The sequence below is a fragment of the Sceloporus occidentalis genome, unplaced genomic scaffold (genome assembly GCF_023333645.1).
Source record: "Sceloporus occidentalis isolate IW3139 unplaced genomic scaffold, rSceOcc1.0.p SCAF_35, whole genome shotgun sequence".
NCBI classification, from domain to species: domain Eukaryota; kingdom Metazoa; phylum Chordata; class Lepidosauria; order Squamata; family Phrynosomatidae; genus Sceloporus; species Sceloporus occidentalis.
Window position 1 is genome coordinate 4,035,161 of NW_028317015.1, and position 71,560 is coordinate 4,106,720.

At 40.3% G+C, this 71,560-nt stretch overlaps 6 protein-coding genes and 1 pseudogene across 6 annotated transcripts; 2 read left to right on the plus strand and 5 right to left on the minus strand.

Annotated features, from left to right (window-relative positions):
* Positions 1-533: 533 nt before the first annotated feature.
* Positions 534-8,668, plus strand: LOC149297988 (carotenoid-cleaving dioxygenase, mitochondrial-like). Its single transcript, XM_089487851.1, has 11 exons — positions 534-721; positions 1,466-1,674; positions 1,822-1,937; positions 2,840-2,942; positions 4,009-4,137; positions 4,668-4,828; positions 6,366-6,533; positions 6,873-7,007; positions 7,221-7,400; positions 7,528-7,638; positions 8,549-8,668. The coding sequence occupies exons 2-11, from the start codon at positions 1,488-1,490 to the stop codon at positions 8,666-8,668; spliced, it is 1,410 nt and encodes a 469-aa protein (XP_089343977.1). The 5' UTR covers positions 534-721; positions 1,466-1,487.
* A 2,697-nt stretch (positions 8,669-11,365) lies between these two features.
* On the minus strand, positions 11,366-16,286 carry LOC149297989 (indolethylamine N-methyltransferase-like; annotated as a pseudogene).
* Positions 16,287-18,888: 2,602 nt separating this feature from the next.
* Positions 18,889-22,094, minus strand: LOC149297990 (indolethylamine N-methyltransferase-like). Its single transcript, XM_089487852.1, has 3 exons — positions 21,947-22,094; positions 19,679-19,886; positions 18,889-19,324 (listed from the first exon to the last, which is right to left on the minus strand). Exons 1-3 carry the CDS (start codon positions 22,092-22,094, stop codon positions 18,889-18,891), a joined length of 792 nt encoding a protein of 263 aa, XP_089343978.1.
* A 4,880-nt stretch (positions 22,095-26,974) lies between these two features.
* On the minus strand, positions 26,975-28,984 carry LOC149297991 (nicotinamide N-methyltransferase-like). The gene is made up of 3 exons (XM_089487853.1): positions 28,837-28,984; positions 28,335-28,542; positions 26,975-27,410 (listed from the first exon to the last, which is right to left on the minus strand). The coding sequence occupies exons 1-3, from the start codon at positions 28,982-28,984 to the stop codon at positions 26,975-26,977; spliced, it is 792 nt and encodes a 263-aa protein (XP_089343979.1).
* Positions 28,985-31,638: 2,654 nt separating this feature from the next.
* LOC149297992 (indolethylamine N-methyltransferase-like) lies at positions 31,639-37,902 on the minus strand. The gene is made up of 3 exons (XM_089487940.1): positions 37,749-37,902; positions 35,546-35,753; positions 31,639-32,077 (listed from the first exon to the last, which is right to left on the minus strand). Exons 1-3 carry the CDS (start codon positions 37,900-37,902, stop codon positions 31,639-31,641), a joined length of 801 nt encoding a protein of 266 aa, XP_089344066.1.
* Positions 37,903-44,870: 6,968 nt separating this feature from the next.
* Positions 44,871-48,073, minus strand: LOC149297993 (cilia- and flagella-associated protein 68-like). Its single transcript, XM_089487854.1, has 3 exons — positions 47,849-48,073; positions 46,374-46,443; positions 44,871-45,076 (listed from the first exon to the last, which is right to left on the minus strand). Exons 1-3 carry the CDS (start codon positions 48,071-48,073, stop codon positions 44,871-44,873), a joined length of 501 nt encoding a protein of 166 aa, XP_089343980.1.
* A 2,818-nt stretch (positions 48,074-50,891) lies between these two features.
* Positions 50,892-57,077, plus strand: LOC149297994 (ferredoxin-fold anticodon-binding domain-containing protein 1-like). The gene is made up of 6 exons (XM_089487856.1): positions 50,892-50,895; positions 52,332-52,517; positions 52,958-53,114; positions 53,462-53,665; positions 55,111-55,260; positions 55,895-57,077. The coding sequence occupies exons 1-6, from the start codon at positions 50,892-50,894 to the stop codon at positions 57,075-57,077; spliced, it is 1,884 nt and encodes a 627-aa protein (XP_089343982.1).
* The last annotated feature ends 14,483 nt before the right edge of the window (positions 57,078-71,560 follow it).

The following is a 71,560-nucleotide window of genomic DNA, read 5'->3' on the forward strand; positions in this document are numbered from 1 at the left end:
AAACCCACCTTACCACACACACACACACTACTCCCAGCAACACAAAACCCACCTTACCACACACACACTACTCCCAGCAACACAAAACCCACCTTACCACACACATACACACACACTACTCCCAGCAACACAAAACCCACCTTACCACACACTACTCCCAGCAACACAAAACCCACCTTGCCACACACACACACACTACTCTCAGCAACACATATCATACTTTACCACACACACACACACACTACCCTCAGCAACACAAATCACACTTTACCACACACACACTACTCTCAGCAACACAAATCGCACTCCCCATATACATCAGATGTACTGAAGTAGTCGTTTATGCGCCCTGGGCACTGATCCATTTACTAACACCTGACTCCCTGACTGCGCATTATCGGAAAAAGATGCTTTTTTTTCTATTTTTTTTTCTATTTTGCTTTTTTGGGGGGGGGTAGCGCTTTCTCATTATACAAATCTGTCGAGCAGAACTTCCCTCTATCACAAAACCTTCTCTCATTTCAGTTCTGAAGCTGCTTTTCACGCGGGCCAAGTTGAGCTTCTCTACACAGACAAGCGTGGAATGCATCGCTCCATTATTCCAGACAGTAGCGGAAACGGTCCATCCGGTACCGGCCAAAATCACCGGGACCATCCCTACGTGGGTCAATGGCAGCTTATTGCGCAATGGACCAGGCAGATTTGAATTTGGAAATGACAAGTAAGGACTGCATTTGGATGGTCTTCAGTCGTCTCTTTTTAACATGATGGTATTACTTGATCTACATACACAGTTTTCATTTAATGGAGATTTTTTGTATGATGATTGACAGCGGAAAGGGTCTGCATGGCGGGATCCAGGAAGAAAGGGAAAGAGGTGGAACAAGTAGAAAGTAACGGGAAAAAAACGCCTTTAGTATAAAGGTGTAATGTAACAAAAATTTTCATTACAATGATAATAATACAATAATTACCGTATATTTGTGTTGTTAAGATATTACCAAGGCTTTAATATGATGACGTGGCTTATTGACAGCTGCTTATATGAATATATGTATAGTTTATATGAGTAAAGTGGAAGTTGAATAATATATTTTGTTTATCCAATTAGAATTTTAAACATATTTCCTGGTGGTTCTATACACATTATGGTTACTTTTAGGGTTATGTAGCCCTGTGATGCATTCATACGTGTGTTTATTTGCCGCGGAAGAAACACTGTTCCTACTAATAAAGGGCACCTTTAAGGTCCACGTATGGGAAGCACTACTGGCGGGACTAGTCTTTCCTAAAAAGATACGCAAACGCATACAGGGCAGTGTATAAGAAAAGTGGGAAAACGATGGTACATGAAGTCTGTTTGGAGTTCCTGAAAAGTTGCGATTTCTGCTCAAAATATCTATTGCATACGTGTATTTATGAATGTATAACGGCTGTTCTTAACCCATCAAACTACTTGTTTCAGGTACCGTCATTGGTTTGATGGCATGGCTTTAATGCACAATTTCAAGATTGAGAATGGCTCAGTCACCTACATGAGCAAGTTCCTTCAGAGTGACTCTTATACGACGAACAAGAGTGAAAACCGCATTGTAATCTCCGAGTTCGGCACCCTGGCCATGCCAGACCCCTGCAAGTCTGTGTTTGAACGTTTCATGTCCAAATTTAAAATAAGTAAGCCATATTTAACATTATTGTGTGAAAATGAGATCTTCTTAGCTAACCAGCTAGTTCTTAAACATTCACATTTTAATTTTTTGTGCAGTATTTATTTCAAGAAGGTTGCGCAGTATTCATTTTTAACCTCTTCTTTTCCATCAGCCTCTACTGACAATTGCAGCGTTAATTATGTGCAGTATAAAGGTGATTATTATGTCAGCACTGAGACAAATTTTATTCGAAGAGTAGATCCAAACGATTTGGAAACTTTGGAGAAGGTAATAACTTTATTTTTTGGTAAAGGTTATAAGGTAGTTAATGATTCCGCTCTTTGATCTTCCTAGTAATGTTACATGCAGCATAAAATAGTAAGTGATAATATAGCCCCCCTACACAAAAAAAACATAAAATTTTATGTTAAAACATAAACATGTTTTTTTAACGATTGCTTGTAAAATAATGATAAAAAGAAAATTGGCCTCTGTTCAAAACATCTAATGAAGAATAGCCATCAAATGAGGGCTGTGTTTTTGGTAAATCATGTATGCAAAAGTCAGTAAATAGATTTATTGTAAATGTAAGAGAATGAGTTAAATGGAGGAGGCACGAGTCAGATGCTCAAGTGGGCATTAGATCTAGGAGTGTGATCTGGAGTATAGCCAAAATTGACTTTAAAGCATGGTCTGTCCAGTTCTTGCAGGGCCCTTCCAGCTGCTAGAGGTCTTGTCCCATGCCATGATTTTGCAGGCTCTTTTGAGAGAGATATATATATATATATATATATATATATATATACACTTACAGCAAAAGAGCCTGCAAAATATGTATATGTGTGTGTGTGTGAACTCATGTGAGCCATAGCAAAATAACCGATGTACAAAAGTGCCACTGCATGAAGTGCCCTCTTTTTTCATACCCAGTGCAATCTCTGTGATTATTTTCCTCTTCTCCCAACCATCTCTCCAGCTACCCACAGTCTCTTTTCCTGCCTTTCACAATCCTAACCTCTCTGATCACCCACCGCAACCATTGCAATCCTTTCTCAGCGCTTTCTATTGTGCCGGGGGACGATGTGTTTTGTATATAGCGTTTACAAATCTCCCTGGGGCGGTTTATTTGCTGTCTCCTACTTTTTTTAAGGATCTGAGATCTTATTGTTAAATCTCATTACTGGGCGCAGGTCGACTGGAGCCAGTTTATAGCTGTAAATGGGGCTACAGCTCATCCTCATTATGACCCAGATGGGACAGCATACAACATGGGGAATTCTTATGGAAAAAGCGGTGAGTAAAATGAAACTGTAATGTCAATAAATTCATATTTTATTACCTTTTTTACTAATAAAGTGCCACCACTTGCTGCAGGGCTATGCAATGGGAAAAGTAAGTCCTTTGGCACAGAATTTGTATATCCCATGGATATTTATTCCTTACAGGCTCCTAAAAGAAAATCAAAACAGACTCCTAAGACTTAACATCTGGCTTCTGGTTGATATTTGTTTAGCCTCGGATAAATGATCCCATTTCTGTGCATGGATTTAATAAAATATAAAGCAAGGAAATATCTTGTTTCCTGTTGCCTTGCGTTTTATTTATGTTTATAAAATACAGGAAAATAAAAGGACAATCAGCTTATTCACAGAACTCCTTTATGAACGTTAAGTGAAATAACACAGCATCATATGTATCATTTTTTGCTTTCTATAAGTATTACCATGGTGACTGATCAATATGATCTGTTAAAATAAATGAAATCTTAGAAGTGTGGTTTTAGAAAACTTCCTGACACACATCTCATTTCCATCCACAAAAAAGTGATCAATTCTATTATCGTATTAAAAATAAGAGGGAAATACATGAATTCATCAGCATACAATCTGGATGTAAAATATGTTAAGCCAGAAACTACATCTGTGTGCATCTGAGACATGGATTTGCTCCAGAGACAGGCAGTCTGTGCCCTCCAAGCTACTATGATTTATAACTTCCAGAGGTTGTGCAAGTTGTCTGCCAAGCAAAGAAGATCTCAAAAACAGAAATTGCACATGTGTTGCTAGAAAGTCAATGACAGGTCAACTGGGACAGCTAGAAAATATGGTAAAAACCTTTCCCTACGTATCTACTTATCTGGGGTATCCAGATCCCCAAACCAAGGTGGTCCACTGGTGGTACCAACACTTGTGTGCCGCTGATGACAGATATATGCCTATATAATGCATATATGGAGCACAGAAGAAAGAGATATCGGCGCAGTTAGATGCTCCCTCGTTCCTCACTGGACTGTCAGGGTCTAATCCAAGCTGCATCTTCTGTTACACAGCAAATTACTACAGTTCCTTTCTTATTTTAGGGACACGATACAACATCATAAGAGTCCCTGCACAAAAGTCAAACTCTGCAGAGACCCTAGAAGGAGCCCAGGTTGTGTGCTCAATAGAGCCAGAAGACAAGATGAAACCTTCTTACTACCACAGTTTCGGTGAGATACATGAAAGCGCTGTAGTAAAGATGTATGTATGCATGGCTGTAAGGACCTGACAGTGCTCCGATGGTCAGGGATGATGGGGGACAAATTTATTTTCATCCCCTACCAGATGGTGATTGCTCACCAGGGATGCGTTTAAGCGTAGCAGCACCCTAATTCTAAATGTTTTATGGTAAACTAAATAACTAAGGTGTCTTTTCTCATATCTGGCTGAAGAATTCTCATCTATTTTTATTTTCTGTGTATTATACAATACACGTGCTGTCTATATACTATACTTTCTATCAGTGTAGAAATATTTTTTTTTACCTCCATTGTCTCTTTTTAATACATTAAAATGAATATACTTAATATCACAAAACCCAGGTGTTAAGTTCACTACTAATACACAATGTTCTGATAGGCCTTATGTTGTTGGAGGTCCTGTTATATTCTGGAATGCTTTTTGGCTGATTATTCCCGTGTTGTCAAATATTAAAATTGATTCTCCTGTAATTATTATTTTCCCTATTATTATTTCATAGCAATGACAGAAAACTATGTGGTGTTTCTGGAGCTGCCGCTGAAGCTGAACATCATGAAGATTCTGACCAGCCAAATCAAAGGAAAGGCATTTTCAGATAGCATGAGCTGGGAGCCACAGCTGAACACAGTGTTCCACGTGGTGAATAAACACACAGGGGAGGTATTCCATTTCTACTACTTACTCATTGGGGCATTATCAAACTGAATAAGGGCAGAACGTGATCATGCAGTGTCATTCTGATACACTGAGACAGGGCCAGACTGGGAATTAAAACCTGGAAAAAATTGCATATCAGCCTCGTATTTCATGGTGCCGTTTTTGGGCACACTGCACACGTCGAGTTCTGGCCCCAATACTTTTTGTTCTGAACAGGGACAAACCCTGCATTTTAAATTAGTTCCTAATATCACTGTGGCCCATGACATCCAAAACATGTATGGATATGGTGTTAGAGTATGCATGCATGCATGTATGTGTATATGTGTAAGTACATGGTGTTGGATGTGTATGCATGTAAAAGTGTATGTTGTTGGAGGGGTTGTGTGTGTATGTGTAATTGTATGTGTGTGTTGTAAGAGTGTGTATATGCAAAGTGTTAGTGGCTATGTGTATGTGTATGTTTATGTTGTTAGAGTGTCTGTATGTATGTGTTAGTGTAGAGCTGCCCTGACCATCATCATACCCCCAACATCCTAATTCATTCCAAAATCCATCCACAATCATTATCCCACCATCGTTTCCATCCCCTACCATTATCGCTCCATGTTGCACCATGATCGCCCCCTTCATCTTCATGCTTCCTAACATAATTTCTCATCATCTCTATGCCAGTCCTTTATTTTCCCATCATCTTCACTTCCCTTAGTATGCCCCCTTAATATTCATACAATATTCTACAATAATTTTCACTAACTTATACAGGGGTATAACTAGAAACCACAGAGCCCTAGTGGTAAGCTCGGGGCCGTGGGGCAAGTTTCACACATCAACATGTCCCTAAGTGCAGCATTTGTCCCCAAACAGTTGTGAGTGCCACCTTTGCCCCTCCAAACAGCTTGTCTGTGTCATGTTTGCACCCAAACTGCTTGGCTGTGCCATCCTTGCTCCCAAACAGCTTGGATGTGCCATATTTGCCCTTAAACAGACTGACTGTGTCATCTTTTCCCCCCAAACGCTTACAGATCCATGCTAACACACAAACACTTAAACATCAATGCTCACACACAAATGCTTACACAAGTACACATGCACATTCATGCCCGCATACACATTCATGTTAACAGAGTTATGCATACATTCTCATTCCTACATAATCTCTCTCGCACACCTTTACCTCACCCACAGCTTTCTCACCAACCGCCCCTTAAAGCTGCTCTCCCTGCGCGTCATGGGCCCGTAGCTGTCATCTCTGGGGCTCGCACATTGTACAAGCTGCCTCGCTCTTACTACAGGGTCGCATCTGCCAGTCACTGCTGCACCGGATATATGCGCGTTATATCTGTTGGGGCACTGATTTTGTTCTTGCAGCTTTCCCCCCGTTTATTGAAAAAGCAAAAAATTTGCAGATTGCAGAAAAATGGTTAAGATCCAGTCCATAAAACCTTATAAGATGCTTATACTCTTAACACCATGAATTTAGCGAAGAAAGCTAAATGTAGCTGTCTTACGTAAATATGTACCCTTTTTGTCATTGTAGAGACATAGTGTGACTTTCTACACCGAGCCATTTATGAACTTTCATCAGATCAATGCTTATGAGGATCAGGGCTGCATTGTGCTTGACCTTTGTGGTCAGGATGATGGAACCGCTGTGAAATTATTCGAGTTACAAAACCTCAGGAAATCAGGACAAGCTTTGGATGAGGTGACTATTCCGTTTCAGATCCATATATCAATACACAATCTTTTGCAAGGATACATTATTAATTACAAACATGTAATTTGTGGCTAGCAGATGTTTTTTATGAAAAGTTTTTTCTTCTAAAAGTATTCAATATTCAGAATATGATTCAGAAAGTCTTGGGTTATAATTTCAATAAGAAATCTCTGGTTATTATTTTTAAAGCAGAGTTTCCCATTATGTTCTCAGCAATATTGGTGTCAATGATGTTGTAGCATTTTTTTAAATGCAGATCATACATATTGTCATAAAATAAACATATTTTTTCCAAAGTTGCACTAATTAACCTCTCTTCTTTGGTAGCTCTACAAACAGGTTTCCAAGGCATACCCACGCAGATTTGTCCTACCTCTTGGCACTGATTCTATGAAAGAAGATGTAGACTTAAATCCTTTAAAATACACAAGTGCCACAGCAGTAAAACAAGCTGATGGAAAGGTCGGTGTCTACTATACTAAATAGTAATCCTTGTACTTTTACAATGCTAAATATGATTAAATGTGACAGTTTGGGTCCGAAGCAATGGAGTGTCCCAGGCACAATGTGTTTGTAAAATACTTTGCCGTGGGAACAATGAGTCGCCGTAATCACAGACAGAGATTTTATGGTTTTCGTAGCCACAGTAAAAAATATTTTCAATTATTTTTCTAGGTATGGTGTACCCATGAGAGCCTCCATGACCACACACTGGGTATATGTGGCCTAGAATTTCCACAAATAAATTACTCCAAGTACAACACCAAGAAATACAGATTTATATATGGATGTGGATTCCAGCATCTTGTTGGGGATTCATTACTAAAACTTGACATAGAGACTAAAAAGGCTAAGGTAATGGTGACAAATATGTAACATGGCTGCTTGCTATATAAATGCATGTTATATATGCAATTTCTCCGGGTAAACCCCTCTATCATATCGCAGCAACTACTTTAATACCATACTTTTTGTCGTATAGGTTTGGAAGGAAAAAGGCTTTTACCCATCAGAACCCATCTTTGTTCCTTATCCAGAATCCACTGAGGAAGATGATGGTGTGCTTCTCTCTGCAGTTCTTACACCTCATCAGGTAATGTACCCAAACAATTTATTATTAATAATATTGTCACTATATGATCATAAATCATGCAGACATCTACTTAATTAAAACGTGTTTTTGGGTGAGTCTAGATTAAATAGGCCGTACTTAAATAGAGCACTGATGGGGCAAAAGGATTTTGTTGTTTAGCAGTTACCTAGTAAACAAAAGTGTATTTTAGTAAACCAAAAAGTGTCCAGAGATTTATTTAAATGTTTATGAACCTGTCATTTCTCAAAATCCAAAAAGTGCACTTAATTGTTTTCCCTTAAAAATGTAATGGCCCATCGCTATACTTTATATCACATAAAGGTCACTAGTGGTGTGATATTACATAGTATAGAGTAACATTAACCTTGAAAACAGCATCTTTACAGACAGCCACCATAGTTGATGTGATTGAAAAGCTAATGCTACAGTAGAGGGAAGCTGAACAGCTGCCTAGGGCGTTGATGGGATAGGAGCTCCCCTGCATGATAAGAAGCAACCCAGGGTTGTCAGTTCTGTGCTCAAAATAGTCATATTTTATCCGCGTTCTGTCTCTTTTCGGTAAAAAATTTTTTTTCCATGCTAAGGTGGGTGTAGGAGGCCAAACTGGCTATTGATAATGAAGAGGGATTATAATGTTAATTGTTTGAATGTCAGCAACTTGCCAGGATAGATTGGAGTCAGTTATATCCATGTGAGTCTTCCATTTCCAAACACACATCATGAAATAGAATTCAGTGGGGAACGATCTTGTTGCAGTTCGCAGGAGACTGGTGAATTTCCAGCGCGCTCCTACTCGCACTAGTGCATTACTTGCTATTGTGGGGATACCAATAACCCTCTTATTTTTTATGTAGCATGTCAATGAATTTTGTAAATGCATGGCAAACTGTCAAAACTTTTTTTTTCCTAGGATAAGAACATATTTCTCCTTATCTTGGATGCCAAAGAATTCACTGAGATTGGTCGAGCTGAAGTGCCTGTGCAGATACCGTATGGATTTCATGGAATCTTTGTGCCTCAAAGGTCCTAGAAAATGATTGCCTACTGCTTTTTTATACGAGCAACATCTACTAATGACTCTTCACTAATTGCATACTCAATATAAACTGTGACTCATTAGGATCTAAAATTTTATTATCTACCTCTGTTACTGGATTTTACAATCGTGTTTGCTATTTGTTTGCTATATCAATACAATACCTTAAGAAGCAAACTAAACTTGCCACGGCTCAATATTTTTCAAACAACTTGGTGAATAACCTTATGCTAGTTATATTACAAAATATAATTAAATGGACACGCCATCATATGATCTTTTATGTCTGAGTGTCCCTTTAAATGTATGTGTTTGTCCCTTGCAAACATATGGATGAATTAAGCAGAATTTCCCTTCTCAGGAAAGCAGATGTGTTTGGTCTGACGAGCCCTGCATTCATGTGCAAAAATGCTCTCATTGGTTCAAACAGCAAAAGCCAAACTGCGGAGGAGGGGTGAACTGCAGCTGCGAAGCTGCAACTTCTCCTAGTGCACCTCCTTGTCCACGCCAAGCACTTTACTCTTGGTTTCACATAACCAGAAGGAAGCAGGCTAATCCTCTGGCTCCTGTAGAGCACCACACAACAACCTTCCAAAAAACCTTCCACCTCCCCTCATTAAGGTCCCTGAAAATGTCTGCCTCCTTATATTTAGCATCAATATATGTAACACATACATCTATTCGTATTTACAAACATACATAAGTATAAATGGAATTAGCAGACTTTGTAGATACTTTTCCTGCAGATATGATAAATCCCACTGTTTCTCATACAGAAACATTTTACCATATAAAAGAACTATGTGTGAGCTGTCCCTGCATAACGCAATCGGTGACGTGGCATTCAAACCCTTTATTTGCTTATGGTTACATGGGCTCCTGCATTTGCATGTCGTTGCTTTGGAGCATTGCACGGGGATGGAAATGCGGGATTCTGTCATTAGGAATGGGCAGCTGTCTCTAAAATTGGGACCTCCTGTGAGTGAAATCAATAGGCTGTGGGACATTGTCTACCATGGGAAATGGGGACTTCTCATAAAATGCTGGCCTTTCATAAGGGATGAGAGGTCTGCCAGCGATGGATAGCTGGGACTTTGAGATAGGGAACTATGCTGTGTGTGCGAGGGTGCATTTCGAAAAGTGCTCAGCAGTGGGAAAACAGAAGTACGGAAGGGGCTAAAGGGTAGTAATGGAAAGACATACAGTAGAGGACCGATCCTTAAACTATGAGTACCTATTGGCAAAAAACACACACAGCTTGCATACATTCGACCGCAGAGTGAGTTCAAAGAAGCTGCTTATGGATTTATTATCCCCTTTACAAATATTGTAAAATTAATTTAAACATTAAATATATACCATGGCTAGGGTTTTCAGCATGTGTGTCATTTACGGTTTGTAAATGAAATGTGTTGTCCGTTACCTACTTTTATTCACACTCTCTGACTCTCACTCTCTCATAGTCTCATTTTAACTTTCTAATCTATCCTATCTTATCTTTCTCTTCTTCTAGCCATGGACATAACCTCCCAGTGAACTTCCACCGAAATGGTTGAGCTTCCTGTGACTTCTTTTACCCGATCCTTGAATTGTGGGAGAGGACATCACCCAAAGCTCCACCACTTTGGCTGAAATTCATACAAGGTTATTTTAGGGCAAAATGGTGGACCTTCAAGTGACATCCTCTCCCGCGATCCTCCATATTATTTTGCGCTAATGTTGCTATATGTATTTTTATCACTCTAGAGTTTTTTTCGGAGGAATCTAGCTTTAATTAATTTTTTTTGTCTTTAGATTTTTGTTTTTATAAGGTGTCTAACAAATGAAGTAACCAGAAAAATAAGACTTATAAGTAATTAAAAGGAAAAAACATAAACTATTCAAAAACGTTTACATTATTTTATTGAATAAACTTAGCATAACACCTGCCATGGTAAATAGAATAAAACAATAATAAAGAATAAAGCACATTTCTTGTTTTTAATTCACTGCATGGAATGAGATAAGTGAAAAAAAAGTGCCAGTTTCTCGTTTCATGGTAGCTGGAGGGTCTTCCTTTATAAGCACCCCTATTTTTAAAACAAGGTGGTCTTTCCAGCACCCTCATCCTATGTAGTTAACACAAATACACGAACACAAATACTATCATTTTCACAATTTCAAAACCAGCTTCTTTAAAAGTCTCTTCTTCCTGTCCCTTTGATATTGCCTGTGCCGGACATCTATTTTTACAAGTTAACTAGGATGTGTTGTTTAGTACACTTTAAATTATGGTATGAACGCCAGGTTTGATTAAGTCTATGAAATTTGTGAAAGTGCGGCAGTATGCTACACATTTATTGTTATTTTTATCTATTATTTCTTGACTACAGGTGGTTATATATTCTCAGAGAAAATACAGTGTGTTTGCTAATATAGATCCTTAAATTTAGAGCTCATCTGTTAGAAACTGGATATTATTGATGCAAAAAACAAATGGCATTGAATAGTAAATAATGATAGTGACCAATAGGTACCTTACACAAATGTCTCATTAGCCTTTAAATGGTAATAAACTTTTGTGTATAATTAATAATTTATTGCCTAGGGATATTTCCTTATATAATTATTAAAATATTATTAAAAAAATTATATTTTGCATATGGTTCAATGCTAACATGAAAATAACTGTAAATGTGTGAAGTAGTGTGTTTATGCGGTATCTGGTTTACGGGCATGGACACAGTAAAGGCTGTCGAAATCAGCAATATCGCTCCATGACCTGTCCTCTCGTGGGACTATTATTAGGTTCTCAATTTCAAAACCAGCTTCCATAAAAGCCTTTTCTACACGCTCCTTTGTCATTGCCAGTGCTGGAAATCTGTTTTCCCCAACAAAATAGAATGTGGCGTTTAGCAAACTTTGAATTATGATGTGACCGCCAGGTTTGAGCAAATCCTTGAAACTTTTCAAGGCGTTGCAGTAGGCTGCCACGTCAGGATATGGACCCTTTAAGCAGAGACAGCCTATCAGACAATCTGCTGGTGGCAGCGTTATCGGCTCAAATGGCTTCTTTTTTAGGACATCACATTTTAGAACTTGCTTCACTGCCCTGCGGAGTTTCTCTTCCTTCTTCTCCCAGTTCTCTCTGTTAAAGGCAAATGCATATTAGTACTGGCACTTTCCACCCAGAGAATTCATCATCTAGCTTTACTTCAATGCAAACGTACCTTTTGGCCTTCTTTGGCTTTGTCAATGTGTTACGGTTGGTATCCCTCTAGGCACAAGAGAGAAAGGAGGTCCACGTCGGGGCCCACCTTTACATTTGAGGTGAGACCCAAGAGATCCCTGAAGGGTGAAATGCCATACAAAAAAGTATGAGATGCTCACTAAGAACAGATAGCCTTATCATAGCCTGTCCTATGGTGTGTTGCAGCTTGGGAGCATCTCATATTGAAACACTTGGGCTCAAGTGTTAAGGTGAGTCTACACGTGGTCCTCCTTGCTCTCTTGTGCCTAGTGGGATACCAACTTTACTCCACTGACAGGGATAATGAAAGCCGAAACGTACGTCTGAGGTTGTTTGTTCCCTCGTGCAGAGGAAATGTGCCTAATATTTCGATTCTGGACCGTCCTTTTGGGAAGGATCAGACTGATATGTAGATAGACATATTTCCTCTGTAATGACATAAGAAAGCTAAAATTTCAGATGCTCCCAAGTAGGGACGCACCATAGGACGAGCTATGGGGTGGCTGTCTGTTCTTGGTGGGCAGCTTTCTACTAGATAAAAACTTTCCAGGAACGGAGCAATTTAATGTCACAAGGTCCATACCTATTTCCTTCTAACTCGCAAACACGTTTGACAATGTCGGTCCAGTCTAGTGCACCTGGCTCCTTCTTCAGCCATTTCTGCAGCTCAGCACGGTTTTGCTCAAGAAGATCAGAGGTAATTATGTTCTCAGGTGATAGATGACCGGTCCAGTAGCAATATCAATCAGTGTTTCTCCTTTAATACCACCTAAATAGAACAGCAGTCAGCTAACAACCAATGACGTGCCTGACACATTGTGTCATTTAATAAGCTGAAAATGCGATCTAAGGTCTCTTTCTTTGTTGAAATAGTGTTGCTGTAATGCCTCTATGACAAGGAATTCAGCAACACCAAAATTTGTAGCAAGGGCCCTGTGTGGCCCCTCTCCAAGCAACAACATCTGCCATATACTGTATGGCGGTGGATCGCTTTCTAAGCGAGGCGTTCAGTGACAGTGTATACCTGAAGTACAATGAGTGTTTGTGTGTGTGGGGAAATACTACCACAAAGTTTGCCAAAGGCTGGTAGAATTATTGCATGGAAGTGTTACAATATCAGCATTTGAAATACACTTGTGTTGGGGGCATACATCCGAGGTGTCCTGTTTTCCATGGGGCTTTTACAATTTTTCATCTGTTCTGTGCCAGTGAGAAACTAATCAATTCGGATGCTCTGATTTCATTAAATGAAGTAATTGTTACAATTGAAAAAATGGTTTGTGAGTTGTGGTAGGCTAAGACAAAAAATACTTCTTAAAATATGGGTTTGATAACGTAACTAAAAACAGGCTATGATATAGAACATCCACTTAATGTTAGTTATTTTCTAGAACAACTTTTCCAAGGTACATGTCCAATATAGGAAGTTTTCCAGCACTTGCTGCTGTTGCTACCAACACAACATGATACTACCAGGCCTTGAAGATCCTATGTTACACTTACGTATAATTCATTTTAGGGATTGTTTAAAGGATTGTGTGCTCCTTTTTTATTATGGTTTTATTTCTAACATAATTGAAGCTTCTCCATACAGGAGCAGGTACAGCAGCAATAGGTCTCAGTCATTAGCCAGTTTTATTGGACCCTGTGCAGTAACATGGAGCATTTTTGAGAAACTAGCCTAAACCCTGCAGTACCATAAGTAATAAATCTTGCCTGTATCATGAATTTCTTCACAGTTACATATTTGTCTTACTGAGACTATTTCGTATTCTCAAGCACCCCTACTAAGCATACTTGGAGTGTCGGAGCAAGTTGGGAGCCTTTGGCAAGGAATGGTTACAGCCTTGCACTTGCACACTAGCTAATAGAATTGACACCAGATTTGATGATCCAAGGCAAGAGAGAAATATTGCAGGTATACAGCAGTAACAACCAGCAACTTAGATCAACCACATCCAACAATACAGGAAGTATACAACTCCCCGCTGAAACTGAGAGGAGTCCCACAGTAAGCAGATGGGGCTGGGGATAATAGTTGCTAGGGAGTGAGAACATGCCGGAAGGTCAAAGTCAGGGTCTATGAGATAAAGTATCAGACTGCAAGAACGGGAACATAAATATTATGCAAGACAGCGATCAACAGGTTAGTAAGTTAGCGAGCCGAAAGTTATGAACGGGAGCAGGACAGGGGGAATTTGCAGAGGAGAGAACGCTTAGTTGTACTACAGGCACACATACAGCTAAGCATACATTATGTCTTTAAGTAGCCAGAGTACTGGGAAATTTACAAGAGGTGTCTTTAGAAAGACTTAACATGGTGTGTTAAATAATGCACTTGGGACATAAAAAACGCAAGGCAGAAAAGGGTATCGAAGGTACTTTTTTGTCAGTGACAATGAAAGAGAGGAACTTAGAAATAATTGCTAGCCTTGTGCATTTGTATTCGGACAAAGGGTGCGTTTTTGTTGTTCAGCATGAAAACCAAACATGGCGGAGGCAAAACGTATACGAAGACACACAACACGAAGAATCTTTGTCTTCGTTTATTAATCTCCCTGGTCCATTCCCCATCTAGCCTACCTTATCTACGCAGCAACTCAGGGGTTAACGGGAGCGGAAATCCATAGGCTCGCCGTCAGGAGTTAAAGCCCCGTGCGAGTGACTCCATTGGTCGCTGGCAGGTCTCTCCTCTGGCACCAACCTATTGGTCGTTCGTACTGCCCTTTAACTCTTGGAGCGGGGAGACCAATGAAGTGCAGGCTCATTGGTTGATGGCAGAGGAGGCCCCTTCCGGCGACCAATAGAGTTGCTCTTATGGACCTTTAAAATCCTGGCGCCAAAGCTGCTGCATGCGTAGTGCGTACCACGTTAACCTCGTATTAACCCCTTCTACAAAAAACAAACACGAAGAATGTACACGAATATTCACCAGAACCGAACACAGGAATGGGCGAATATTCGTGAAATACGAAGATTTTTTTCCCCACGAAGAGTTGACCGGCACCCAAATTTAGTAATTATTTCCGATGACTTAAAGGAAAGCAGATAATGCAATAAAGCATCGGACAAAACAAGCAGGTTTCTGGGTTTTTTAGTGAAAGACATTAGCACTGGACAACATCCTCTGCTATGTCAGGGCCCTGGTATGTGGCCGCAAAACCCCAGTTGCTCAACTTCCGGGAGAGGGCAGTTGCCCTGTACCAGACCCTGTCCAACTCTGCTACTGCCCAATAAGAACTTTTGTACGTAATCATCTATTATGTTATGAAAACTCCTTTGTAAAAGAATATTGCTTAATGTGAACAAAGTTACCAGGTTTTGCAAATATTCTACAAGGGAGTCTAAGGGAGAAAACATGGGTTTATCTGTGTATGCATTGGAAGCCTGAGTTAAGTGGATGCCAAATAACAGTTTATTGAAAACATGTGCGTTCTGTTAACATAACAGGAACATCTACAGGAACAGTTAAGCAACACTGTATGACCAAACGCACGTGGACACCAGATCATTACCTTTTCTGGGAAGGCTTTCCACAAGATTTTGGAGTACCGTATTTGCTCGATTATAAGATGACCCTGATTATAAGACAACCCCCCAAAATCTGAATATTAATTTAGGACAAAAAGAAAAAGCCTGAATATAAGACGACCCTATAGGAAAAAAGTTTTACCAGTAAATGCCTTATACCCCTATATGCCACTGTGCCCCATGATATGCCTTTTAACCCTCTAAATGCCACTGTGCCCCATGATATGCCTTTAAACCCTCTATATGCCACTGTGCCCCATGATACGCCTTTTGACCCCCTATGTGCCACTCTGCCTACAGAAATGCCTTATACCCCCATATGCCACTCTGGCATTTAGGGGGTTAAAAGGCATATTATAGGGCAGAGTGGAATATAGGGGGTTAAAAGGCATTTCATAGAGCACTCTGCCTACAGAAATGCCTTATGTCCCCATTTAACACCCCCCCCCGCCCGATGGACGCAGACAACCCCCGCTGTTAACCGCACCTCCTTCCAGCTGCAGAGCAAGTTGTCTACGTGAATCGTGTAGACATCTACATGCTGCCCCGGCTACACACCAGGGACTCAGAAGCACCGGTAAGTTGGGGGGAGGCATAAGACAGGAGGATCCAGGTCCCCTGCAGCGCTGCGGGGGATCTGGATCTTAGTCTCATAGTCAGACCTATTTTAGGTCTCATTATAAGACGACCCCGATTATAAGAGGAGGGGTATTTTTCAGAGCATTTGCTCTGGAAAAAACCTTGTCTTATAATCGAGCAAATACGGAACTTTGTGCCCATTCAGCCAAAATAGCATTTCTGTGATCAGGCACAGCGTAGGAACTTACCTTCATGACCGTGGGGTTCTCCCATGACGTCCTCACTGTTCAGCCATCTCTCTAACAGCAGAGACACCATCTTACAACGTTGGAGGCCTCTCGCTCACTGGCCCCTCACTTACTCTCTCCATTCACAAGTCTAACTCTGAATTGCCAACTTCACGGTAGCCTGCATAATGCATGCTACCTAGTAGTACACAATCTTGTGTGCATGATGGTGCTCGCTTATGACATCACCGCCCCCTTGGATGACCTAATTTTCAGCCTGGATTTTTATATTTAAGCATTAGACCTTTAGTCTCTACTTGCCTTTTGTTGGTGCGACTACTTGGGCAGTTCCAGTGACTTTTGTTATTTGACCCAATTTCCTGTTATCTGATTAGGCTTGTTGACTGAGAATTGAGAATTTAACCCATCACATTTCCTGACCTGGCTTCAAGTTACCGCTTCTGCAGGTATCAATACCTAGTAACTCCCAGGCCTTGGTTAGCCTTATCCGTGCACAGGGGTTCCTACCTTCCGAATTGGTAACATTCTGTGTAATAAGAAGGGTGAGAAGGCCTGGCTCACAATCGGCATTCCAATTTGTCTCAAGGTGATAAGGTCAGAGTCTTGTGCAGGCCACTAAACTTCCACCATACCAAACTCATGATACCATGTTTTTATAGACCTTGATTTGTGCTCGCAGGCACAGTCATGCTGGAACAAAAATGACTTTCCACAAAGTTTCCACTGCTCCAGAGTCTAGCTTTACACCGCTCCAGCCGATGCTTGGCATTGCGCATTGGGATCTTTGGCTTGTGTACGGCGTTTCGGCTATAGAAATCCATTTCATGAAGCTCCCAACACACAGTGCTTGTATGGATGTAGCTTAAAGAGGCAGTTTGGAAATAAAGAGTGCTTATACAGAGGACAGGTGATCTTAAACCATGTAATGTGCTTCCGCACTCAGCAGCCTTGCTCTGTGAGTGTGCTTGGTCTACTCTTATGGATGTTTTCCACCCCTGCTCTACACCATGGCTAGGATTTTCAACAGTCTCTAAGGATTCTCAGAAATTCCTCCAACCACTCAAACCTTGCGGCTCAGGGGTTATCCATTCTCCTGACCTAACAGTGGGTATTGTAACAGTTATACAATAATTTTAATCCATATAGTACATACCTTGTACTTGTTCTTGTACCTTTTAAAATATAGCTTTTATTTATATGTCAGTAAAATAAGAAGGCGATTAGAGAAATGCCATTGTGATAGAGATAAAAGTGTTGTGTGTGCAGAGTACAATGACACGTTAATGTACATTTTTAAGTTTTTTATTCTTCTGTTTGTTTTAAACACCCATCTTGTTTATTAAATTATATAAAATAAACAAAACATTTGCATATTGTTTTTATCCGTTAAATCAAAAAAACAACTGATCGATTATGAAAATAGCCTCTTCCCCCACGTTGTGTTGTGGCTGCGCCGGATATAATGTCATTTAATATCCGGCGCGATCTCATGCAGCCCTGTTTGTTTCTGGCTGCGGGCACGAGAGCTTGGAGGACGAAGTAGTCCGGGGAGCAGATCTTCTGCATTTTAGTGGATGGGAGGAGAAACTCAGAAGGTAAAGTCCCCAGGATGATGGGTTCTGTATGAGGACTGCTGTTATGCTGGTTGACATCTGCTGACATTGTGTTATCAATATAACTTTAATATAATATTAGCTATTAATACTCGTCTGGTGCATAGGTGATTATGTGTGCCAAAGTATCACACCACACACCAAATGATTTAGTGGCACCAGGCATATGCGTATTAACAGCTTTAATTAAGATTATTTTTTGTAGCAGGACAAATAGATTGTCAGGAGAGACAAGTAGATTGGGCTACCATTTTAGTCTCTTGGACAAGTAGATTTTTTTAAAAAAATTCCACACCCCTGTGGAGGGTCTTTCTTTATTAGAACCCCTATTTTTAAAACCAGGTGGCCTTTCTGTAGCCCTCATCTTATGAGCCTTCATCTCATTCTACATGAATAGGAACGCAAACACATACTTAACCTAACACACATACACCATGTCATACATCCACACACTCTAACACACACATTACAAATACTATCATTTTCACAATTTTAAAACCAGCTTCTTTAAAAGTCTCTTCCACCTGCTCCTTGCCTGTGCCAAACATCTATTTTTACATGTGATGTTTAGTATGCTTTGAATTATGATATGACCTTCAAGTTTGATGAAGTCCTTGAAACTTGTGAAAGTGTGGCAGTATGCTACACATTTATTGTTATTATTATTAGCTATTATTTCTTGACCACAGATGGTTATATATGCCCAGAGAAAATACAGAGTGTTTGCTAATATATAGATCCTTAAATTTAGAGCTCATCTGTTAGACGCTGGATATTATTGATGCAAAAACTATATGGTATTGAATGGTAAATAATGAGAGTGATCAATAGGTACCTTACACAAATGTCTCATTAGCCTTTAAATGGTAATCAGCTATTGTGCATAATTAATTATGTAATGCTTAAGCATATTTCCTTATTGTTATAAATTGTTATTATTGTCAATATACAGTATATTTTGCTTATGATTCAAAGTTAATATGAAAATAACTGTAAATGTGTTACGTAGCATGTTTATGCAGTACTTGGTTTACGGGCATGGACACAGTAAAGGCTGTCATAATCGCCAATATTACTCTTTGACCTGTCCTCTCGTGGGACCACTATTTGTTTCTTAATTTCAAAACCAGCTTCCATAAAAGCCTTTTCTACACTCTCCTTTGTCATTGCCAGTGCTGGAAATCTGCTTTTTCCAACAAAATAAAATGTAGCGTTTAGCAAACCTTGAATTATGATATGACCACCAGGTTTGATCAAGTCCTTGAAACTTTTCAAGGCGTTGCAGTAGGCTGCCACGTCAGGACATGGACCCTCTAGGCAGAGACAGCCTATCAGACAATCTGCTGGTGGCAGCGTTATCGGCTCAAATGGCTTCTTTTTTAGGACGTCACATTTTAGAACTTGCTTCACTGTCCTGCGGAGTTTCTCTTCCTTCTTCTCCCAGTTCTCTCTGTTTAAGGCAAATGCATATTAGTACTGGCACTTTCCATCCACTGTATTGATTATCTAGCTAATTTTGTTAATGCAGATGTATGTCAGGGGTTGTTGGTTCCCTCATGCAGAGGAAATTTGCCTCACATTTTGTTTCTGGACCGCCCTTTTGGGCAGGATCAGACTGATATGTTGATAGACTTTTGTCCTCTCTAATGGTACAAGAGAGCTAAAATTTGAGATGGACAGGCTATGGGGCGGCTGTCTGTTCTTAGTTGGTATCTCATACTTATGTTTTGTGTGATACTTTTTGCTACATATAAACTTTTTTTACTTCAGAATCAAGAGCAATTTAATGTCACAAGGTCCATACCTGTTTCCTTCTAACTCGCAAACACGTTTGACAATGTCGGTCCAGTCTAGCGCCCCCGGTTCGTTCTTCAGCCATTTCTGCAGCTCAGCACGGTTTTGCTCAAGAAAATCAGAGGTAATTATGTTCTCAAACACCTCACAAGCCGACAGCAGGTGATAGATTGCTGGTCCAGTAGCAATATCGATCAGTGTTTCTCCTTTAATACCACCTAATTAAACACCAAAACATTCAAATATTTCATTTTATATCGAAAGTGCAAGATACATTAACATTAGACAAATTTCCATTATCATACACAGTTTCAGTAATTCCATAAAAGAATGGAAAGAAAAAACCTTTATAAATAATATAACTTTTTCCTTTTTCACCCTCTATCTCATCTCTCAAAGGCGACTGATTGTAATTTATTAAAATAATTTAGCGCTCATATTTTTTTCTAAATTTTATACATATAACAGTCGATTGTGTGTGTGTATTTGCATATATATACCGTTTTTGCTCGATGACCCTGATTATAAGACGACCCCCAAATCTAAATATTAATTTAGGGAAAAAAAAAAGAAAAAGCCTGAATATAAGACGACCCTATTGGAAAAAAGTTTTACTAGTAAATGTTAATTCATGTAAACTATTTTTTTTTTAAATAAAAGCTATGATTGAGAAAAATATATTTTTTTTATTTCCTTTTATTTTCCTACCTGCCCCTCCCAGTAATGCACATCTGCCCCCAGGCTTGCCACTCTGCCCCAGAAATGCCTTATACCCCCTATATGCCACTGTGCCCCATGATATGCCTTTTAACCCTCTAAATGCCGCTGTGCCCCATGATATGCCTTTTAGCCCTCTATATGCCACTGTGCCCCATGATATGCCTTTTGATCCCCTATGTGTCACTCTGCCTTCAGAAATGCCTTATACAGGACATGGGGACAGAATGACCAGATGACCAGAGGAATCAGTGCCCCCGAAAACCCTTCCCAGGACACACTGTGACCACTCCGGAGAGCAGTCACAAATGCATCTGCGGGAGATTTTTCGACTCGCAAGATTAAAAAAGAAACAAGTCTTTAAGATGGTCTCTCCAGACTAAGTTGATAAATGCACACTTCTCAAATGTGAAGTTTTACCTTCCAAACAACCCAATACACCCATATTTGGGTGGTATCACTGTACTCAGGAGATGTTGTTGCACACACACATTCTGGTGTTGTTTGACAGTGACATTTACCCATGCATGAGTGGTGTCACTGTACTCAGGAGCTATTTCTGGACACATATTGGGATGTTGTTTGGCAGTGACATATACCAGGAGCTGTAACTACAATTTGTGTGAAAAAAACCCCCATAAAATAAATTACTTCCACAAACTTTGGCAAAGGCTGATAGTAGAATGAGTGCATTGAGAGTGTTAAAATACCACCATTTAAAATGCCCTAGGGTGTCTAGTTTTCAAAAATATATGACTTGATGGTAAATTGAATTAGACAGCTGCAAACATGTCCAAAATAGGACATAAGGATAGGATTACCAGATTTTGAAAAAAATGGTTTGAAATAGCAAAATGCTACTTGTACTTATTACCCTTTAACTTGCAAAAAAACCCAAAACTTAAATGCATTGGGTATTTCTAAACTCAGGACAGATAGTAGCTTTTGTAGATAAGTAAAATAGTTTTTTAAACAAAAGTGAGAAAAAGTGCTTTTTTATTTTATTATATTTTTTATATAGGAAATTATGATATCAACAAAATAGTATTTGAAGAAATCACATCTTGTTCTGAAAAGAATATAACTTGTGTGGAGCGAGAGAGAAGAACTTCAGAGAGAAAGCACACGCACCGGAAAAATGTTAAAACACGACCATGAAGGGTATAAAAGATAGCCTCGTCCTTAAGGGGTAAAAGTGGTTCTGTGGTGTTTACAGATTATAATGAGCAATTTTCAAGAATCAGAGACCAATCTTATGTGTAGCCTCATAGCTGATCTTTTATCTGCATGATTATGCTTCCCCATTAAGTAATTGTTCCTCATATTATAAGGATTAGATGAGGAGTTTTGTTCCTATAAATACTTTCTATAAAGCCCAACTAACTCCAGTGTTTCTTTGCAACATCTACAGAACAAAGTTCCATATAGAAAATTTCATAGAAATTAGTAATAAATAGTGTTTTGGTATTTGTCATAGGAAAAGTAACTTAGACAACATAATTTCAGTATGTACAAATGTTTATGACTGGCTTTATCTCCGGACACAGCATTTGATCCTTACCTGGAGAGAAAGCTTTGTGAAGGTTTGTTAAAGCAAAGTTGACCCATTGCCCAAGCAAAGCTCCTTTATTTGGAGAGTAGTATGTATCAAAGTAATCCTGTGCGCTAAAATCCTTGATGTATTTTTCTGAGGTTGAGTGGGTTTCCATTGTGACTTGTCTTCTGCTTTATTATTTAGTCTTTCACAATGCTTTAAATCCTGCAACAAGAAAACATAAACCTTTCTGTTACAGAGAAATCATTCTCACAGAATTCTAGTATATGAAGGAAAAAAAGACAGTTTACTCAATCCCTCACTTACCTCATTCACCCGATTCTAGAAAAAATCCAGATTTAACCTATACTCTGCTCACTGTCATTGAGTCAGCCTCTTTGTTATTTCTCTGGCTTATTTTCTCCAGATAATTGATCTCTAAAACATATTGAACATACCTTTAAGGGTTTCTTTTGTAGCTTAAGACACTCCACACAGAGGTTCTAGCTAACGCTCACACCAAGAGAGACTAAAGGTAAACAAAGACACAGATTTTGATTTTTTTCTCTGCAGTGTTTCTTTGTTCAGTTCAAATCAATGTCAGCAATTATTTGATTGAGATAACCTTAGCTAGAAGAACAGTAAGTTAAAAGGGAACTGTAGCCTTACCAGCGTCTAGTCTCACACAATTCAATAATTACAATTACTTCTACATTTTGCTTGTTGTCAACCTCTGTGATTGATTTGAATATGGTTGGTTTAAAAGACAGAAACATCTACCATCTGGAAGCTTCCTGTGAGAGAACATATCCATTCCTTGTCCTGTAGTCCTTCCCAGTCCTCAGTGTCCACCTCTACATAGACAGCCAGAGGAAATCAGCCTCAATCAACAAGGCACAGTAACTTGACAAAGCTGAAGAAATAACCTAATACATAAGCATAATCATCCAAACCCCTGAGGGCTGCCACCTATTCTGATTTTCAGAGAGTCTTCTCCCAAGTGCCTTTAATAGGCACAGCTTGCGGTGTGATGAACCAGACAAGAGTGAGCATACTCCCCAACATTGTAGATGCTCAAAGCAAGACACTTTTGTTGGGGGCATACATCCAAGGTGTCTTGTTTTCCATGGGACGTTTACAATTTTTCATCTGTTCTGTGCCAGTGAGAAACTAATCAATTTGGATGCTAAGATATCATCATATGAAGTCATTGTTACAATAAGAAAAAATGGTCTTATAACTATGTGGACAGCTGGCAAATCCCTCACAGATAAAAAAAATACATCATCCTTAATATATGGGTTTCATAACTTATAACTAATAACATGTTATGATAGAGAAGTATTTTCTAGAACAATTTTTCCAAGGTACATGTTGGGGCTGGGGATAATAGTTGCTAGGGAGTGAGAACATGCCGGAAGGTCAAAGTCATGGTATATGAGATAAAGTATCAGACTGCAAGAACAGGAACAAGAATACGGTATTAGGCAAGACAGTGATCAACATACCAGTTTGTTAGCCAAAAAGTCATGAATGGGAGCCGGACAGGGGAATTGGAGTTTGCAGAGGAAAGAAAGCTTAGTTGTACTACAGGCACACATACAGCTAAGCATACATAATGTCTTTAAGTAGCCAGAGTACTGGGAACCAAAACTACAAGTGGTGTCTTTAGAAAGACTTAACTCAGTGGCTAGATGCAGGCATCCAGTCAGCCTGAAGCAGCAGAAGGTGAAGGAAAATGTTGCAGCTGCTGCCACCAAGATAAGCAACCTTGATGTAAGTCCCATTACTATTGCACTTCATTCGGCATTGGTTACTTTTTTACTAGTAGTATTCGGGCCACCATCAAGGGGTTACAACCAGTACCCATGTATAGGGCCTAGGGGAACCAGGCCTCCCTGATCTTTCATGGTCCCTCTCAGGACTGGGTCCTTGTGGCGAGCTACCTGGGACTGAGTGATTGTAGATCCTTCCAGTACTTGTTTCTTGATGGTTTTGTGACCGAGATTGCCCCTTTCTGGGGATTGGGGCCAATTGCCCCTTTCCAAGGATTGGGCCTGGTAATCCCTTTCTTGAGTTCAGAGGCTTATGATCCCTTTACATGGGTTGGAGCCGGACAAGAAGCTGCAGGACCACTGAGAGGTAAACGTGGGGGGCGGGAGGTGGGATGTATGTATGTGGATGTGTAATTGTGTGTGTGTAAGCATGGATATATACTTGTGTGAACATGGATGTGTAATTGTGTGTGTGTGTGAGCACGGATGTGTAATTGTGTGTGTGTGTGAGGATGTGCAATTGTGTGTGAGCATGTATCTGTAAGTTGGGTGTGATGGAGTGTGTGTTAGAATGAATCTGTACATGTGTGTTAGTGAGTATAAGTAAATTTGGGTTGGAAGGGGGGCAAGAGGCAATGATGACACATTCCAGTTGTTAAAGTTGGGGAACCTCAGGGCAATTTTCACACCAGGGCCCTGTGATTTCTAGTTCTAGATGAAAGATTGAAAGGGACTTCACTTTCAAGAAGAAACTGTCCATTGAGAGGTATGAGGATGTCAGTTAGAAACTCAAAAAAGTTTGATTTGGCTATACATAGTGCATAGTAAATGCAATAAGATGGGCGTTTTTATGTTCCTCTACAACATCCTTTAGGCAATAAACTTCACTACACATTTAGTCAGTTATTTATTTACTATAGCTGGTTATACATGTCTAGAAAAAATACAACGTGCTCCTTTAATTAATTGCTCATAGCTAAAAATTATTGATGCATGCATGGGCGTAGGAACCCCTAAAAATCTGGGGGGGATAGCTTTTTTACTGGTAGTGTATACCTGACCATTTCACCAACAGGGACTTTTATGACATTGCATTCTAAATACATAGACATTAATATGTAGTTGGTCCCCCTTTGCGGCTATAACGGCTTCCACTCTTCTGGGAACGACTTCCACAAGATTTTGGCGCGTTTCTGTGGGGAATTTTTGCAAACCATGCCTTTATGGACCTTGTTTTGTACGCTGGGGCACAGTCATGATGGAATAGAAAAGGACCTTCCCCAAAACTGTTCTCACAAAGTTAAAAGCATAGTGTTGTCTAAAATGTCTTGGTTTATCACCTTCAGCTCATAAAACGTTCTACTAGATGAATGGGAGAAAATTCCCACAGAAACTCACAAAAAAAGAAAAATCTTACAACCACAGATGGACCCCACTGGACACGGCCACAGAGACTACTATGATGTACTGAAGGAACAATCGAAGACTCCTAACACGTCATGCACACAGGAACATATCCACACGCTTAAACACTTGAATAACATACACACACATGCACACACTAACATACACACAATGGGTTAAACATGTGTTACAGGGAATCATTATCTTCCCTTTAAGTATGACATGCCTGCTCATACACACATATGCACTGCTCTTACGCATGCCTGCCCACAAAAACACACATATACGCTGCAATTGCCTGCAGATACACACTTGCCAGTACTCACACAAATGCACTACCCTTATACACGCCTGCCCAAACATACATAAACTGCTCACACACACGCCTCCCCATAAATATACACTGCCCTTGCACATACTTACACAGACGTATTCACTATAAGACAAATACACTCCTTATACACACATATACACTGCCCATACAGACGTACACGTATACAATGCCCATACAGACGTACACGTATGCACTGCCCATACAGACGTACACATATACACTGCCCATACAGACGTACACATATACACTGCCCATACAGACGTACACATATACACTGCCCATACAGATGTACACATATACACTGCCCATACAGACGTACACATATACACTGCCCATACACGCGTATGCTCATACATGCACATATACACAGCTGCCCTATACACAAACACATATGCCTGCCCAATTACCCATACACATGCCTCACCATATGTATATGCACACACAAATCTACCATCAGACCCCCCACCTTCGTTCTCCACATCAGACCCCCCCAAACCTTTGTTCTCCACATCAGACCCCCCCAAACCTTTGTTCTCCACATCAGACCCCCCTCCACAACCTTTGTTCTCCACATCAGACCCCCCACCCGTTTTCCACATCATACCCCCACCCACCTTCGTTTTCCACATCATAACCCCCCACCCACCCACCTTCGTTTTCCACATCATAACCCCCCACCCACCCACCTTCGTTTTCCACATCATACCCCCCCACCCACTCATCTTCGTTTTCCATATCATACCCAATACACCCACCTACCCACCTTCGTTTTCCACATCATACCCACCCACCTTAGTTTTCCACATCATAACCCCCCACCCACCTTCGTTTTCCACATCATACCCCCCCACCCACCTACCTACCTACCTACCCACCTGACTCACCTTCGTTTTCCACATCATACCCCCCACCTTCGTTTTCCACATCATACCCCCCCACCTTCGTTTTCCACATCTCTTACCTTTCTCTTCCTCCTTTATGCTTTCGCTTCCTCCTTTCTGATTTCTCTTCCTCCTTTCTGATTTCTCTTCCAACTTTCCTTTTTGCCGCTCGCAGTCTGTGCAGTGCGGCTGCGCACAGCTGTTTATGCTGAGCGCCGGGGCTGGATATAAACGTCATATCCCGTCGCCCCGGCGCTCAGTTACAGACAGCACGCTGGTGAGTGTGACCTTAATGCAGCTGCAGCCTGCAGGACTGGTTGGGGAGATCACGGATTTCCCTAACCAGTCCTGCAGGCGGCAGCTGCTGATTGGGCAGCTGTGAGTGCACTCGACTCACGTACAGCCCTGGGGGGGATTTCTATATTATCGGTCCCCCCTTATGATTTCCTGGGGGGCATCCGTCCCCCCCGTCCCCCCCGGTTCCTACGCCCGTGGATGCATGCAATAAATAGTATTGAACGACAACTACTGTGCATAATTCATGAATTATGGCTGAAAGACATGTGTTTATTTTATTGTACAGTAAAATGTTTTTTCAATATACATTATATCTTGGTTATTATGGTTAATACCAGCATGAACACTGTGTTAAGTAGTGTGTTCATTTAGTATCTGGTTTACGGGCATGGACACAGTAAAGGCTGTCATAATCACCAATATCCATCCTTGATCTGTCCTCTCGTGGGACTACTATCATTTTCACAATTTCAAAACCTGCTTCTTCAAAAGCCTCCTTTACCTGCTCCTTTGATATTGCCAGTGCTGAAAATCTATTTTTACCCACTAAATAGAATGTAGCATTTAAGCAACTTTGAATTATGATGTGACCGCCAGGTTTGAGCAAATCCTTGAAACTTTTCAAGGCGTTGCAGTAGGCTGCCACATCAGGACATGGACCCTCTAAACAGAGGCAGCTTATCACACAGTCTGCTGGTGGCAGCGTTATCGACTCAAATGGCTTCTTTTTTAGGACATCACATTTTAGAACTTGCTTCACTGTTCTGCGGAGTTTCTCTTCCTTCTTCTCCCAGTTCTCTCTGTTAAAGGCAAATGCATATTAGTACTGGCACTTTCCATCCACTGTATTGATCATCTAGCTTAACTTCAATGCAGCCATATGATAGAGAATGCCCTACCACTGTACAGATCAGTGGCCAGATGTATTCCATAGTACTGGAGAGCCCATCTGCAGAAGTCACCAGTACTGGAAAAGAATCCAAATAAGAACCAGGGCCGGCCCGACAATGGAGCCGAGTGGGGCAACCGCTCCAGGCGGCACTTTTGAAGGGGCGGCACTTTGCGGCCCCAAGCCCTTTTTTTTTATTAAAGCGAAAGAGAGAGAAAGGGGCGCCGAGTGGTTTTCGCTTACCAAGCTGTCAGTACCCGCTCGGCGCCCCTCTCTCTCTCCTCTGCGGTGAGTCTTCCTGTTCGGTCTCGGTGCCGGCTTGTAATGCTGAGTGCCGGAAGATTTCCGGCGCTCAGCATTACAAGCCGGCACCGAGACCGAACAGGGAGACTCGCCGCAGGACTGCTGAAAGGTAAGTACAAGGGAGGGGGGGGGGCGGCGGCAGGGGCGGAGGGAGAGGAAGGGTAGATAATGGGGGGGGCGGCAGGGACGGAGGGAGAGGAAGGCTAGATAAGGGGGGAGGGACGGAGGGAGAAGAAGGGTAGATAAGGGGGGGGGGCGGCATTTTGCCTTGGGCCGGCCCTGATAAGAACTGTAAAAAATGGGCTACAGGGACTAGATGGGCAGAGTAGATCTTATCTACCATTAAATTCCCTTAGGCTTTTTCCATATTCCCGTGTTCAAAATATCTTAAGTAAAATGTTATCCTTTGAAATGTTGCATTATTTAAATGTACACAAGTATTTCTTATTTTTTCACCATATGAAACCATTTTCATAAATAAAACTGATTTTGCCTCAATAAACAGAGCAAATCAATATCGCGTGGTCTGTACCTGTTTCCTTCTAACTCACAAACATGTTTGACAATGTCGGTCCAGTCTAGCGCCCCCGGCTCCTTCTTCAGCCATTTCTGCAGCTCAGAACGGTTTTGCTCAAGAAAATCAGAGGTGATTATTTTCTCAAATACCTCACAAGCCGACAGCAGGTGATAGATGGTCGGTCCGGCACCAATATCGATCAGTGCTCCTCCTTTAACGCCACCTTAATTAATGTCAACACATCCAAATAGTTCAGCTGCTATATTTTTCCCACACACATTTTCTAGGTTATAAAAGTTAATTATATATACAGTATATGTATAATTTTTTACCTAGCTATGACTAAGAGAAAGCTATAAAAACTGCCCCATGCTTTGAACCTCTGGCTTCATAGTGTTAAACATGCTAGACTTCTACCAATGGAAAAGGCTGCTCATCTGCCCAGTTTGCTAAGTATAATTTGTATATTTACGAATGTTAAATATCCACAACGTCAACACATTTATTTATACTTTACCTGGAGAGAAAGCTTTGTGAAGGTTTGTTAAGACAAAGTTGACCCATTCTCCAGTCAAAGCTCCAGTACCTGGAGCGTAGTATGTGTCAAAGTAATCCCGTGCGCCGAAATCCTGGACATATTTTTGAGAGCCTGAGTAGGGTTCCATTGTGACTTATCTTCTGCTTCAAGAATAGGCTTCAATTCATTGAAGGAAAAAAAAAAAAATACACGGGGGTACGTTTTTACTGCTTTGAGGCTATGTGATCTGTAGAGATCTACAGAACAGCTGAATAAGTAGATATGTAAAGAGACAGATATATATTATTCCAAATATAAGACAGTCTGTGTCCCCAGTTGCCTCCCCCTAGATACACAAGTGTTTTAGAAATCGGTATTTATAGTTTATACTGGACTGGGAGTGACTCTCTTGGTAAACTTTTTAGATTGGTTATCATTTGTCCTGGGAAAACACCCCTAAAACATTCCTTTGCTGCAGCGTAATAAGTTCCATCACAAATGTTCTAGCCAAAGCCTACTGCGACCCTCCCCCCCAAAAAACTCAATAAAGCTAGATTTCTTTAAATCAACTCCAGACTGTATGTTCCATTTATCCAGATACTTTGTACATTTAATAAACATGGCTGAATTCACTGAACATTGAGGACATGTAATTAGGCTGTACCCGACCACAAGAGATTTCAATTTATGCAAGTTCCAGCTCACATATTTACCTCGCAATCCCAGAGTGATGTGAAATGACATGTCAATCATCAAACCCTCTCCTATAGTAAAAACAATATATGTTACTTTTTCAAAATAAATAAAAAATAGAGGACCCCCAGAAAATGTATTAATGAACTTTAGGGTAAATTAGTTAACTTGGTTCTGGGGTATATAGGAGTCCAGCAATATGCCCAACCCATACTCAATGTGATGAGGTGGTCTAAATGATCTTATGCAGAGCCTCCCTCTCCCTGCTTCATCTGTCCAGTGGGATGTGGTGTGTGGTATATACCATATTTGCTCAATTATAAGATGACCCTGATTATAAGACGACCCACCAAAATTTGAATATTAATTTAGGAAAAATAGAAAAAGCCTGAATATAAGACTTTCCTTTTTACTAGTTTTACTAGTAAATATTAATTCACATGTAAACGATTTTTTTCATATTTAATAAAAACTATGATTGATAAAAAAAAATTCTCTGCCTCAGGCTTGCCACTCTGCCCCCCAGATATGCCTTATACCCCCCTACATGTCACTCTGACTTCCAGGTATGCCTCTTGGCCCCCTATTTGCCACTCTGCCCCCCAGTTTTGCCTTATACCCCCTATATGCCACTCTTCTTCCCAGATATGGCTTTTAACTCCCCTATATGCCACTCTTCCCCCCAGATATGCTTTATACACCTCTATATGCCACTCTACCGCCCATATATATGCCTCTTGACCTCCTATTTGCCACTCTGCCCCCCCAGATTTGCCTTATACCCCCTATATGCCACTCTGCCTCACAGATATGGCTTTTAACTCCCTTATATGCCACTCTGTACTCTGCACACATTGCACAGATCTCATCTGGCTGCCGGAGAGGAGAATCCGGTTCCTCTCCAGCGCTGCGGGGGATCTGGATCTTAGACTTGTAGTCAGACGTCTATTTGAGGTCTGATTAGAAGATGACCTAGAATGTAAGAAGATGGTTATTTTTCAGAGCATTTGCATCTGAAAAAAACCTTGTCTTATAATCAAGCAAATACGGTATATAACCCATCCATGACCCAATCTCTAGGGCGCCTTAATCAGTGGGACTAAGGCTGGTTGGGGAGATCCATGATTTCCTTGTCTAACCTGCCCTAAATGAAATGTTGAGGTGAAGGGAGGTGTGTCATAAGGGTGGATATTGAAAATGAACCCCTACTTGGCCCTCAAAGGGTAAAAGCCATGGGAAAAAAAAAATCCCTTTCTATAGTTGAGCTCGAATAAAGGCCTCTCAAAAAATAAAATAAAAAAATGCACATCAAATCATATATATATATATATATATATAAAAATGTATTTGAGTTCCATCATGCAACATTCCAATTGCTTTACAAAAAGCGTTTTTGCGTTACAAAAATGTAGTCACTAATATTTTTTGTTTTTTTGTATAGTAGATCTCTTACATACACAAGACACAAGTCTTCCACAGCAGAATATGCAATACCTTTATTGAGTAATTTTGAGATTACACATTTTATGCAGGTTAGATAAATAAATGTCATGTAATTTTGTGAAAAAAATTTACTTTGTTCCTACAAGGTTAAATAATAATAATTTCCTAATTTCTAAATTTCTTCATTTAGGTTAGGGTTTTTTTCCATGATAAATTGTTCCAAAAAAGCACATCTTCTACCCAATCACATAACACAAAAGAAAATTGGTGACCCTTCTGTGTTTTTTAATACAATAATTGCATTCAGATTGATGTGATGGTTTATTTACTCTTTAAAATAGGCAATTTCTAAAGATATAGGTAAACACCCCATTTCTGTTCTGTAAAAGTGATTTCTTGTTAAAATATTTTAAAATGATCTCCGTTTCAAATTTAGAGTAAATTTTCTTACTTAAAATTCTATAATCTAGATAAAAAATTGCTTTCTTTCTGCTTTCTCATTATTGCCATGTGAGTCTATATGACCTGATTATATAGTTTAACATTTCAGCATCCAGAGTTAGTATGAAGCGTAGGAAGGTATTAAGTCGTTAGTATGTAATTTTTTTTTACTAATAAGAACATGTGGTCCTTATATGATGTGTTTTGATTTAATAAAGCAGTCCTCTAAATATCTCGAACTTTCCGAGCCAGGACGAAAAAGCTTGAGTCATGGTCACAAAGCCTATACTGGTCTTTGTCATATGGCCTGGGGATAACCTCCAGGTCTATAATAGCATAACCTGCTTCAGTGATGGCATTTCTCAAAAATTCCTCAGATAATGACAAACAAGAAAACCACTTCCCCCCCAGGTAGTAAGTTGTACAATTTAGAATCTCAGTAATAATTAAATGCCCCCCTATTTTTAACAACGATGAGATGTTTTTAAGGACGTCCCGATAGGTGTCAAGATCTTTGCAAGCACATTCTAGACAACCGAGGGTCATTACACAATCAACCTGTGGCAAAACCAAAGGATGCAATGGTTTGCTTTTTGTGACATCACATTTCACAGTTCTTTTCACTGTATTTCTTAGTTTCTCTCTCTTCTCTTCCACAGTTGTTCTATAAAAAGAAAGGAAAAATATATATTTGTATTATTCTACAATTCTTTCCTTTTTGTTTTAACAACAGAGGTAAGCAGTTAGGCAAAAGCGGCTATGCATTTATCAGCTACCCTAATTGTCTAATGGTAACATATCTTTTGACTGTTTTTTTAATGTTTTCTATCTGGTGATTTCCATTTAACCTGTAAGTGTGCTTTATTCTGTGTGACAATATTATATTATAAATGTCATTCTATTTCGTCCTTTAAGGAGTAAAGTGTCTTATTGCCTCTTTCTGAGTTAATTCCACATAGAAATGTGTGCCTCCCCATTTCTGCTGCTAACCTACAACTTTAAAAATCAAGAAATGGATTGCTAGTGCCCCCTGGTCCAGATATGCCCATTCTTGGTTTTTGTACAATTCCAAAACTTCCTCTAGATCCCATGGGCTTCGTGGTGTAACAATATACTGTAAAAAGTGTCTTCATCTCCAAAACTAAGCCTCTAAGTGCAGGGGCATAAATAGAAACTGCAAGGCGTTTTGGGAAAATTGCCCCAGGGCCCCCAAGCATCATCACCTTTGCCCCAAACAGCTTATCAGTGCCCCCAAACAGCCTGCCTGCTCCAACTTTGCTCTAGCTTGTCAGTGCCCCCAAACAGCTTATCTGTGCCATCTTTGCACCCAAACAGCTTGTCTTTGCCATTATTGTCCCTTTCCTCCAACATACACTATGTCACACATATGTAAACACACTTACACAAATTTACACATACTTACACTCACACACACTCATTCCACATACGCCAGGCTAACATACATTCCATTCCACACCACTTACACATCTATGCTCACACATATGTGTACATCCACATCCATGGCCACATACACCTATATAGACATCCATGCTCACATACATACACTTCCTTACCTCTCCTGCAGATTTTGGTCCACTGCTTGCACAGAGTGTTGTGTTTCTCTCCGTACCAGTTACAAAATTGGTTATAAAGGTCGGAAAGGCCCCTCCTCAGCAATTTTAAACCGGTAATGAGAGAGATAGAAACAAGGGGTTGCAGGGGTCACCGGGTCCCTACAAAGGCCGGCACCGTCACAGTTGCAACTACTGCGACCCCTGTTGTTACACCACTGTCTGAGTGGCATGCGTCCTCCCTACATTTGTCAATTTGAAAGAGGTTTTAAACTTTGGAAAAAGTGAATACATTGTGAATTTCTACTGATCAAGAAACATGATTGAAATGTATACATTGTTATATCTGTGGTCATTTCTGCTTTAATTTAATACATAATCAATGAAATGTGTGCTAATTAATATTCTACACAGAGAGAGTTGTGCATAAAATGTGCTTCTGGTGCATACAAAGCTGATATCCTTCCGTAAGAATATAGCTTTTCAGACCATCCCAAGGTGGTTTAGCCCATGTGCTATACGTGACCCATGTAAAACTTTGTTGTGTGCAGGTGTGTGCTTAGATTTATGGTTATCAGGAGACTCAGTTATAGAATAGAAGGGATGATTCTGAGCTTTCACAGTTTATTGGAATTCCCTCTGTGCTTTATGGCAGTAAACGTCTGTTAAATGTTAAAGAAGCAGCTTTTCAGCTCTTAAAGTCTACATTAGTCGTATAACTAGTTACTATTTGTATAGCTATTCCAAGTACTCTAAAGCAATTGTTTTCTATTCTAGATAATTTAATCAGGCCTTATTATAGCTTGATGTTGCAGTGGCTCATGAGGTTTATTTGGGTTTGGATATTGGAACAGTTGAATGGATAAGGAAATAGCCTTTGAGCTATATTTCCACTCTTTTTAATTTGTGCAGATTACCATTCAAAATCAAATGCTGTCCATTAAAAATAATATCAAATGGATCAGAAATACAGTGTAGACTTTGTTAATCTTAATGAAATACCTTTATTGGTGCACAGAGGCCACTTATCAGCAACCATCACTCCTGTGTTCCAATAGCAGGTTGTGTTCTTTAATTCAAGTTTAAGTTTAAAAGGCTTGTCATTAGAAAACTCTTCTGCAATTATGTTACAGCTAGAAATTTTTTTTGACACAATACACTGACACACACTTATGCTAACATTGCACGCTAACATCCCCAACATACGCTAACACCAGTCACTCATGCTAAAATCATACACTAACATACATACACCACCATATGCTGACACATGTTAACCATACACTAACACATACTCTAACATCATAAAGCAACACCAAACACATGCTAACTGTATACACTAGACTTGGGCACCAGCCAACTCTTTGTGTTCGTCTTTGTGGGGAAAAAAATATTCGCATTCCACAAATATTCGCCTGTTCCTGTGTTCGGTTTGGGCGAATATTCATGTTCATTCTACATGTTCGTTTTGCCGTTTTTGTAAGAAGGGGTTAATATGGGGTTAACACGGTACGCACTACGCAGCAGCTTTGGCGCCAGGATTTTAAAGGTCTGTACGAGCAACTCTATTGGTCACCGGAAGGAGGCCTCCTCTGCCATCAACCAATGAAGTGCACCTGCCCCCTGCTGGCGACTCTATTGCGACTCTATTGGACCTTTAACTCCTGAAGCCAAAACTAGGCCTGGGGAGACCATTGGTCTCCCCGCTCCAGGAGTTAAGGGTCCGTACTAGCGACTCTATTGGTCGACGGCAGGGAGCTCCTCTGGCAGTTGCACTTTATTGGTTGATGGTATTCATTGGTTGATGGCATTGGTTAATATCCTGTTCTTCCAGCTTTCTCTCTCCCTATCACATTGCTCCTCCCTCTTCCTCTTACCTTTCGCATGGCTTTTTTCTTCGGTGCACCTCCTATTTTTTTAGCGAGCTCCCAGTCTTTTTTACATAAAACCGCTTGCCGCTCATCAGTAGGACTGCAAGCAAAGAGCCTGGACCTCATTGGCTCAGCATTGCCCCCCCCCCGATATAGGTTCCCCAGGCAGCTGCCTGGGTTGCTCAACCCTATCTGGATCCTGTATCAGTACCTAACTACCTGCTCCCCTGACCTCAAAACTTCTGGAACATTTAGTCTTCTATAACCTGACCCACTTTCTTCTAACTCTCTGCTTAGCTCTTTCTAATTAGGTTTTCAACCCCAACACTGACAGCCCTTACCAAATTTACATATGATGCCATGGCTGTTAAAACAATTTCCGAATTATGAGATTTTTGTCAAACTCACATTTTTGCCAACTTGCAAGCTCTCTTTAATAAATAAACCTCTCTGATTTGTTTTTATAAAGTACTTAGTAACTACTTCCGGGATTCCCATTACCTGGTATTCCCTACATTGTTCTGTCAAACTCTCCCCTATTTAATTTAACTTTAAATGCTCACTAAACACTTGTTCAGAGAAGCAGATGTAAGATATAATTTGCTAAAAACTTGCACTGGAATCACTTTTTATACATATACCCCATGTATAATATAAATATTCAATAATGTGTTATTCTAAAAGCCATACCCTTTGCCTTCCATCTCACAAACTTGTTTTATAACGCCTGTCCAGTCAAAGGTTCCTGGATCATTCCTCAGCGCACCCTCATAGTATTCTCGATTACGGTCTGTATAGTCAGCACCAATGATTTCTTTAAAGGATTCACAAGCTGACAGGTCCTGGTAAATGGTGGGTCCATGGCCAATGTCAATCAGAACTTCTCCCTTCACACCACCTACAGATTGATCGGAATAATACATTTTTCAGTATTTCCCGATACTAAAGGTCATACGAGACATACAGTTTCTGTATTTATGATAAATAAGGAGAAGTAAAGGATCAAAATGGAAATGCATACAGAATAAGAATTGTAGAATGCATATTAGAAATAAGAGTGGTAATAAAGTCATATGTATAAAAACGGTATTCTTAGAAAAAATCTGTCCTATGTTTTTACAAATTGGGAATGGACTGATTACCCCAGGGAATAGACATCCCCAGAACTGGACTGGCTACCCCAGGGAATAGACATCCCCAGATCTGGACTGGCTACCCCAGGGAATAGACATCCCCAGACCTGGACTGGCTACCCCATAGACATCCCCAGATCTGGACTGGCTACCCCATAGACATCCCCAGACCTGGACTGGCTACCCCAGGGAATAGACATCCCCAGATCTGGACTGGCTACCCCATAGACATCCCCAGATCTGGACTGGCTACCCCCGGGAACAGACATCCCCAGACCTGGACTGGCTACTCCAGGGAATAGACATCCCCAGATCTGGACTGGCTACCCCATAGACATCCCCAGATCTGGACTGGCTACCCCCGGGAATAGACATCCCCAGACCTGGACTGGCTATCTGGCACACAGGACAAATGCTTCGTGGGCCGCTGGCCAGCAGTCTCACACACTCACTTGATCTGTCCCCCAGTGGCAGATCCGGTGGTATCCAACCACATGCTTCATGAGCAGAAAAACATAGACTGCGGGTGTGCATTTCCAGCCAATGGTCGCAATTACATTATCAGGCAGCAACTGGCCTAAAAGCGCCAGGGCTGCTTAATCATCACCAGTCTAAGGGCACTCTCTGCAACAAGTATTAAAATCATATTTAAATATCGGTACTGGCAACGTTTGTATATGTACGTTTTGGGTCCTTCACTGTGAGCACCCTTCTGGTCTAATACTGAGTGAACAACCCAAGCAGTGCAAAACACCCTGAAGGACAGTAAAGTTAAGGCAGGGGGACATTCCCTTGGTCAATTACAGCGTATGTTTTAGTTACTTTCTTGCTTTTTTCTCTTGGGCTTGATCCTTCTTCTCTTTAATGCAGATAGTTCTGTTACCTCGTTCCTGCACCAGTGTGGCACACTCATCATGGAACATGACCACAAAGACACTGCATGTTCTTCTGTACAGCAGTTTTTTATTAGTTTTTTTTAAAATAATTGTGGATATAATGGTATTCATTTTTGCAAAATTTTCCTGACAGTTGGTTAAGTGAATGGCGAGGGGTAGGAAGGGATAATTTATGGGAAACGGTTCAAATGAGACGAAGAAGAGTAAGAGTTAAAAGAATAGCAAATACTGGATAGGGAAAGTATGTGTGAGCTGTTGTTGGCCACAGTCCGTCTCTGATTGCAACATTCTCTTATATCAGATTTTGGCTTAACTTCTCAATAGATTCTAATGAATATCTAACCATGCCACCCAAGCTTAAAACATTTAGAATTTGAAAGAAATTATCGTTTGGATAAAATAGTTTTATAAAATGCATAACATAATAATGTATAATTTTGCAAAATAGATGCAGATTAGCAATTGCGCTAAAGGGTTGTACTTCTTTATATGTAAACATTTTAAAAAATGCATTAACCTAATGACTGGTCAAAGTCCAGATTCCAAATATATGATTCTGTGCATGTCTATATGCTGTTTCTAATATAAGCTATATGGGCACACGAAGATGAACAGAAACCATGAACTAAGCTAATAATTCACATAGGTATGTTTTAGTTAAAATTATCAGTGTATTAGATTTCTGCAGATCATTATGTAAGTGATTACTGACGCAGTTCTTTCTTTCTTTTTCTTTTTTTCTTTCTTTATTCTTTCTTTCTTTCACCTACAGAAGAGCTCTATATTTCAAGAAAACACTATCACAAGTCTTAAGAGCACCGATACTTTTTCAATAGGAAAGCTGATTCTACAATTTGTACTTACGAGTTGTAAAAGCCTCATGAAGCTTCCTCAGTGCAAAGTCTAGAAAGCCATCTGTTACCAAAATCCCCTTTTTTGGATCATAATACGTATCTAAATATCCTCTAGGACTAAATAGATCCTGATATATTTCTTTGCCTGTGAATTCTCCGTCCATTATGTTGGTTAGTTGGCAAGGACAATGTGCAAGGACAACTCTTGTGTCTGCTTTAGTCCCTTGTAGGGAGTGGCGAAGCTATAAGTTAAGTTATAATCGCAAAGACATGTTCTTTCTATATGAAAAAGAGTTGGCATTTTATCAAATATTTTGGGAACAAGAAACTGTAGTGCGCAGAGATATTGAATTGCTAATCTGGGTTTCATGTTTGTAACCCTTTGTTTGCAGATTATCTGCAGAATATTAATTCAAACTAGAATGATTTGGTTAATTGATGCTGGAATAGCCACAGAGAACAAATTTAACCCATACACAGCTCTCCAAACATATGGCGGGCCATAGGGTTCATCGCTAAATAAACACTTACTATGACAATAACCATTTCACTAGGAGGGGAAAGGCACTTGGCACACATATATCAAAAGACAATATGTAAAGAAATGGACAGTGAACATTGTTCAGTTTTCACCAGAACGGGGCAGTGACAAAATTTAGATATAATCTCTAAAACAATATCATGTTCCATATTCCCGATTTGAACAAACGTGTCCCTTCCAAGAAATCTATATTGCAATAAATTAAAACCCCAAAAAACAAAGTGCATTTCTTGACATTTGTGCAGTTTGCTTGAAAAGGAACTCTCGTGAAAACTACAGTTTCAAAAGTATTTTGCATTTTTGTTTGCTTAAAAACTGCTCTAGTTTGTTGTATAATATAATGTTTTCAGATACCTGCATATTAGTCATATTATGTTTTTATAGCCCAATCTGCCATACAGACACCATAAATCTTTATCTTACTTCCTTGTGGTAAACAATAAAATGTCTTGTTTGTAATCACCCAGTCTGATTCCCTGACTAATGAAAGTTTATTTTAACACAATACTGACAGCAATGACAGCCTTCAGGTCTTCAGATAAAGAACATTTATTGGAGCAAAATATATATATATACGATGTCAAAAACAGAGTATTGCAGAGTATGCGGTGATACCTTTTTTTATTGGATTAACATAATATTTAAAAGACAAGCTTTCGAGAGTTAACCTCCCTTCATCAGGTCCGAAGCAATACTGATCAACATGATAGAGGTTAGAACTTAAAACAAGTGATGGTATTAGAGGGGGGGGTTGAGTGGGGTGTCATAAATAATAGGTCTGGAGGTGAGAAATGCAGAGAGGTAGAGAGATAACCCAGGGACAGAACAACTAAACCTAGGAAACCAATAACCACAGTAAAACATCAAAGATAATAACAGCAATTAGACCACTTGTTCTAACCTCTATCATGTTGATCCTTAGGATGTTGGACCCATCAATCTCAGCCATAACCATCAATGAGACCAGCCCCTGTTTTTTGGCTACTTCTACCTATTAGTCATTGATATATACCCTCCTACATACAGCCCCCCCCCACACACTTTACCTCACCAACAAGTGCCAAAACGGCTTTTAGTGGGGCCAAAACGGCTTGGAATGCTACCGGCTACACGTGGCTCCAAATGGACAAGTCATGAAGAGTTTTCTGAATGCTTGCAGTTCGCTTTCAGCAGTTTCATTGGGATCTGCCCTCGTTATCGTTGATTCGTATTGTACGAAAATTAATGCACAAGTCCATTAAGGACTATTTTCTATATCTGACACTGTTGTCCAAAGGCTATCAGTGGTCCCCTGAATCCCACTGATTCCAAAGTCAACCACTGTTTAGATAACAACATTTATTCATTATACTGAGGGTGCTAGAGAGCTGGCAAACAACGCATGTTTGCAGAGATCAGAGCATCTCACGACCAGGGGTGGCGCTACCTATAGGCAAGGAAGGTGCCCGCCTAGAGCACAGTCCAGCGTGGGGGGCCTATAGTGGACTAAATGAGTAGTCCAGTCCTCTGAAGATAAGGCACCTCCATGTAGATCTGCCGGTGGAGTGGGGCCATTTGGAGAGATCATGGCTCTCTCTCTAACTTGCCCTAAATAAAAGGAGCACAGGGCCTGTTCAGACCTCTGTCTCATTGCTCCCTTGTGAATCTGCCATCTCCGCATATGACCGTCAGTTGAGCGGACATTGGCTAACCCCCGAGATAAATGGAGGCATGCATTGCACAGCAGGGAAGCTGTGTACACCGCAATGGAGCATCGAGACTGAGGCCTTACGCTCCTACCACAGGATCTCAGTAGAGATGAGAAAGAGGAGAAATAGTAATAAAATATAGTGTGCAATCTGGGCACCGGGCAAGCCTATATGTGCAATATGGGTTACAGGGCTGGCCTTTGGGACGTGCAGCCTGTAATTTATGGTTGCAATGTAGGCTCCATCAACACAGAGGGGGTCATGCGTATGATGAGCTCAATGGCTCTGCCCTCAAGGGGGTATACAGGAGCCAAAGGAATGGCAAAATGAGGTTACAAAAATTGTTGCACCAGCCCTGGCCACAACTTGCATGCAGAAGTGGGACAGTGGGGCAGCTATGTGGGACCAGTGTCTGAACATTGTGATTGTCCTATAAAAACCATGACACTTGGAACGTATGCTAACCTCATAAATCCTTGCTAATTTGGTACCATATTGAATGCACAAACTACTGATTCAACTAATCTGTAAATGCTCAAGTTCCCTGTAACATCACACCTGGGCATCTATGCAAGCCTTAAACAGTTACAGCCGTGTGGTGCTATGATTTGGGCCCCAATGCCTATCGTTTCTGTAGTAGAACTTATTGGATTTTTTTATCACAATTAAAACTTTGGCTAATGTGTCTCGCAATGAGAAACAGCTGATGTCCATCCAAGATCATATATGTGGTAAGATTCTAAAGACCCACGTGACACTGCTGTGGAACATTACAAGTTGTGCAACACAGAAAGGTCTGAACATGTTGCAGAAACGAGCAGTTCTTTCTTCTGTCTGTTTCAGTGTTTTTTTCTGGACCAGATTCATATTCTCTATTCTCACCTCATCAGATCCAGAAACTAATGATGCAAATTGGAGATCCTCTAATGAAATTACATATGAAAATTATAATGAGATACAATATGTAAGTAGTGCAGTGGTTTTCATAAAATGGAACATCATAAGACCACACCTTGTTAATATTACTTTAGAAAAAAGGGCAGCATTTACTCTTAGAATATTCTTTAATTACAAGCAAACAGAGGTATATTAAGACAACAAATGTAACATGTCCTCTTAGCAGACAGAGACAGCGGCATTTTCTGGCCTAGGCGGCAGGCCGCAAAAACAAGAGGGGGGCAGCCGTCCTATTTATGCCATGGAGGACCATACAGGACCATACAGGGTGTGGAGGGGGCAACCAGGGGGAACCCATTTGCAAGGTGGACACCACGGAAATTTAAAGTATTTTTTCATTTGATCATAAGTAGATTATGTTAGTTGTGATGACCTCTGTGTCATGAGGAATGTATTGATGCCCTAGCGACTAATAATTTTGTGGTTTGTGTCCCGTTCAGCTCCCTAAATGCCCGCCAGAAGCATGTCCATGTTTACGTGAGGTTTTCTTAGAGGAGTCTGATTTGGGTTGAGCTCAGTAGCTCAGATCAGTGGAAACCTGGGGCTACCAAGTTGAAAAATCTGAAGAAAACCCTCCCAAACCTTCCACCCTGGTCCTAGTTGGCCTTATATTTACTTTATCTTTATTGTTCACTGTACTCACATTTTACACTGGGTTTTGGCTATACATCTCTCCGTCTTTGCAAGATTGGTGATTCTTTCATATGACAAGTATTAAATCAGGTACTGAGTGCAGATATATGTTTTAAAGATAGACTCTAACACTTAGCAGATATATATATATATATAATTGAAAGCTTTAGAAAATGTTCTGGAACATATATTTGTTTGGTTCCGAATGCATCGCCAAAACCCCACAGTGGACCTTGGCAACGTATTCTATCTCAACATTCTTGTTTGTTTAGATTTGAATCTCTAAAGCTTCAGTTGCACAATTCAAGCTGAAATACTTGGCATTTTACTCTTATAGTACTGCCAGCTGCATATTTAGATCAATTCAGGTCATGCTAGGAAAAAGAACAACGCACAGTGGTTTTTAATCAAGAAATTTGAAATGAATAACTTTTTTTGCAGTTCGATCACCGCTAAAAGTCAGACTAACTGATTACAAAACGGAATGAACGTGAGATGGGTTATATCTCCCCAAAAAATGGAAGGATAGGGTACACTCTTGTTCTAGGTGATCTGGTTGTATATATGGATGGGAACAGATTTAGTGCATTTAGCTTTTTTAGGCAGATTTCTCCCAAGATTTTGTGGTTCTCAAGTTGATTCATTACATATAAATGCTATAACATGAATTTCCCATAATTAATGTTGACTAATGCTTGTGCGGAGAACTAAAAGTGTTTACTTACTAGAAAACACAGATAATGCCCATATTGTATTCATTATATAATTACATATTCACCAAGCTTGAAATTTATTCAGAACACTTTCTCCTGTTACGCAATTTGCTTTTATTAGGTATTTGTATTATAATGTATTCAAGTATAATGCATTTTCCCATGTGTTGTATGCAGCAGTGAAGTTACCTTTAATTAACATATTAGCTTAAATAATAACTGTCCGGGGCTATTTGGAAATAAATCAAAGCTACTGTAAATTTCCAGTGTTCCAATACACCTTAGTTGAGCATCAACTATATTTAGACCTATACAGTAAGTGCACTTGCATACTTGGAACATTCTAACGGAATGGACTTATCCTAACTTCTTTGATGTTGGGGCCCCTAAATGGAAGTTAAACTGAAAAATGTGAAAATTTGCAGAGAGATAAGACCAGTTCTAAAGCAAATTAACACCCTCAAAACATGAATCTTGTCGTTAAAACCAGAAGTACGTCTGACAGTTTTGGCCACCATTGCTAATTCATTTTCTCTTCGGCAAATATCCTGGAAGGTTCAAGCAACCAAGTTCAATGCTCTAGCATCCAAGGAACAGACAGCTTACGGAAAATCATGGATTCACGGAGAGGAGACTAATATCAAGATCATAATTCGAGTTGGTACACAAAACAACACAACAGCTAAGATACGAGGGGTAATGTAATAAATAGGAAAGGACATGGAATATTAGATTAGAACAGAAGGGAGACAAGAAATTGGTTAACAAAGAGCCAACCTAAAAAGTAATAACTAATTAGATAGAGTGAAGGCTGGGCTGAAGCAGAGGAGTGAAAATGTGCCATGCCCTAGTAATTAATCTAGTCACTGTGTTCATGCCAACTGCCCCACAACTTGGGGAGTTTGTCCCTGTGGGGTGCGCTGTGCCTCTGTCCTTTTGCAGAAATACACCAAGAAACAAGAATATTGTAGACGGATTTGAGGTGTTTCTGCACCTCTCTCTTTCTCCCCACATCATAGAGACAAATTCTCCCCCATTCCTCCAATCTGGGGGAGAAGGCGGTGGCTCTGCCCTTTTGAGGTAGCTCTCCACAAGAACCGGTCAACGGAGCTGATACCGCTGAAAAGCAGATGAAGAAAGACGAAAAAGTGGCACTGCAGAAAAGGAGACAGGGACTTGGAAGAGGACGCCGGAGACAGTAGGAAGACACTGAAAGCGAGTGAGAGCGTGAAAGAGAATGAGTGTGAGAGAGAATGAAAAAGCAATGAAATGCAAACAAAATTCAGAGCTCCCTGGTTTGTTTTTATTAAGGAAATTGGGAAATGTTGTTAAAATTCATACGTATCCGAATGCATAAATCTAATTTGGATTGAAAAATACCACATGCATTTAGAATAATTTGGAACAAAGAAAATATTCTCTGTGAATTAACCAACACATTCTAAAAATACATAATCAGGCAAAAAGAACACATAATGACATGGTAACATACAAACTTAGTCTTGTTACAAACACTATACATACATGGTTTTGACACAACTACAGTATGTGTTCATAAATGTAATGCGTGTTTGTTATCTAATTCATAAAGATAAATATCCCAGCAGAACATAGGAAAGCCCATTGGTACACATTGTGCACATTGGTAACATGAGCAGAGTAAAAGTATGTAAAAAAATGAATCACTTTCAATCCAAATTGCCAAACCCCTCCAATAGCATTATGTTGTTTGTAAATCTCTTTCCGGGCCAGATTCATATTCTCTATTCTCACCTCATCAGATCTAGAAACTCATTTTGCAAGTCGGAAATTATCTAATGAATTTACATATAAAATAAAGCTGTTGATATTACTGGGGCAGCATTTACTTAGCATATAATTTAAGCATATTAACAAATGTAACATATGCACCCTTAGCAGAAATAGCCAGTTATGCATTCTGGCCAAGGTCAAGGGGGGCGGCAGTCCCTCTGCCAGAATGCCGGGTGGCAGATTGTATGCTGTTGCGTAATGGCATGTTTACAAAGTAGATCATTGATCACCTAAATTGGCCCATTTACACTATGGAGGACCAAGGCAAGCAAGTGTATGATGTTCACGCCTGGAGACACTCTGGGTTTGGCACACAGACTCTGGGCAAAGCGCTACAGTAGCCATGGAGGGGGAATCTGGGGGCACTGCCCTCAGTGAATAGTTTTGCTGGTTTGTCAACCCAGAAACATATTTATCTTCTAGATTAGAATGCTATACGGTGCTAGCAATGGGTTACCAAGAGGTTTCATAATCTAAATAAATGCCTACAAATTAATAAAAAAGATATACTATTAATGTTCATATCCAATTTTTATTTGGAAAAATTATGTTGAGATTTCCTCATACAGGTGTTCATAAAGTCTGTTAATATGAAAACCTACATAGTTGGGACTATCAGCCAGTAGCATGTGGTTTGTTTTAGCAATACTCTTTACTTCAGAAGCAACTGTATAAGGCCACAGCAAAGTGCCCCACTGATAATGTATACTTACACTTAATAGGCTTTCCAATAAAATTATTTACTAAAATGTTATAAACACTGGAAGGTCATAAATACCAGGCAATCCTTACAGGGGAGCTCCTAATATTATATTAATTTTAAGGCTCAGGGTACAAATAGGAGCTTTTGTTGTCTTCACTGCAAAGGATTTTGGGGGTAGCAGCCAAGGATTTTTATAATCAGTCATATAGCATGAACTCTGAAGACGTTTGTCTGGGGAGATATCCAGTTCTGGCTGATGTCCCGGAAAAGCATGAGGTTCTTGTTTGAAAACTGCAAAAAATGTAAACATTATAATTTAAAGTATGTTTTCCTGATTGTTAGTAGGACACAGCTTTCTCTATACAGTTGGACAATTAAAAAAAACAAAAAACAAGTAGCATTTTAAAATATAACACCAGTTCACTTACGCGTCTGCAAAAATCTCTTATTCCAACTTTAAACTAGTACTGCCTTAAAGTATTTTTTTTGCTAGTCATTTTCCCGAATTTTCCATTATCCAGGAGCTTGATCAATGTTTAGACTAAGTGTGGAAGAACGTAGGCATTTTCTAAAACTTTACAGCATATATACGATCCTAAGTGTATTCAGGGGAAAGCAATGTGTTCTGTCCTGCAACGCTAATTGTGATAAGGAATTTAACCCCGTTGGCATCTACACCACTTGTATCAGTGTTGTGGCACAAACACAACTAGTGCCTTATGGGACCAAGAGACGCTTCAAAATATGGTTTGGGTAATTAATATTTGGTAGGGAACAGTACTTTAGGAGTACTTGTGGGTATTTGGAGGTACTTGAATCACACTAGTAACTATTGGAAAACGCTACATAAACTCTATGAATGCCATCTACTGACCAAATATTGTAATTCACCATCTCTATTCTGTTACTTTTTACACTAAAGATTTATTCCCTACGAGAAATGTAAAAAATTCTAAAAAGTCCAACAGTTCAGCTTTACGTCCCCAAAATATGCAATACAGAGGTTTAACCTAGGGCATGAATTTGTGACACTAGGAACTGGCCAAAAAAGTCAAGGAAACGGCTTGATTTTTTTTAGGAGTTGATATAAAATAGAACAAAAAATAGGAGCCTAATCTAAAAATCAAGGAGCCACTGCTACCTCGCTCTCTGGATTTGTCAAACTCTGCATTACCAAGACTGATATTTATGAAGGAGCCAATTATCCATAAACAATGGTGTTGGCATGATGGGGGCCATGACTCTACCACCTAAATCCTGTGCCTCTCAGCAATGACCTGCTGAACTGCACCGGGGCATTAACAGTCCTCCATAAGCAGAGAAATCACGTTAGGTCACATATAGAATTGAGGTTCTATGGCTCTTATGAAGGCCGCTAAAGACCAAAAATTAGTATTTTACCAATGTAAGTACGTTTTGCATTTGTAAATTACTTCTGCACATACCAGTGCCTGTCCAGGCATTATTATAGGTAGCCCCCTTTCAAATATGGATTTCTTACAAGGCCTCAGAGTCAAAGCTTCAATGGAGTAAAGGGACATTTTTCCCGAAGAAAATTTGAACAGTAAGAGACAAAAATTTTACTTACCCTGTCGCCTGGAAGACAAGTCTCTTTTGGGGTAATCAACGGAGTGGGAGGTTTGGTAATAGTGAGCAAACTAAAATAAAAAAATGAGGTTTTATCAGTACCTCAAATTCCTGAAAACTTGCCAAACATTTTGTGATATTATATCTAATAAAAGAAAAAAACAAAAAAAACTTATGGTAGTGGATGGAATGGGAATAATCAATTCAGAGCATTGCACCTAGGCTTCCATTCATTTTACCTCAGAGAAGAGACAAAAGGTGGAAATAGGATATTAATTACTGTTCTGAAATCTATTCCATCTACTCCATCCACATCGCGCTTACCTATAGAAGAGGCCGCCTTTATAAGGTTACCCATTCCTTCAGTCGTATAAACACATAACAGTAATTCTGATAAAAAGATGAACTCTAGATTGTAAGCTTGTTTGAGCAGAGCCCTCATCACCTGTTGTCTCTGTAAGTCAATTTGTTATGTTACATACTACTTATGTCCTGTCTACCCATTGCACAGCGCTACGGAATTTGATGGCGCTATATAAAACAATAAATAATAATAATCATAATAACACCACCAATACAGAGATTCTTAGATTTGGGGACACTGACAAATCCACTTTAACATAGACCTATCATGCCCAGTTATTTAATAAACCTCTTAAAGGAGTTTTTAGCCAATTCCAATTACTTTTTGGGGTTAGTTGGCCCCAGTCACACAAACCAAAGGACAAAGAACACACCATTTACCAAAGCAGTTTGGGTAAACACATTTTTATGTGTATCGTGGTTCATCTTAAGCTAGGGTTGCCACCTTTTCCTCAAAAAAATACTGGACATAGTTATGGGTTGGCGAGGGAGAAGCCACAAAAACAGACTTTTTCACTCACTCTAACTCACACTTTCTCATACTCTCACCCTCAATGTCTCCCAACCCCCTCCGTGTCCTCTTCTCCTTTTCCATAGCTCTGCTTCTACGTTATCTTTTGTTTTCTTTTTTCATCTTCTTCCCCAATATCAGTTTCGTTGACCAGGCCTTCCAGAGAGCTTCTGCATAACGGCCTTTTGAGTAAGCACTCTAGGAGGCCTGGTCAACAAAGCTGACACCAGCAAGAACCTGAGGAAAAAAGAAGACGGCAGAACAGGAAGAGGCAAGAGAGGAAGTGGAGATTGGAAAAAAAAGAGACAAGGATGTGGAAGAGAGAGGGGAAAAGAAAGGGGAGAAGAGAGGGGAGAAGAGAGGGGAGAAGAGAGGGGAGAAGAGAGGGGAGAAGAGAGGGGAGAAGAGAGGGGAGAAGAGAGGGGAGAAGAGATGAAGTGGAGACTTGGAAAAAAGAGACAAGGATGAGGAGGAGAGAGGAGGAGGAGGGAGAGAGAAAGTATAAGAAAGCTTGAGCAACCCTACCTAATGCCACCTCTCTATTATAAAACTGTAGCCCTACCACAGTAATGCATATTCTCTAGTTCTTGGCTCCCAAGTACCTGTGAGGGCATGGGCTTCCTCTCTTTCAGTTTACGTAGGTCATTCCGTTCCTCATTCCAGTTACCCATGAGGGTCTTATTGGAGTAAGAATCCTCTTTAGTTGTACATCGCCAGCCATACTGCTTGAACTTAGACAATGGCCCATGATCCATCCACACCTCTCCATGTCCATCTGCATGTAAGAGAGATCCGTAACAAGGTCTGGAATATAGGCGCTCAGACATTCCGCTGAAACAGACAAATTTAAACTTAAATACAGTGCACAAGGGTTTATAATATAAAAATATTAGATCATCTGTTTAGGGCCTTGAATGCTTTACGGGAATCCTTAGTGGGTTTTCTCCTAGTTTTCCTGTATTATGTCGCTTACAGATATCGTATGCAACTATATCTGTTTAAGTCTAGTCTTCATGTTGTCAGTTACTGATAACTCCTCGCACTTTCCGAGCCCCGTGCAACATCTATTCAAACGATACAATTCACATTTAGAAACTCAATACTAAAAACAAAGCAGATTCACATTGTGAGACATTGCAAATATTTAAATTGTACATTTTTGTCTTAATAACATGCTAAACATGTGGTCTATTTTTTTGTTACAGGTTAATTGAGATGCATATAGAGATCTGCAGAGGCTGCATTCTCAGGTGCTTCAATTTGGATAAAAAAACAGCTTTACTTGCAAATAGTATCCAAATAAACTATATTGACAAACATGTTTATCATTGAAAAATCAAAATTGCCTGTTTTAATAGTATTTCGAAAAACAAACTTACAAACTCTCGTTTAGATATATAGATATAGATATATATTACCGTATTGGCTCGAATATAGGCCGCACTTTTCCCCCCCCACTTTAAGTCTTTAAAGTGGGGGTGCGGCCTATATTCGGGGTCTAGCGCCCGACGCCCGGGACATGTAGTCCCGGACGCCGGGCAGGCAGCGGGGCTAGGATACAGATCCCCCGCAGCGGTGCAGGGAACCTGCATCCTACTCCCCGATACGCTCAGACAGCCTCCCCTGCCGGCACGGGAGGTTGTCTAACCGCACGATGCGTTTTACCTCTGGCCCCCGGCCTGACTTACCGGAGCAGACTCCCGGGTGTCTTGCGGGGCCGGCGGCGGACATCTACGCAATACGCGTATACAACTTCCGGTGCCGGCACGTCCGGCACCGGAAGTTGTATACGCGTATTGCGTAGATGTCCGCCGCCGGCCTCGCAAGACACCCGGGAGTCTGCTCCGGTAAGTCAGTCGGGGGGGCAGAGGAGGACAGTGGCAGCATATCTCGGGGGGGGGGGGACGGACAGTGGCAGCATATCTCGGGGGGGGGGGGACGGACAGTGGCAGCATATCTCGGGGGGGGGACGGACAGTGGCAGCATATCTCGGGGGGGGGGGGGTGGGACGGACAGTGGCAGCATATCTCGGGGGGGGGGGTGGGACGGACAGTGGCAGCATATCTCGGGGGGGGGGGGGGGGACGGACAGTGGCAGCATATCGCGGGGGGGGGGGACGGACAGTGGCAGCATATCTCGGGGGGGGGGGGACGGACAGTGGCAGCATATCGCGGGGGGGGGGGGGACGGACAGTGGCAGCATATCTCGGGGGGGGGGGGGGGGACGGACAGTGGCAGCATATCTCGGGGGGGGGGGGGACGGACAGTGGCAGCATATCTCGGGGGGGGGGGGAGGACGGACAGTGGCAGCATATCTCGGGGGGGGGGGGACGGACAGTGGCAGCATATCTCGGGGGGGGGGGGACGGACAGTGGCAGCATATCTCGGGGGGGGGGGGGGGACGGACAGTGGCAGCATATCTCGGGGGGGGGGGGGACGGACAGTGGCAGCATATCTCGGGGGGGGGGGACGGACAGTGGCAGCATATCTCGGGGGGGGGGGGACGGACAGTGGCAGCATATCTCGGGGGGGGGGGGGACGGACAGTGGCAGCATATCTCGGGGGGGGGGGGGGGACGGACAGTGGCAGCATATCTCGGGGGGGGGGGGACGGACAGTGGCAGCATATCTCGGGGGGGGGACGGACAGTGGCAGCATATCTCGGGGGGAGGGAGGACAGTGACAGCATATCTCGGGGGGGGACGGACAGTGGCAGCATATCTCGGGGGGGGGGCGGACAGTGGCAGCATATCTCGGGGGGGGGCGGACAGTGGCAGCATATCTCGGGGGGGGAACAGTGGCAGCATATCTCGGGGGGGGGACAGTGGCAGCATATCTCGGGGGGGGGCGGACAGTGGCAGCATATCTCGGGGGGGGGACGGACAGTGGCAGCATATCTCGGGGGGGGACGGACAGTGGCAGCATATCTCGGGGGGGGGACGGACAGTGGCAGCATATCTCGGGGGGGGGGACGGACAGTGGCAGCATATCTGGGGGGGGGACGGACAGTGGCAGCATATCTCGGGGGGGGGGACGGACAGTGGCAGCATATCTCGGGGGGGGGACGGACAGTGGCAGCATATCTCGGGGGACGGACGGACAGTGGCAGCATATCTCGGGGGGGGGGGGGCGGACAGTGGCAGCATATCTCGGGGGGAGGGAGGACAGTGAAAGCATATCTCGGGGGGGGGGCAGTGGCAGCATATCTCGGGGGGAGGGAGGACAGTGACAGCATATCTCGGGGGGGGACAAAGTGGCAGCATGTTTTTTTTGGTGCTTTTTTAAAGAAAAAAACTTTTTCTTTAAAAAAGCACCAAACTTTTAGGGGGCGGCCTATATCCGAGCCAATACGGTATATATTTAGCATTCGAGACTCACCAATGTGCGGGCCACTAGTACCCTGACCTGTAACCTAAACTTGTTGATACGTTACTTGGCAACCACGACGTCATCAACGTGCGCTCTGGGAGACAAACGCGTGTTGGCCGGTGTATGTGCTGATGCCTTTTGTAAAGTATTTTCGGGTCTGTCAGGATCGTGCGCGGCCTGTGTAGAAGTCGTAACAGAGATCGCTGACAGAGAGGGGATGTAAAAGCAAGCGACTGAAGACAACAACTTCCTGGGACGGATCTCGAGTGTGCGTCGCCATGGGTGAGCCCCTTAATCTGTGTGATGCATACAGTCTTCTTTGTAGGGATTAAACCTTTGGTTGTCGGCTTGTCGCGTTATGAAAGTGGTCTCTTGGGACCAAAGGCCAAACTGAATCCCCTATGTTGGGTAAATAGAGGCTGGTTGAGCCCTTCTTGCATATAAGTACTCATAAGGGGTCTGGCTTCCAGAATCATAGACGGGATACAAAGATTTGTCTCTGGCACTTTAACATAATAGGAAAGTCTATGCTTCTGGTTCTCGGTTACTGGATCTGCTCCATTATTATTTAACTGCTAATCGCGATTGGGCAGCCAAAGGCAAGAACATTTCCTAGCTATGTGTACACAGCTTGTATGTTTGTCACTATTTTTACAAGGTACCCCTTATATATATATATATATATATATAACGGTATATGTCAGAAATTTCCATGGTTTTGTGGGGAAAAAAAACCAAAAGCATATTTTGTCCAGATGGTGTTAATGTTGTACATAACTGTTGCAGCTGTAAACTGCTGATTTCTAATGGAAGATCTTTATAGGCGTACGGAGGCTCTTTATCACTGTGTTCCAATAGCACGTTGTGTTCGCTAATTCATACGTTTAAAAGGTTAATTTGTCATTAGAAAACCCTTTTCCAATTATGTCACCATGCCGTCGTTAGCAGTCAAGGGGTTAAACCTAAAGGCCCTATTAACCATAACTGCCCCTAAATTAACCCTAAACACCCCATCAACCATAACTGCCTCTAAATTTACCCTAATGACCCATTTACCATAACTGCCCCTAAATTAACCCTAAACACCCCATTAACCACGACTCGCCCTAAATTAACCCTAAACTCCCCATTAACCATGACTGATCCTAAATTAACCCCCACCTCCCCTATCTTTCAGCATCCCAAATATTAATTTTATACTCAGATGAGTTGCTGAGCAGTGTGGACGCTATACGGAAATGGGCGGGGCCAATCATCAGTGTGGCTGCAGGGAGGGACTGGGAGAAAAAAGGGGCTGGGCCAATCATCGGAGGGACTGTAAGTAGTAACTACTGCGAGTCACACTGAATGAAACAGATTATAAAATGAGGGGTATTATTCAGAGCATTTGCTGTGGAAAATACCCTCATTTTATAATCTATCAAAAAAATTGATTCAACTAGTCAATAATGAAATTCGTTGGCAATGATTTTCATTATCAATTTTATCGATTAGTTGTTGCAGCCCTATAAACCAGTGACTAACACTTTGTTTAAATTCTTAAACTAAAAAGAGATGTTGGTGTGCCTTATGGCTTTGTTTGAAATGAGCATGGCGTATAGTGAAAAATTGTTGTATAGCTACCGGCAGCCATGTGTACGCCGAGGAACTATAAAAGAATGTCAAAACAAAAGAATTGCGTAGTCCCCCCTTTTGTTCTAACTGGATTTCTCTTTTAGATCAAAATAACACAGAGGAACGTCTTAATGTCTTGTTGGTGGGTGAAGGAAATTTCTCCTTCTCCCTTGCCCTTTGCAATACCAGCCAAGACAAATATCGTATTACTGCCACCTGTTATGATGCTGAAGATACAATATGCGAAAAGCCCTTTGCCTGCCAGAATGTACAGACACTTCGAGACAAAGGTAAAAGCGGAGGAACGATTTGCAGCGGATTGGTTAAATTACTATCTAGACGTAGTTCAATGTAAGTTCTCAGTCTCGTGATGTTCCTACTGTTTTCTTTCGTTGCACTGTAAGATTTTGAACTAGGATTCATAGAATTCCATTAGGGAGTTAAACTCTGACGCACAGCTCGATGTACCTTTTATTAAACAACGTCTCACACTAAAATAAAGTAGGATATTGGCAATCATGCATGCATTTGCTAGACGTGTAATGATGATCTGTTATGTAAGTTTGAATGTTCTGCCTCAGCGTGACATTTACTCTCCAAGCTGTCCTTAGTGAAACCATTTCTTAAGGCTTTTTACAGAAATTTGGAACTTGGCTTATTGGTTTGATTAGCCAATGCCATGATTCACTCAGCGGTATAAATAATATAATCTTGAGTTTCTTCTCTTCAGGAGCTATAATCTACTTTGGAGTGGATGCAACAAGACTTAAAGATCATGATTTGTCTTCCAATGCACCTTATGATAGAATTATTTTCATCTTCCCTCACTGTGGAAGGAAGGCTGGTGTGAAGAAGAACAGAGAGCTGCTTGCAAATTTTTTTCAAAGGTTAAGTATTAACTGGCAACCAGTTCATTTTAAATCTTTTTTTTCACAAGGTGTAGAATTGTTGATGGGAAATGGTCCAAAAGGCAACGTCCCATTGGTATCCCCAAACGCTCTTCATGCATGCTGGGTAAGATGGGTCAAAAGAACAAAAGTGTGAACATTACACAAAGTGATGATGGAGCAGTCCACATATGGAATTAATGCAAGCAGCCAGATTGGCAGGTCCAGGAGCAAGAAAGATGTGTCACTGTAAAATGGGACAAGATATAAAAATCTAGGAACCACGGCATTTTTGTTTTAAAGGCAAGAATTAGTGATCATTGACAGTGATACCTATTCTTTTGCAGCTGTGCAGATGTTTTAACCCAGAAAGGGGACATCCATGTGGCCTTATGTAAAGGACAGGGTGGGACTCCTGCTGACCGTCCAATGAGAGAATGGCATAACAGCTGGCAAGTGGTATCCATGGCAGCCAGAGCGGGGTTTGTTCTGAGTGCAGTTGTTCCCTTTGCCAGTGATGTATACAGTGGGTATCAGTCCACAGGGTACAGGTAAGTTGATGGTGGATCTCCATGTGTCTCTGTATTTTAAATGTATTGCCAGAAATCATTCCATTCAGGGATTAAGAATTGCTACTATCCAAGTTATGGGACCTCGTGATATATAACTGCCAGCATAATGTATTTACCATATTTGCTCGATTATAAGACGACCCTGACTATAAGACCCCCAAAAATCTGAATATTAATTTATGAAAAAAAGCCTGAATATAAGACGACCCTATAGGAAAAAAGTTTTACCAGTAAATATTAATTCATGTAAACTATGTGAACAATTGTTTGTTAATAAAAGCTACGATTGAGAAAAATATTTTGTTTTTATTTCCTTTTTTCAACCTGCCCCCAGGCTTGCCACTCTGCCCCAGAAATGCCTTATACCCTCTATATGCCACTGTGCCCCATGATATGCCTTTTGACCCCCCTATGTGCCACTCCAGAATTGCCTTATACCTCTATATGCCACTCTGGCATTTAGGGGGTTAAAAGGCATATAATGGGGCAGAGTGGCATATATGGGGGTATAAGGCATTTCAGGAGGCAGAGTGGCGCATAGAGGGTTAAAAGGCATTTCTGGAGGCAGAGTGGCATTAAGGGGGTTAAAAGAGCACTCTGCCTCCAGAAATTACAACTACACTTAGTCCGGGCGAATCGCGTAGAGCTCTACACGCTGCCCGGACTAAGCACCAGGGACTCAGAGGCACCGGTAAATTGGGGGGAATAACACAGGAGGATCCAGGTCCCCTGCATCTGAGTCCCCGGTGCTTAGTCCGCTGTCCTCGCTCTACACGCTGCCCGGACTTAGCACCGGGGATTCAGAAGCACCAGTAAGTTGGGGGGCGGCATAACACAGGAGGAAGATCCAGGTCCCCTGCATCGCTGTGGGGGATCTGGATCTTAGTCTCATAGTCTGACCTATTTGAGGTCTGATTATAAGACGACCCCAATTATAAGACGAGGGATATTTTTCAGAGCATTTGCTCTGGAAAAAACCTTGTCTTATAATCGGGCAAATACGGTATATTGTAAATAGTTTATTCAAGTGAACACAATTCTTTCAAACCAAGGACCTGAGGCATGCCTGTAGGGCATACTCAGCTTTCATGTGCAATAAAGTGCGTTTGATGGTTTGAGTGTCCCTTAACTCATGTCATAAGGTTTTCTTTTTTCTTTGCCTGTTTAAGATGCCGGTAATCTGTTGCAATAGCATCTACTAATCATGCACCATGAAGGTTGTATACGGTACATGCTTTTCTTAACAGTCCACAATAATGTTTAGCTCCTTGCTCTTTGCGTGAAGGTTCCACGTATATACATTTGATATTATTCAGCAGCAGCTCATGGGCCTCTGCTTTGCCTAAAAAGTTAAACATATCTTGTGGTCACTGAACACATGGATGTTTTATATAATTGTTTGTGCCCGTTTCTCTTTGCCACAGAAGCCAAGAAAAATCATTTCTTGTGGATGGCTCATTGAATCATATCTTCACCAGAGGTTTGCCAGTGGAGAACATGATTCCGCTGGACATAATCAGTATGTTAATGGAAACGCCACCTTCTCACCAGACCCCAGAATGGTGTGATAAAATGTAAGTGCTAATGATGGCTGTCTAGTTAGGTACTAATGCGTGTATGTTCCATTTGTGTGATCTCACTATATGTTTGCGGTTTGTTCACTAAAGTAAACTTGACTTCACTATGCATTATAAAGGTCCACCACTGGTGTGTATTTGCTGCAGGAGCTGCCTGGCTCACTGGCTGGCTTTTTATAATGTATGTTAAATCAATGAGTGTTCAGAATTTTCTTATGCATTATACAGGTCTAGGTGAGTTCAGCCCTTCCTGCTCAAGAAAGTTGCCACTGTTGTGAAATGAGGCATTTGAAACTCCAACGCTCTTGCAAGCTCTTCTGCTAACTCCCTATTGCCCATGGAATTGCCAAAATAGCTTCTACATAAGCATGTTTATGTAAAATATTGTCTTGAAACATCCCCCATCAGTCATTGTCTAGCTAAGCAGGATCTTGCCAGAATCATTATGATCCATCAAATCATACTTTTGGAAAATACAAGGAACATTTAGTGTGTCCAGCTGATAACTTTTGACAACTTCAATAATAATCTGTCTGTTGTATATGGCATATATTTTTAGATTTATAATTACATCTCATTAAGAGGTTGTTCCTAACATTATATAACAATGTCGCTTCTTTCATTTATGTAGTGGAGATTTACTGAGAAGAGATCCATGTCATCCCACCAACCTACTCAATGATAAACTTGTGGCCTTCCTTGGCCAATCCATGATCCTAAATCATTTCAAAGACACATTCCCTCTTGTACGTGAGACTTGTGTTTCTTCTGCTTGTCCTTGGCAATTAGAGTCTCAAGCCAGTTTGTATTATATCCGGACTACTGACAAGAATGAAATACCATCAAGGGACTTTCATGATCTTCAGGAAAAGAAGGCTTCTTGTGATAAAAACACTTATGTGATGGATGTCCATGCAACATGTGATGAAAACACAGATCAGAACTTTAGAATCAGTTACTTGAGGCCATCACTGACACACTGTATTGACTGTATAATTAAGAAAAATCATATTTCATCCAATTCTCTGTATGTTTTAAGTGGGCCTGTTTTTAGGAAGTGTTTAATATCACCGTGGATTATGCCAGTTTACCGTGAGACTCTTATCATGTTGGGCTTTCAGAGTAACGATGCCACAACCAATCATCAACTGCTGATTGATGCTGTTGAAAAGGCTATAATGTCTCTAGTGACTTTTACATCCAGTGAATCTATTTGTTTTGTTAAGAATGAATTAGAATCCTGTACAAATGTGAACCCTTTAACTGCTCACCAGAAGCTTACTGGTGCACATTATACAATTAATATGTCAGCACCTGCTTGTAATGGAGATCAAGTTGTAGGACGTATAATTTCAGTTTTACCAGGGCAGCTAAGTAACAACTTTGGTCTTCTACTGGTGACAATTAATATAGACCTAATAACCTTGCTTCTTTTAGATGTCCCTGATTGGCGACTGCTCTGGACAGCAGATGCTCGATTCATGCAACAGTACAAGCATCACCAGCTAAAACCCTTTCAAACCTTATCTTTGTATCCGCCATACTATGTCCATGATGTCAGCTTCTGGGTCGGTGAAGGCTCAGTGTTTGATGATATAGAGTTTCACACTATTGTCCAAAGAGTCTCCAAGGGGACTGTTGTTCGCATTCAGCTACAGGATCGATTTGAGAACTCCCCAGCCAGAAAGACCAGCCTGTGTTATCGGGTTATCTATCAGTCTTGTGATAGGGCTCTTTCGTATGAGGCAGCATCAGCAATGCAACTGCTATTAAGGGAAGAGCTGCAACGGTGTCTAAGTGTCACTCTTAGATAGTAAACTGCTGTGTGCATGACAGCAAAACCTTGCTCCTGTTAACAAGGAAAAATGGTCACTTTATCAGGTACACCTGTATAATTGGTTGTTAACACAAATAGTTAATCAGCCAATAACATGGCAGCAACCCAATGCATTTAGGCATGTCTATGTTGTTCAAACATCAAGTCTTCCAGTCTTCCATTGTCCGGTTTTGGTGGTCCTGTGAAAATTGGAGCCTCAGTTTCCGGTTCCTAGCTGGCAGGTGTAGCACCCGGTGTGGTCTTCTGCTGCTGTAGCCCATCTGCTTCAAGGAATGGTTATATGAGTTACTGTTGCCTTTCTGTCATCTCGAACCAGTCTGGCTATTTTTTCTTTCACTTCTGTAAAGTATTTTTCAAATAAAAGTCAGAAGCTGTGTTTTTGGTTAATTTTTTCAACATATTCTATAATTCTTTAATAGTAAATTAGATGATATGATTAAATTAATGGTATCTTGTCCTGAAAAAAAACAATATTTGAATATTAATTCAGGAATTCCTCCATAGGAAAAAAGTTTTATTAGTAAATATTAATTCAATAAACTATGTTTCTATGTTTAATAAAAACTGTGATTGAATAAATGCATTTTTTTTATTTAAATGCCACTTTGCCCCCCCAGATATGCCACTCTGCCCCCTTATATGCCACTCTGCCCCCAGAAATACCTTATACCCTGTGGCGTCACTAGCTTTCATATTTGGGGGGGGCACATGGGGGGACAGAGACCAAAGTGTGTGGGGGGCAATTATAAAACGCTACATATACACTTATGTATCAGGGGACTACAGCCCCTGCTGCCAATATGAATATAAATATTAGACCCTGCTGTCAATATATGTTAATATTAGACCCTGCTGCCAATATATATATATAAATAGCCCTTGCTGCCAATATATCCAATATATATAAATATTAGATCCTGCTGCCAATAGATATATATATATATATCTATATATCTATATATATATTTATCTATATATCTATATATAGATATATATATATCTATATATAGATATATATCTATATCTATATATAGATATATATCTATATCTATATATAGATATATATCTATATCTATATATAGATATATATCTATATCTATATATATAGATATATATCTATATCTATATATATAGATATATATCTATATCTATATATATAGATATATATCTATATCTATATATAGATATATATCTATATCTATATATAGATATATATCTATATATAGATATATATCTATATATAGATATATATCTATATCTATATCTATATATAGATATATATCTATATCTATATATAGATATATATCTATATCTATATATAGATATATATCTATATCTATATATAGATATATATCTATATCTAGATATAGATATATATCTATATCTAGATATAGATATATATCTATATATAGATATAGATATATATCTATATATAGATATAGATATATATCTATATATAGATATAGATCTATATCTATATATAGATATAGATCTATATCTATATATAGATATAGATCTATATCTATATATAGATATATATCTATATCTATATATAGATATATATCTATATCTATATATAGATATATATCTATATCTATATATAGATATATATCTATATCTATATATAGATATATATCTATATCTATATATAGATATATATCTATATCTATATCTATATCTATATATAGATATATATCTATATCTATATATAGATATATATCTATATATAGATATATATCTATATATAGATATATATCTATATATAGATATATATCTATATATAGATATAGATATATATATATCTATATATAGATATATATATATCTATATATAGATATATATATATATATAAATATTAGACCCTGTTGCCAATATATTTTATAGTGAAATAATTGGACCCTACCCAAGCACTTCCTTGGGCCCTGCCCCACGCTCCCTGTCATGCAATTAATTCCTCCTCTACAACACCCCCCAAAAAATTGCCCACACTGACTGCAGATCAGGGGACGACTGTGAGAGTCTACGCAGTCTTCCTTCCTTCTGACAGCACCGTGACATTGAGAGGTCCTCGCCCCGTAATCATCCCCAGAGTCCCTTTGTCCCCTCATTTACTAAACCACACCCCTCTTTTACTTACTCCCTGTAGTTCAGGTATAGATCAAATAAATAACACATGTAAATAGCACATGCATGTATAGATCAATTGAATAAAACATAAAAACACTGTATTTGCAGGTATACATAAATAATGTATGGAAACATAGCATTGCATGTACAGATCAACATAACACACAAACCCAGCATTGCATGTGTAGATCAACTGGAATTCACATGTAAACTCAGCACTGAGGGTATAGATCAAATAAACAACACATGGAAACAGCACTCCAGGTATAACCCCTGTATTTGCAAGTATACATAACTAATGTATGGAAACATAGCATAGCAGATAAAGATCAACAGAATAACACAAAAACCCAGCTTTGCAGGAATAGATTAATTGGAATTCACAGAAAAACTCAGAATGAAAGGTATAGATAAAACCCCCTAAGGCAAAGATCCAGGGGCGTAACTAGACGCCTCAGGGCCCGGGTGCGAGAATCTGTTAAGGGCCCCCCCCACCCCCTCACCCCCCCCCCAAAAAAACATGATTTTTACCCAACAATTTTTTTTCAACAAATTCAATTTACATATTGAATCATATCTGTAAAAAAGTCAAAGAAAAAGGGGCGCATGTACAAAGGGCAAAATCCAGGGGTGTCCAAGTTTTTTCTGCAGTGGGCCACTTCATCAGAATTGTATACGTGCGCGGGCCGCACTCATTTTTCACTGTGACAAAAAATATGGCCTTTAATAAAATATGCAGATTAAAATAAAGTAAAATGACACAAAACCTTTACTCTTCCTCTCACTGATTTCTGGGCCTTGAAAGTTTTGCGACTACAAATTCAGGATTCCCTAGATTTATTCTAGGGATGAACTAAAATGAAAATTCTGGACCAAAACATTCAGGGTTCACTTAACCAAAACCGAAAATGACCCCCACCTTTAAAAATAATAATAAAAACTCACATGTTTAATAAAAGTAGGTAACACACAATTGGACAAAATTAGCAATATGACTTGGCATGATAGGAGTGTGTTTCAAACAGCTTTTGTAATAGCATTCTTTGGAGCTTTTAGGGTGAGTGAGTTGGTAGCGAATAATAAAAAGGGAGGTTCGGGTTTGCAGTTTAAGGATGTTATTTGTCGAAAGGATTTGAGATTGTTTTTGAGGGAATCAAAGACAGATCAGCATGGTAAAGGTTGTTGGGTTGTTTTGAATAGATTGAGTGGTTCAGAGATTTGTCCGTTTTTTGCTGCTGAACGGTTTAATGCTGTCCGTCCCGCGGTCAGTGGGAATTGGTTGGTGCATCAATCAGGTTTACCGTTGACTAGGTTTCAGTTTAGGAGGGTTTTGAGTTTACGTATGCGGAAATTAGGTTTGGGTGAGGAAAAATATTCAACACATTCATTTAGGATTGGAGCTGCAACGGAAGCAGCGTTATTAGGTTTAGACGAATCAGTTATTAAAAGGGTGGGTAGATGGCATTCAGAGCGACCACATTTGTTGTAAGATTGTATGTATTTGTTTTCTGTTTAATCATAATTTCTATCAGGTCTTCGGCAGTTTATAATATGGATTGTTGGTCACTCGTTCGTTTTTTGGTCACAAAGAAGAGCGGCAATAAGAAGTTATGGCGAAAATCTAGGTTTTAACAAAGATGAGATAGTTATTTACTGGGTGGGCATTAGAGGTTTAAGGATAGTGCGGTTGAAAGATTCGTTAGATCAATGTGTTAATTGTCTTCCGTGGCCTAATGCCATAATTATTCATTGCGGGGGTAATGACTTGGGTAAGATGAAATCATTAGAGTTAAGTATTTATTGTAAGGAATTAATTTTATGTTTAAAAGAGTCTTTTCCTGATGTGATATTTATTTGGTCCGAAATTATTCCACGTCTTCTGTGGCTTCAGAGGCCAGAATTTCGTGCGTTGGAAAGAGTTCGACGTAAGTTTAATAAATCTATGGAAAAATGTATGCTCTTGGAGGGAGGTGTTACATTTAGGCATAAGGAATTGGAAGGTGGGTGTTTGGGTTTATATAGGCAGGATGGTGTTCACTTGTCTGACATTGGTTGTGACATTTTTAATGTGAATTTACAATGTATGGTTGAACAGGCCGTGGTTTTGTGGGGTAGGGCCTCAAATGGTTTAGAAAGACTTTAATAAATAACCATTTGAGGCGGTTGGGGTGAACTGATGTTTAAAAGTTATGCCAGCTGGCTTATAGGGCGGTTGGCAATTGGTGTTTTTTGATTTAGGAAGTGCTCTGGGGCTTGTGCCAAGGGCTTAAGTGGTTTGGTTTATATGTATCGGTTATAAATTATATGAAAGTTATTTTGTATGTAATGTTAAAACTAAATAAAAGTGCACGGCCTGGTTCATCCAAGATTTATTGTGTTGTGTATTTATTTTGTGCTTGTTTTGTATATATGTTTCTTTAAATTTATTTAAATTAGGTCCCCTACAACTTCATGATAAAGCCTGCAACCATAGGGCAGGCTGACATGAGGTTGTGGGGACAGGGTTAGTTATATTCCAATAGATTTTATATAGGGTTCAAATAAAGGTCAGGAGTTTAAAAATAAAAATAAAAATGTGTTATATAACTAAATGGTGTTTGCGCCTGCGCTAGCGCTTTCCCGGTCTTTTTAGTGGTCTCGCGGGTGCCTCTCGCTTGCCTCGCGCTGCGTTTGGTTGGTCGCACCCTAGCTTGCGCCGCGTTATGGGCGGGAAATTTAAATATAAATAGGGGCTCATGAGGGAGATATTTTACTTACCTTGCGAACCGCTGAGCCGATACTGCACTGTCCTTGAGACTGGTGAGCAGTGGCAAAGCGGTTAGCGGAAGATGGAAGACCTAATGAAAATGCGCCCTCCCTTATGTTATTCTGTATTTAAATAAAAAAAAAAAAAACGTAAGTCTTTTCTATTCCTCTGTGAATCTCAGAAGTGTTGGAAGGTTTTGAAGGTTGTTAGATTTATGAATGTTTTTCAGAGTTTGTGGTGCTTTTGTCTTTAGTCTCTTTTTGACCGGGAAGAACACCCAACTCTGATGTTACCGGATTATGTTGTATGTAACTGTGTAGAGTTGTTACCGCTTCGGCTGTATGTCATGTTTAGGTTCTATTTTCTGGATTAGCACCCTGTAGCAAGAGGACATATTGTTCAGAATAGGCAGCCGCTGATTATATCTTCAGATTATGATGTCAGAAACTGAACCTGCGGAGATCCCAGAATCTCAGCAATAAAACTGAATACAGCTGGGGCCGTACCAAAAATCATTTATACAAATTGAACGGTTACATTTCAAATATTTTCCATATATGGTCAACATGCATGACACGCCTTGATTCCGCCAGAGCTTCTGACATCACAATGGGCACAGCTTCGTAACTGGCACAAGGTAAGTGTAGCAAGGATCTGAAAGTTATTTCTTTTAGCTTGGAAAGGGAAACCGGAGAAGAGGCAATAGATTGACAATCAGAGGACAAAGCATTGAAGATAAGAACATTCTGGACTGAAGATGTGAACTGCTAAACCGTAAGTCTTTTCTATTCCTCTGTGAAATCTCAGAAGTATTTGAAGATATCGTTAGATTTATGAATGTTTTCAGAGTTTGTGGTGCTTCTGTCTTTAGTCTTTTTTTGACCGGGAAGAACACCCAACTCTGATGTTACCGGATTATGTTGTATGTAACTGTGTAGAGTTGTTACCGCTTCTGCTGTATGCCATGTTTAGTTTCTATTTTCTGTATTAGCGGCCTGTAGCAGGAGGACATGTTGTTCATAATGCGCAGCCGCTGATTATATATTCAGATTATGATGTCAGAAACTGAACCTGCGGAGATCCCGGCATCTCAGCAATAAAAACGAATACAGCTGGGGCCGTAACAAAAATAATTTAAAAAAATGAATGGTTACATTTCAAATATTTTCCATATATGTTCGACATGCATGACATGTCCTGCCACAAGGTAAGTGTAGCAAGGAGCTGAAGCTTCCAGGTGACTTATTTCTTAAAGCTTGTAAAAGGACACCTGAGAAGATTTGAAGGTTTTGAAGATATCGTTAGATTTATGAATGTTTTCAGAGTTTGTGGTGCTTCTGTCTTTAGTCTCTTTTTGACCGGGAAGAACACCCAACTCTGATGTTACCGGATTATGTTGTATGTAACTGTGTAGAGTAGTTACCGCTTCTGCTGTGTGTCATGTTTAGTTTCTATTGTCTGGATGAGCGTCCTGTAGCAGGAGGACATGTTGTTCAGAATGCGCAGCCGCTGATTATATCTTCAGATTATAATGACGAAACATTGAAGATAAGAAGATTCTGGATTCAAGATGCGAACTGCTAAACCGTAAATCTTTTCTATTCCTCTATGAAATCTCAGAAGTTTTTGAAGATATCGTTAGATTTATGAATGTTTTCAGAGTTTGTGGTGCTTCTGTCTTTAGTCTCTTTTTGACCGGGAAGAACACCCAACTCTGATGTTACCGGATTATGTTGTATGTCACTGTGTAGAGTTGTTACCGCTTGTCATGTTTAGTTTCTGTTTTCTGGATTAGCGGCCTGTAGCAGGAGGACATGTTGTTCAGAATGCGCAGCCGCTGATTATATCTTCAGATTATGATGTCAGAAACTGAACCTGCGGAGATCCCAGAATCTTAGCAATAAAACTGAATACAGCTGGGGCCGTAACAAAAATCATTTATACAAATTTAACGGTTACATTTCAAATATTTTCCATATATGGTCAACATGCATGACACGTCTTGATTCCGCCAGAGCTTCTGACATCACAATGGGCACAGCTTCGTAACTGGCACAAGGTAAGTGTAGCAAGGAGCTGAAGCCTCCAGGTAAGTTATTTATTTTAGCTTGGAAAGGGAAACCGGAGAAGAGGCAATAGATTGACAATCAGAGGACAAAGCATTGAAGACAAGAAGATTCTGGACTGAAGATGTGAACTGCTAAACCGTAAGTCTTTTCTATTCCTCTGTGAAATCTCAGAAGTATTTGAAGATATCGTTAGATTTATGAATGTTTTCAGAGTTTGTGGTGCTTCTGTCTTTAGTCTCTTTTTGACCGGGAAGAACACCCAACTCTGATGTTACCGGATTACGTTGTATGTAACTGTGTAGAGTTGTTACCGCTTCTGCTGTATGTCATGTTTAGTTTCTATTGTCTGGATGAGCGTCCTGTAGCAGGAGGACATGTTGTTCAGAATGCGCAGTTGCTGATTATATCTTCAGATTATAATGACGAAACATTGAAGATAAGAAGATTCTGGATTCAAGATGCGAACTGCTAAACCGTAAATCTTTTCTATTCCTCTATGAAATCTCAGAAGTTTTTGAAGATATCGTTAGATTTATGAATGTTTTCAGAGTTTGTGGTGCTTCTGTCTTTAGTCTCTTTTTGTCCGGGAAGAACACCCAACTCTGATGTTACCGGATTATGTTGTATGTAACTGTGTAGAGTTGTTACCGCTTCTGCTGTGTGTCATGTTTAGTTTCTATTTTCTGCATTAGCGGCCTGTAGCAGGAGGACATGTTGTTCATAATGTGCAGCCGCTGATAATATCTTCAGATTATGATGTCAGAAACTGAACCTGCGGAGATCCCGGCATCTCAGCAATAAAAACGAATACAGCTGGGGCCGTAACAAAAATAATTTAAAAAAATGAATGGTTACATTTCAAATATTTCCAATATATGTTCGACATGCATGACATGTCCTGCCACAAGGTCAGTGTAGCAAGGAGCTGAAGCTTCCAGGTGACTTATTTCTTAAAGCTTGTAAAAGGACACCTGAGAAGATTTGAAGGTTTTGAAGATATCGTTAGATTTATGAATGTTTTCAGAGTTTGTGGTGCTTCTGTCTTTAGTCTCTTTTTGACCGGGAAGAACACCCAACTCTGATGTTACCGGATTATGTTGTATGTAACTGTGTAGAGTAGTTACCGCTTCTGCTGTGTGTCATGTTTAGTTTCTATTGTCTAGATGAGCGGCCTGTAGCAGGAGGACATGTTGTTCAGAATGCGCAGCCGCTGATTATATCTTCAGATTATAATGACAAAACACTGAAGTTAAGAAGATTCTGGATTGAAGATGCGAACTGCTAAACCGTAAATCTTTTCTATTCCTCTGTGAAATCTCAGAAGTTTTTGAAGATATCGTTAGATTTATGAATGTTTTCAGAGTTTGTGGTGCTTCTGTCTTTAGTCTCTTTTTGACCAGGAAGAACATCCAACTCTGATGTTACCGGATTATGTTGTATGTAACTGTGTAGAGCTGTTACCGCTTCTGCTGTATGTCATGTTTAGTTTCTATTGTCTGGATTAGCGGCCTGTAGCAGGAGGACATGTTGTTCAGAATGCGCAGCCGCTGATTATATCTTCAGATTATGATGTCAGAAACGGAACCTGCGGAGATCCCAGCATCTCAGCGTTAATAATGAATACATCTGGGGCCGTAACAAAAATTAGGAATTATAGGAAAAGGTTTCAAAACGGTAGCTACTGTATTCAGACCTATATACAGAAGAGGATTGAAAGCATATTCTTTTTCTGTTATCTCGTTTGTGAACCTTTTACATTTTTCATCCATACGTACTAGACTTGTGCATTCAGATTTCTACGAATTGCAACAAAGCTCCGAAAACCAAGACAGACACCCTATGAATAGGATTAAAACAAAGCAAACAACTCTGAATTTTCATCTGAAATTCGTGGGTCCACATTCGCTGACACGCACTCACACTGTCACTCACTCTCTCACACTCTCATTCAGTCTCTCTCATGCTTTCTAAATGTTTCCCAAACTTTTCTGCCAACCATCAGTGAGTGAGACTGAATGGGGGTACATGTGGGCAATGGGCAACAAATTTAGTTCAAAGTTAATTATGCCCATTAATTTTTACCCAAACCCAATGGGCAGGGAACGGAATTCGTTGCCTAAGAACAAATGAGTCAAAAACAAACCAAAACATTTGTCCAAACAGTTTTTGGCCCATTTGCACATGTCTAATAGATACATATACACACATACATAAAGTACATGTGATTGCCGTTAATCTGGCCCTGCATCCTGTGGGCTAGAATCATTTTAAAACTGCATCGTTAAACTTCTACTGTATACAGTAGGAGATATGTACTGTAATGTACATAAAACAAGTGGCACATTCTGACCCCGGGAGCATGTAAAGCCAAGCGGCCCCATCGGCCCCTTACCCCCATAAATTACATGCACACCAGCTCACAAACTTACTAACACACACTCCTTCTCAGACAGACATACAAATTGACATACACATTTATACTTACACACACCGACACATAAACATTCATTCTCAGATGCTAATTATAATTATAATAAATATAACAAAAATATTAACAGAAATAATAATAAAAATATTAATATGCACTCACACATTTACATTATTATACATTCATGCTCACACACACTGGATTATGTTGTATGTGACGGTGTAGTGTTTTTACTAGACTTGTGCATTCGTCTTCGGGCGAACATGAAAATGAACACGAAGAGTGCGTTTTCGTGTTCGTTCCGAAGACATGAAGAAGAGAAGACAGTGCCGGTAAAACGTAGGCGAAGACGAAGACTCACACACGAAGAATCTTCGCCTTCGTCTACTATTCTCCCCGGTCCCTTCCCCATCTAACTTAACTTATCTTCACAGCATCGCGGGATTTCCGCTCCCGTTAACCCCTGCGATGCTGCGTTGGATAACGGGAGCAGAAATCCGTAGGGTAAAGGGCTGTGCAAGCGACCAATAGGCTCACTCGCACGGCCCCTTACCACTAGTTGCTAGGCAGAAAAAAAAAATCAACCTGGGACCCTGCTGCAACAGTTAAAAGTCCGTGCCAGCGACCAACAAAGTCGCCGGTACGGACATTTAACTGACACAGCAGAAACACCAGTGGTCTCCCCGCTGTGTCAGTTAAATGTCAGTGCCAGCGACCAACAAAATCGCCGGTACGGACATTTAATTTAGCATAAATAACTTACTATAACTTCGGACACAATGCTACCCTCTGTTGGTTTTACACCGAGTAGCATAATAACTTTGGATTTCAAGCATATGCTACTTAATTTAAAACCAACAGAGGGCAGCATTGTGTCCGAAGATATATTAGCCATATGTGGCAGTGTGTTCATTTTCATTTATTAATTATTTAAATAAAATATATCCCCATGATCCGCTGGTCTCCCCGCTGCAAGAGTTAAATGTCCGCACTCGCGGACATTAATTCTGTCGAACTTGCAAACTCTTTTTTTCTATTTATTTTGGGGTTTTTTTGTATTAAACTGTTAGACAAAAGCATCATGGGAATGTATTTTATTTGAATAAATGCAAATGAGCTCACTGCCACAGATGGCTAATATATGTTCGGACAGAATGCTGCCCTCTGTTGGTTTTACATTAAGTTGCATAATAACTTTGGATTTCTTTCAAGCATATGGAACAATGCTACTTAATGTAAAACCAACAGAGGGCAGCATTCTGTCTGAACATATATTAGCCATATATGTTCGGACAGAATGCTGCCCTCTGTTGCTTTTACATTAAGTAGCATTGTTCCATATGCTTGAAAGAAATCCAGTTATTATGCTACTTAATGTAAAACCAACAGAGGGCAGCATTCCGTCCGAACATATATTAGCCATATGTGGCAGTGTGCTCATTTGCATTTATTCAAATAAAATATATTCCCATGATCCTTTCGTGTTATGGTTTAATACAAAAAAAACCCCAAAATAAATAGAAAAAAAGAGTTTTCAAGTTCGACAGAATTAATGTCTGCGAGAGCGGACATTTAACTGTTGCAGCGGTGAGACCAGCGGATCATGGGGATATATTTTATTTAAATAATTAATAGATGAAAATGAACACACTGCCACATATGGCTAATATATCTTCGGACAGAATGCTGCCCTCTGTTGGTTTTAGAGTAGAATAATATTCTGCCCGAGAATATATTAGCTATATATGGTAGTGAGCTCATTGTTCCCCAGCAGGAGGCCCCCTGCTGGCGACCAATAGAGTTGCAGCAGAGCTGCTGCGGTACGCGTTAACCCCGTATTAACCCCTTAACCGGAAAAAACAAAGAAAAGACGAATATTCGCACGAAGAGAAGACAGGAACGGGCGAATATTCGCGGAATCCGAAGATTTTTTTTTTGACGAAGACGAGCACGAAGACGAACACGAAGAGCCCCCTGGTGCCCAAGTCTAGTTTTTACTACTTCTGTGTGTTTTTACACACTTACACATTCATCCTTACACACAATCATTCACGCTCATGAATTCATTCATACATTCCTACATGGGTCATACATGATAAAATCTACGAACAGATATCTTTTGGATTGTGTGTCGTAAGGAGATTCACAGGGGTGATTGAGCAGTTTGGACTAGAAGATAGAAGATTTGACCTGATACTTCTTGCTTATGATCTACATCTCAACGGACTCTGAAGCACACGGTCAGGAATTATCGCTACACTTCAGGGCTGTAACACCAATCGCCGCTCTTCTTTGTCAGGAAGGACAAGTACATTTTCCCTTCTCTTCTATCCTTTCCTGCTTGCTTGGCAATCTCTTTTGCACCTCACTTGCTGACATGTTTCTTCACTTTTTTCAATCTTCTTTCCCTTTTCTCTCTTATCTTGCATGTCTGCCTTTTAAATTTTTCAAACAGATGCACATCGATGCACATCAACTTACTAACACACATTGCCTCTCACACACTTACATATAAACATTTTGATATATATATATATTCTTTTTTAGTACGCAGCTATACATAAACTTTCATGCCCAGAAGCTAATTATGATAAATATAAATTATGAACATAATAATAATAATAATAATATTCACTTATTACATATATACACATCTACATTCTTGCTCAGACACACTTACATATACATTTTTTGGCACGCACATTCATACAGGCACACATAATAATAATAATAATAATAATAATAATAATAATAATATGCACTTACACATATACATTCACGCTCAGACACACGTACACATTTATCCTCACGCACAAACATACGCCCTCATTAATTCATACATAAATTCCTACGTGGATCGTACATCATAACATCTGTGAACAGACCGGCTTGGATGGCGCGTCATATGGAGACTCACAGGGATGATGGAGCAGGTTGGATCATGTTCCCTCCCCTAGAGGATTTGACCCGATGCTTCTCATTTACAATGTTACGACGGACTTGGAAGAACACGTTCAGGAAATATCACTACCCTTCAGAGCTGTAACACCAATCGCAATGTCAGGAAGTATTTTGTGCCTCCTTCTGGATCATTTTGGATTTCCTGCTTTTAGTAACTTTTTTCACTTTTTTCTCTGCATTCTCCCTCTTGCAGTACTTTTTCCTTGTGCTATGTTCATAGCATGTGACACTGGTTGTCCAATGGATGTTGACCAGTTGTCCTGACCACCTGGATACAGCGTCTGTGCGTCTTACTACAATATACCTGCAAACAGACTCTTTAAATAGACATTTATAACATACAAGTCTTTCAGGGACGATGAAGGATTATGCACCCTATAAAGGGCTTTAAATAGAATTAATATTTTAGAGCTTCTTGATCCAAGGAGAAATCCGATTGCCTTTTGGAGTCAAGAAGGAATTTTTTCCCCTGATTGCATAATTCGAAATAGCTTAATTAGGGGTTTTTTGCCTTCTTTTGGATCAAGAGTAAAAAAAAGTTAGGTAGAAGGGTTGAATTTAATGAACTTAGGTCTTGTTTCAACCCTATGTACTATGTATGTAACTATGTATGCAACTAACACTTTAAAGTTCTTGGCTGCCCGTTCATGAACAGATTGGCTTGGATCTCACGTGATAACATCTGCGAACAGACCAGCTTGGAGAACACATCATAAGGACTCCGAAGCCCACGTTCAGGAAATATTTCTACCCTTCAGGGCTGTAACTTCAAATTTCTACTCGGCACACAGGATACGTGTAAACTAACCTAAAAACAAATCTAAAATATAAAACTAACCAATAAATAATATTTAAAACTTTATCGTTCAGCTCTTGTTGTTGTGTCTTTCTTTGTTCTTTGTTACTAAACACAGCTTTAAGATAACTTTGTTTCACAAAACAAAAGTATGGACATGGATCATTAGCCATGTATATAGACTGTAGGTGATCATTCATTTTTCGGAAAACAAAACCTTCCTTAAGGTTAAGGTCTGTAAAAATGTCCCATTCTAGAAATAATCATTTGGCCGAGAAGTAATGCAAAAAACTTGCAAAATTCAAAGGATTAAATTAAATACACCAGCATACCTGCCAGCCATTCCGTTTTTAATTAGACAGTCCCGATTTGAATGTATCTCTCTTGGCCCAAGGAGTTGCAAAAAAGAGGTCTATTAAAGCTTCAATGCCCCGGTCTCTAGATAAGACCTCCGCTTTGGACATCGGAAATGTTAAGGGTTTTAGGAGGTCAGTGGTTTCAATTTCTTTAGAATCTGCAGTTTGGATAGAAAAAAAAACATGCCTTGAAACAAGAAGAAAATTGAGTATATGAGTAACACTAGAAAGGCCCTTTCCATAGATATGGATGAATAACTTTCAAGGGGAGTGTGTCAATGCTCAGTATGGGAAACAGAATCAACAGTGGAGGATGTGCTCCCCAGGAATGGACAGGGTTAATTTCTAGCATAGGAGCATTACGTTAAATTGCTGTAATCTTGAAAGAAAAGATACACTATGGTTCAAAAGTTTGGTTCACTCAGCTGGTTTTATGGAAAACAAGGATTTTTCTGGGTGTAACATAATTACAAAAGGGTTTTCTAACAATCAATTAGCCTTTTAATCTTAAACTTGGGTCAACGAACACAACGTGCTATTGGAACACAGGAGTGATGGGAGTGATAAAGGGCCATTGAAAGACAGGCGTGATTGGAGTGATAAAGGGCCATTGGAAGACAGGAGTGATGGGAGTGATAAAAGGCCATTGGAACGCAGGAGTGATGGGAGTGATAAAGGGCCACTGGAACGCAGGAGTGATGGGAGTGATAAAGGGTCACTGGAACGCAGGAGTGATGGGAGTGATAAAGGGCCATGGGAACACAGGAGCGATGGGAGTGATAAAGGGCCATTGGAACACAGGAGTGATAGGAGTGATGGGAGTGATAAAAGGCCATTGGAACACAGGAGCGATGGGAGTGATAAAGGGCCACTGGAACACAGGAGTGATGGGAGTGATAAAGGGCCATTGGAACAGAGGCGCGATGGGAGTGATAAAGGGCCATTGGAACACAGGAGTGATAGGAGTGATGGGAGTG

Bases quoted from the DNA above. Each gene is read 5' to 3' on its own strand.
- LOC149297988 (XM_089487851.1), top strand. From the start codon at position 1,488: ATGGCTTTAATGCACAATTTCAAGATTGAGAATGGCTCAGTCACCTAC. The intron at 1,938-2,839 runs GTAATAACTTTA...TACTGGGCGCAG, and splicing joins ATTTGGAAACTTTGGAGAAG to GTCGACTGGAGCCAGTTTAT. The intron at 7,401-7,527 runs GTAATGGTGACA...TTTGTCGTATAG, and splicing joins TAGAGACTAAAAAGGCTAAG to GTTTGGAAGGAAAAAGGCTT.
- LOC149297990 (XM_089487852.1), bottom strand. From the start codon at position 22,094: ATGGAAACCCACTCAACCTCAGAAAAATACATCAAGGATTTTAGCGCA. The intron at 19,887-21,946 runs GTAAGGATCAAA...GTGTTTAATTAG, and splicing joins TCACAAAGCTTTCTCTCCAG to GTGGTATTAAAGGAGAAACA. The intron at 19,325-19,678 runs GTATGGACCTTG...TGCCTTAAACAG, and splicing joins TGCGAGTTAGAAGGAAACAG to AGAGAACTGGGAGAAGAAGG.
- LOC149297991 (XM_089487853.1), bottom strand. From the start codon at position 28,984: ATGGAACCCTACTCAGGCTCTCAAAAATATGTCCAGGATTTCGGCGCA. The intron at 28,543-28,836 runs GTAAAGTATAAA...ACATTAATTAAG, and splicing joins TCACAAAGCTTTCTCTCCAG to GTGGCGTTAAAGGAGGAGCA. The intron at 27,411-28,334 runs GTACAGACCACG...TGCCTTTAACAG, and splicing joins TGTGAGTTAGAAGGAAACAG to AGAGAACTGGGAGAAGAAGG.
- LOC149297992 (XM_089487940.1), bottom strand. From the start codon at position 37,902: ATGGACGGAGAATTCACAGGCAAAGAAATATATCAGGATCTATTTAGT. The intron at 35,754-37,748 runs GTAAGTACAAAT...ATCAATCTGTAG, and splicing joins TCATGAGGCTTTTACAACTC to GTGGTGTGAAGGGAGAAGTT. The intron at 32,078-35,545 runs GTATGGCTTTTA...TTCTTTTTATAG, and splicing joins TGTGAGATGGAAGGCAAAGG to AACAACTGTGGAAGAGAAGA.
- LOC149297993 (XM_089487854.1), bottom strand. From the start codon at position 48,073: ATGTCTGAGCGCCTATATTCCAGACCTTGTTACGGATCTCTCTTACAT. The intron at 46,444-47,848 runs GTACTTGGGAGC...TTTTTATTTTAG, and splicing joins GGAAGCCCATGCCCTCACAG to TTTGCTCACTATTACCAAAC. The intron at 45,077-46,373 runs GTAAGTAAAATT...CATTTTTTGCAG, and splicing joins CTTGTCTTCCAGGCGACAGG to TTTTCAAACAAGAACCTCAT.
- LOC149297994 (XM_089487856.1), top strand. The intron at 53,115-53,461 runs GTTAAGTATTAA...ATTCTTTTGCAG, and splicing joins CTTGCAAATTTTTTTCAAAG to CTGTGCAGATGTTTTAACCC. The intron at 53,666-55,110 runs GTAAGTTGATGG...TCTTTGCCACAG, and splicing joins TATCAGTCCACAGGGTACAG to AAGCCAAGAAAAATCATTTC.